The sequence below is a fragment of the Furipterus horrens genome, unplaced genomic scaffold (assembly GCF_987537825.1).
Source record: "Furipterus horrens unplaced genomic scaffold, mFurHor1.1.pri manual_scaffold_6, whole genome shotgun sequence".
NCBI lineage: Eukaryota > Metazoa > Chordata > Mammalia > Chiroptera > Furipteridae > Furipterus > Furipterus horrens.
The window spans coordinates 54,751,766-54,823,202 of NW_028327176.1; the positions used below are offsets into that span (position 1 = coordinate 54,751,766).

General features: G+C 41.8%; 2 protein-coding genes and 1 pseudogene across 5 annotated transcripts in view; 2 read left to right on the forward strand and 1 right to left on the reverse strand.

The window, feature by feature from the left end:
* ACTG2 (actin gamma 2, smooth muscle) overlaps positions 1 to 10,890 on the forward strand; it is a 24,614-nt gene extending 13,724 nt beyond the window's left edge. For both annotated transcript variants that reach the window (XM_090281521.1, XM_090281522.1), the window contains exons 4-9: positions 1,024 to 1,134; positions 1,409 to 1,493; positions 5,138 to 5,299; positions 6,119 to 6,310; positions 8,056 to 8,237; positions 10,671 to 10,890. In XM_090281521.1, the coding sequence (XP_090137647.1) occupies positions 1,024 to 1,134; positions 1,409 to 1,493; positions 5,138 to 5,299; positions 6,119 to 6,310; positions 8,056 to 8,237; positions 10,671 to 10,814 (876 nt within the window). In that variant the 3' untranslated portion in view covers positions 10,815 to 10,890. The remainder of the gene's footprint in view (positions 1 to 1,023; positions 1,135 to 1,408; positions 1,494 to 5,137; positions 5,300 to 6,118; positions 6,311 to 8,055; positions 8,238 to 10,670) is intronic.
* A 5,475-nt stretch (positions 10,891 to 16,365) lies between these two features.
* Positions 16,366 to 51,023, forward strand: DGUOK (deoxyguanosine kinase). Of its 3 annotated transcripts, XM_090281524.1 has the most exons (7): positions 16,372 to 16,558; positions 29,136 to 29,248; positions 39,959 to 40,146; positions 43,489 to 43,636; positions 49,183 to 49,298; positions 50,256 to 50,355; positions 50,785 to 51,023. In XM_090281524.1, exons 1-7 carry the CDS (start codon positions 16,417 to 16,419, stop codon positions 50,809 to 50,811), a joined length of 834 nt encoding a protein of 277 aa, XP_090137650.1. In that variant the 5' UTR covers positions 16,372 to 16,416; the 3' UTR covers positions 50,812 to 51,023. The 3 variants fall into 3 exon arrangements, with proteins under 3 accessions (XP_090137651.1, XP_090137649.1, XP_090137650.1); XM_090281525.1 differs by lacking the exon at positions 49,183 to 49,298 and having other exon boundaries at positions 16,366 to 16,558; positions 43,505 to 43,636; XM_090281523.1 differs by having other exon boundaries at positions 16,371 to 16,558; positions 50,256 to 51,023.
* A 10,759-nt stretch (positions 51,024 to 61,782) lies between these two features.
* Positions 61,783 to 63,470, reverse strand: LOC150006230 (keratin, type II cytoskeletal 8 pseudogene; annotated as a pseudogene).
* Positions 63,471 to 71,437: the final 7,967 nt, after the last annotated feature.

Genomic DNA, 71,437 nt, shown 5'->3' on the forward strand with positions numbered 1-71,437 from the left:
CTGGCATTCTTTGCCAAATGCGTCTGAAATAAAAGATAAAATCCCTCAGAAATTAAAAAATAAAAAATAAAAAACTTCTGTTTTGTGGTCCTGGGTCACTGAAGAGGGACTTGGACACAGAGAGAAGAAATAGCTTCCTTTAAAACAGTGGTTCTCCACTGGGGTGATTTTGCCTCCCAGGGAGCATTTGGTGAGGCCTGGAGACTTTTTTTTTTTTTTTGTCTGTCATAAGCTAGAGAGGTGCTACTGGCATCTAGCAGGTAGAGGCCAGGGATGCTGCTAAACATCCTGTAATACACAGGTCAGCCCCCTGCAACAAGGAATTATCCAACCTGAAACAAAGTGCTGAGGTTGAGAAATCCTGCTCTAAAGTACAGCCAGATCAATAATACACATATACAGGGGACGTTCACGTACACCTGCCAAGTTTCCCAACAGGAGACAGTATACACTTAGTTGGAGCTTGAGAGGTGTGAGCTGAATTAGGGACTCAGAAAGGGATGTTGAGGCACCCAACTACCAGCAAGAGAGGAAAGCTCTTACACCCATAATATTTGTGGTGAAGCACTGTCAGTAAAACTTTGTAAAAGCTGGAGTCCTGGAAAGAGGAGCCACCCAACAGAAGCTGTGCTCAGGAACGGCCAGACTATATTCCTGGGAGAGAGGCGCTGACCCCTCTCCCTCCTGCCACTCTCCAAAGTCTTACTGGTATCTTCTACCAGCCAACGATAGCCAGAAGCCAAAAAGCACTGAACTAATACATAATAGACCTGGTCCCCCAGGGCACAAAGCAGGAAAGATAAGGGAAGTTTAGGCAAACATAGCACACTAAGTATATTAGCCCCAGGCCTGAGTCCTGTCTGGGGCCCTGTTGAGAAGCAATATAACCTCTAACCTTCAATCAGAAATCCCCAGGGCTGACAGTTCTCTCTTTTGCCTTACTCCCCTACCATGGGCATGTCAACTGGAATTTTTCAGCCCACTGGGAGTCTGCTAGATTCATCTGACTTTTGTCCCAAACAGATCTGGCATCATTCCTTCTACAATGAGCTGCGGGTAGCACCAGAGGAGCACCCCACCCTGCTCACGGAGGCACCCCTAAATCCCAAGGCCAACAGGGAGAAGATGACCCAGGTAAGAGGCCAGCCAGACTTGAGCACTGGTACAAGAATGCAACATGGATGTTCAGCCAGATCCTTTCTCCCATTCACACATCAATGCAAGATTTTTTTTTTTTTTTTTTTTTTGAGAACCTGCTATGTGCATAGTCCATGCCAGGCCCTATGGCAGGTGGGAGTAGGATAAATAAGGATACCTCCTGTCTTTAATAAGATTCCAAACCATTTTTCAGGCCAAAAGGTGCTGTGATTTCTGCTAGACAGTCTTTAATTCTGCATTGTCCTTTCAGATCATGTTTGAAACCTTCAATGTCCCTGCCATGTACGTCGCCATTCAGGCTGTGCTATCTCTCTATGCTTCTGGCCGTACAACAGGTGGGTAGCTCATTGTTGTAGTCTGCTCCCTTTCTGACTTCAGGGGTAGGAAGGGAAAGAGGTTCCTGCTTAGAAGAATTAGAGGGGCAGCCAAAGTCCAGGGAAGACCTTGCAATTGGATAACAGAAAGGAAGCCATGTGGATGGAAGTATGCCCAGTAGAGATGGAAAGAGTTCACATGAACAAACCATGGCTAGTACATCCAGCAAGAGCCATTTCCCTCACAGTAGTCAGTCCTAGAGCTTATACACACTTTCCAACAACAGTGGAATGATTCTGCTCACGAAGCAGCAACAGCAAAAACTTTGATGGTGAATATGCAAGTACATGCCCTTGGTATAGAAAGGTGCTCAGGAAAACAGAGAGAGCTTCAAAATAAAAGTTTTTAATAGGGACTTGACAACTTCCATGAATATCATTCAAGCATGTATTATTTTTTGTCTTTGTTTTTGTTTTTTCTTACTAATATTCATTCCTGTATTCATTAATAGGCCCATTCATTCATCCATCCATCCATTAAATATTTTCCAATCCTGCCTTCACATGCCAAACACTGCACCACTGACAAACGAGACAGATCTTGCCATTATGGAGCTAACAGTCCAGTGGGGGAGAGAAAAAAGTAAAAGATAATTTCACTACATGTGATAAGGACAGTAATAAGGAAGTACAGGGTATATACAGTTTTGTATCCTGTGCTTTGCACTTGATTTTGTTGTGAACATCATGTTGAATGGCCATGTGGTAGTCATTACATGATGGTTCCATAATTTATTTATTTATTTGACAATTTGTCAATTGCTGGGCCTATAGGTTGTCTCTAATTTTTTTTTTTATTATAAAATATGCCATGATCAACATTCTCATACAAGAGTTAGCTACTGGTCCCAGGATATTTATTTTACCTCCGGCCCTTACTAAACCATCTTATTAGTTCTAATCATTTTCAGTCGATTCTCCTGGGTCTTCTAGGTAACAACCATGTCATGTACAAATAAGTAATGAGAAGTCTGTTTCCTTTTGATAATAATGCTTTTTATTTCCATTTTGTGTCTTATGCATTGGCTAAAACACCCAGGATGATAGTAAGTAATAATAATAAAATAACTGTTTTTTGTTTCCGCATAAGTTATGATGTGGCTATAGGATCAAGAGAGATTTTTTATCATGCTGAGAAAGCATATTTCCCTTTATAGTTCACTAAAAGTTTTATTAGTAGAAAATGTTAATTTTTTCAAATTGGCTTGTGTTTATAGTCTCTGTCAGATCTAACATTCTAAGTGAAAGTACATATGTGTCAGTTTGATGCCTGAAAGATGTATAAATTATCCAGTCTCACTTGAAGAATGTACAGTCTAGACGTAAGTTGGCAAGTATGCATCATCATGAAAGTGTTTCAAGGAGTACAAGAAGAGGAGACATTATACTTGCTTTCCAGTAGGCTATAGTCTCATTTGGGAGAATAAATTGATGCATACAAAAATATGATTGATTATTCTTATGGTGAGTAAATTTTCTCAGCTACTAAAGAAAAATATAGTCACTTCCGGCCAAGATGGAGGCCTAGACAGACACACAGCATCTCCCTCCACAACTAAGAAGAAATATAACTACCTCAAAACTAGAGACAACCAGAAGTTCCAGAAAATCAAGCTGATGGAAGTCCAAAAAACAAAGAAATAAAGAAGAAATACACATCCAGACAGGTAGGAAGGGTGGAGCCAGGGCGGAGAGGATGCAGTGTGGTGGTGACAGGAGTGGTGACAGCAGCAGGCTGGCAGAAAGCACAGTCACTTGTTTTAAAAAGTGGGGAGGGACACCTGGGCAGCACTCCCAGCACCAGCACCAGACCAGACCGCGCAGCTCATGGTCTCAGCGCTGGGAAAAATAAAACCTCATTGCTTTTGACTGTGCAAACCAGTGGGGTTGGGGTGGAGGCAGAAGCTGCCGGTCTCTCAGCAGAGTCCCCTTGTTTAAAGGGCCCCCATAGTCCTAGAACATCTGTAGACCCACCCACTCTGGGAACTATGGTCAGGGCAACAGCTAGAGAGGTGCCACGCCCATACAGAAGTATAAGTGCCCGGAAAAGGGCAAGTGCTGAGCAAGCGGCATTGTTCCCTCTCAGACACCTCCCCAACACACAACGTGGTGAAACGGGTCGCCCAGTACTGACAAATACCTAAGGCTCCGCCCCTTACAACATAACAGGAGCGACAGCTCCACCTAAGTCATAGAGGCAAAAACACATGGCAGGGGCCTGTAAGATGAGGAGACAGAGAAGTATGGCCCAAAAGGGGGAATGGATCAAGGTTTCAGTGGGAGAACTAAGCGATGAGGAGATAGCCAGCATAACAGACAAGGAGATAGCCAACCTAACTGATGCAGAATTCAAAACACTGGTGATAAAGATGCTCACAGGCTTGACAGATATGCTTAAGTATGGCAAACACATAAGGGAAGAAGTGAAGGCTATGCTAAATTAAACGAAGGAAAATCCACACAAAACCAATGGTGAAGAGAAGGAAATCAGGGTTCAAATCAATGATTTGGAACATAAAGAAGAAAAAATAGTCAACCAGTACAGAATGAGGAAACAAGAATGGAAAAAAATGAGGAGAGGCTTAGGAACCTCTGGGACAACTTTAAATGTGCCAACATCCAAACCACAGGGATGCAAGAAGAAGAAGAGGAAGAGCAAGAAATTGAAAGCTTATGTGGAAAAATAATGGAGCAAAACTTCCCAAATTTGGCGAAGGAAATAAACATACAAGTCCAGGAAGCACAGAGAGTTCCAAACAAGCTAGACCCAAAGAGGACCACACCAAGACACATTATCATTAAAATGCCAAAGGTTCAAGATAAAGAGAGAGTCTTAAAAGCAACAAGAGAAAAGCAGAGAGTTACCTACAAAGGAGTTCCCACATGACTATCGGCTGATTTCTCAAAAGAAACTTTGCAGGCAAGAAGGGACTGGCAAGAAGTATTCAAGGTGATGAAAAGCAAGGATTTACAACCAAGATTACTCTATCCAGTAAAGCTATCATTTAGAATGGAAGGGCAGATAAAGTGCTTCCCAGACAAGGTAAAACTAAAGGAGTTCATCATCACCAAGTTATTATTATATAAAATGTCAAAAGGAAAAAGAAGATCAAAATTATGAACATTAAATTGACAACAAAATCGCAAGTATCAACAACTGAATCTAAAAAATAAAAACAAAATCCAACTAAGCAAACCAGAATAGGAACAGAATCATAGGTATGGGGATCATTTGGAGGGTTATCAGCTGGGAGGGGGAAGGGGGAGAAATCGGGAAATGGTGCAGGGATTAAGAAGCATAATTGGCTGGCACAAAATAGACAGGGGAAAATCAAGATTAATATAGGAAAGGGTAAAGCCAAAGAACTTATATGCCTGACCCATGGACATGAACTAAGGGGGATGGGATTGCTGGAGGGCAGGGGGTACTGGGCAGAGAGGAGCAAAGGGGAAAGAAAATGGGTCTACTGTAACAATATAATCAATAAAATATACTTAAAAAAAAAAGAAAAATATGGTAATTGAAGGTTATTGGTACATGGTCCCAGAAAGAGATAGATGAAAGACAGAAAAGTTTTTCATAGGTTCTATCCCTCTGTCCATAGGCATCGTCCTGGATTCAGGGGATGGCGTCACCCACAATGTTCCCATCTATGAGGGCTATGCATTGCCTCACGCTATCATGCGCCTTGACCTGGCAGGCCGCGACCTCACGGACTACCTCATGAAGATCCTCACGGAGAGAGGCTACTCCTTTGTGACCACAGGTATCCAGCCCCTTTCCTGATTCAGAGCTCAGCTCAAAACACCAAATGGGATCAAGGACCAGAAGTTCCCAGAACAAATGAGAAGTCTGTGGTTCTGTGTCCTCAGACTATCTTGTGGTAGACGGGGATACCCTAGCCTGGGCCTGGACCTCTGGACAAAATGAGTTAGTCAAGGCAACTTTATTTAAGGAGATAGGTTCCCAACCAATACACCTGGGGAGGGGAAAAAGGCTTAGGCCTATTTTTCTTAAGCAGTACTCAGCTGAGCCCTCGTCAAGGGCCTTTTCACAGCATCCTTTCCTTCCCCATTGACCTGCCACCTCTATCCATGTCCACACCATATCAGAGCTAGTTTTTAACTGTGCTGAATGGTAGTAAGGTCTGGTAATGCATTTCATTAACTAGCGGCATTTATAATTTGTCTGAGGACACATAGAATAAATAAGGTCTGAATATCTAAGGGGAAGGCATCATGCCTCAGTGGTCACCCTGGGAAAGAGAGTTAGGTAGGGGCCTTCTTAGATTCTGTAAGATCACAACATATAAGCCTACATCTAGACTGGAAATGTGTTCTGCCAGGCTCTTGGGAAGGCCTGTAGTGTGGTCAGGGCAGAGTAAATGCAGCAAGGAGAAAACTCCATGCAACATTTTGCTTGGGAATCAAGCCTTTGAACTCCCACTTCAGGAAGAGGAATGAAAAAATTAACATACATACTAAGACTGAATCCAAAGAAGTAAGAAGGAGGTTTTCATAGAGTCCAAACTGGGACAACCAAACTAACAGAACTGAGTATCTGCTGTCATTTCTACTCCTTCCAGCCGAGCGAGAAATTGTGAGAGACATCAAGGAGAAACTGTGCTATGTGGCCCTAGACTTTGAGAATGAGATGGCCACGGCAGCTTCCTCTTCCTCCCTGGAGAAGAGCTATGAGCTGCCAGATGGGCAGGTCATCACCATTGGCAATGAGCGTTTCCGCTGCCCCGAGACCCTCTTCCAGCCTTCCTTCATTGGTGAGGTGCTACCTGCAGTCCCTGCCAATCAGGAGGGCAGGGTAGGGGGTGGGGGGTGGGCAAGAAATGGAAAGAGAAACACCAGGAGTCATGCACACTTTGTTTATTGTTTATACATAACCTGTATTTTTCCAGGAAGAGACAAAAATACATAAACAATACAACTAGATAAAATCTGATTTTAAATAAAAGAGTAAGGAAATCAAGATAAAGAAAAAGCAGCAGAGGGATATAATATTAAACTAAGAAAAAAATCACTTCTCCGATTGCTCAGCATTTAGTTCATAAGGTTGAAATTTAATAATAGTAAACAGGATAGGCTTGAGGGTCAGACCTGGTTTTAAGTCCTCACTCAGCCTCTTCAAGCCCTGTCACCTTGGACATGTTACCTTCTTTGACCCTCAGTTAACTGATTTGTAAAGTGGAAATAATGGTAGTACCTACTAAATAGGATTTCCACAAGGAGTAAATGAGAATAATATGAGCACAACTCCTTCTTGAGGAGTGTATAAGAAGAGATGGGCATGTAAGCAAATGTTGATAAACAGTGTAGTGGTAAATAGCAAACTGGACAGAGTGCTATAGCCTAAGAAACCAGGGACGGCTTCTTAGAGAAGGTGAATATTTGAACAGAAACTTAAAGAATGAGTATCATTTTATTTTATAGTATCTGGGGATGGAAGGAACACAGAGTAGGGAATGGTATTCAAGGTCAATGGAATGGTATGTACAAAGGCATGTAGGTGCAAAAGGTCATGTTCTGTTTGGAACACGATGGGAGAACTTTTTCTGTTTGTGCATGTGGACATGTGTGTATGTGTGTGCATGTGTGTTATGTGTTTGCACACACAAGAAACTGGAGAGAATAGCTGGACCACACAAAGAATGTGGGGGTTAATCATATCAGCAATGACTATCCCCTGAAAGCTTTAATCAGCTGTGTAGCAAGGTCAGGTTTGCATTTTAGGAAGATTCTTCTGTCTACTGGGTGGAATTATATCACATGGACAAAAGACTGGAGGTGGGGTAGGCCAGGTAGGTGGGCGTGAGCTGGTTTGGCATGTGGGAAGAACTTAATGCCAGGCTAAGATAGTCAAATGTATCCACCCAATGGAATATTATGTGGCAATAAAAGAGAATGAAGTACTGATTACATGGTTACATGCTATAACATGGATGAAACTTGAAAACATGCTAAGTGAAACAAGCCAGACACAAAAGGCCACAGGATGTATGACTCCATTTACATGAAATGTCCAGAATAGGCAAAGCTATAGAGACAGAAAGTAGATTAGTGGTTGCCCAGAGCTGGGGAAGGGGTAAAGAGGGAAATAGGGAGTGTCTGCTAATAGGTACTGGGTTTCTTTTAGGGGTATTAAAAATGTTCTAAAACTACATTGTGACAATAGTTGCACAACTCTGTGATTATACTAAAAAATTCTAAACTGTACACTTTAAAAGGATGAATACTATGGCATGTGACCTATATTACAAAAGAGCTGTGCAAAGAGATGATATGATGGGAAAGTGGTCCTTTAGAAACATACCTCAGGTAACAGTGTGAAAGATCAATTGGAACAGAGGGAAACTAAGGCAGGATGATGACTAGTTAGAGGGTTTGATCTTGTAATCCATTTGGGAGGTAATTAAGGGTCTGAACTAGGGTAATTGCAACAACACAGAGGTTACTTGAAGGTGTCATTTTGTGAATGATGATGTTGACTAGATACTGTGATTTCTACTAGGCATGGAGTCCGCCGGTATTCATGAAACAACCTACAATTCCATCATGAAGTGTGACATTGACATCCGCAAGGACTTATATGCCAACAATGTCCTCTCCGGGGGTACCACCATGTACCCCGGCATTGCTGACAGAATGCAGAAGGAGATTACAGCCCTGGCCCCCAGTACCATGAAGATCAAGGTTGGTCTTCACCCAGTTTCCTTCATCCAGTTCTTTGAACAATGATCTGTTTACCTGGGAGATGCTCAGAGTCCAGCTGACAGGCCTGTAACTCAGTGGTCTCCTGGGATCAGCATCATTCTGCTCTGGGACAAATTTCATCTTGGGAAGTTATATTCCTTGGGCACTGAAGAGTCATAAACACTCTTAGCATAGGCTCTCAGACATAATCATATGATGCCATATGAGAAGGGATGAAAGAATTCAGGATGAAGAGAATATGGACCTGGTTGAGGAGGAAATCAAGAGGGAAATAGAAAAGAAGGCAACACTACAGCATCTCTAAACTTTAAAAAGGAGTTGGGTATTACCCCAAAAGAGGGTGAAAGTTTCAAAGAGATCAAGTTTGGCCATGGGGTAGGCTGCTGGTTCCAACTCATGAGGACATTCCTTGATTCCTGGACAGCCTGTTGTCCCGGCTTGGCCATAGCCCTCCCCACACTACTTCTAATCTTGTAAGCCTCTGCAGAATGGGAGCCCACTTGTCTTACTGCTTCTACCTGGCCTCTGGTCCCTAAGCAATTGATAATATAGTCCTTTTTAAGGGCTTCTGGGAACTTTGCTGCTAATGGGTTTAGAAAGAGTTGGGAATAGAATAGAGATAACAAATAGATTGAAAGTTCCAAAGTTTCACAATAAAGTTGGTCTGTGGGGAATAGGCTTGATCTGAGGAAGTATATTCTCTATGTCAGTATTCTAAGAACCTTCTTCACAAAGGAAGGCTGCCATAGACCTTCTGCCTAGCAGGTGGTGCTCAGCACAGGGAAGCAAAGCAAGCCACCAGAAAACAGGTGAGAACCTATGGGCTCTTCTCCTCACCTCTAGATACTGAAGCCTGCCACATGAGGCTTTTGACCAGGACTATGTGTCAGGATACCATACCTAGCTTCACCCCCAGATTCCAGTTCATCAGGTCTGAGGTAGTCCCACCACCTACAATGATAAATGCACATTAGTGATTTGATGCATTTCCCAATTTGTGAGCCACTGCCCTAAGTTTAACAATATTTGCCAGCCTTCAAGGAGTCTAGGATCTATTTAGTAGACATGATCGATGAAAGGGCAACTTAAGTAAGATGAGAGGAGTGAAAAGGGCACTGCAGGCAGAGGTATTAGAGCAAGCAAAGGTGTCAAGGGAGTATGTGCATGTATGAGCATCCCAGCCAAACTGGACAGCAGGATTTGCCTAGGAAGAATTGCAGGAGATGAAGCAAGCCTCGAGGATATGGAAGAAAGGACATGGGGTGGGGGTGGGACTGAGATTGAGGACCTCTAGTCCAAGATAGCCCAGAGTTTTCTCATAACTAGAACTGCTCAGCGATAAAATCTGTTACCATCTTAGTGGCTGTGCCAGTCCTTGACATATCTATTCAAGGAGTGATGGTGTGACTTTTGTCTGCCTAAGTAAGGTAACTTCTAAAGACCCTTCTTATTCTGAAATTCCACAGTCTCTGTAACTTAAGAAATATGTAGAGCGATTTTAAGGAGACAAAATAATCTATTTAATTTCTGGATTGTCCTAGCAATGAATTCTTAGACCCTTCAGAATCTGAGAAATCAGTTGAAGAATCACAGTCCTTCCAGATCTACTTTTAGATAGAATTCAGAAGTATTTGACAGCATAACCAATTTCTAAAGGCTAAGCTCGGTGACAAGTATGATAATGTATGTATGAATTTAAGAACTTCGCAGATACAAGTGGCTGTTGACAGGTGAAGCTCAAGACAGGGTCTGAGTAGACTGGCTCACACTCAGGAATGGAGGGAGCTTGGCCTGAACTGCTCATGCATCCAACTCCAGGCAAGAACAGAACAGCACTTCTCCTGTAGATGTTTGTATTGGTTAGCTGTACTGAGTAACAAGCAACTGTGAAATCACAGGACGCATAACAATTAGCATGTATTGCTCATGTACCTGGAGGTTAGTTGGGAGTCAGCTGATGTAGGTCAGGCTTGGTTAGGCAGTTCTGCAGGTCCAGCCAGGTCAGGTCAGGTCCACATCTCTCATTATGGGACCCAAGCTACAGGGCCAGCAGCTCCTCAAGGGAAGCTCTTCTCATGAAGTTGGCAGAGGCACAAGAGAGAATGCCCAACTGCATGCCTGAAGCACATTTCATGCTCCTGTTTGGGTCATGTCTGCTAACATTTCATTGGCCAAAGCAAATACAGAACTGAAACCAAAGTCACATAGTGAAATAGTACATTCTTCCTATGGGGGCAGGGGTAGTAAGATTTGAGCAATAATCCAACCTAAAACAACATTTACCCTGTTACTTTCTGACTAACCGTGGAGATTGTCCTTTTCTGGGGAAGCCCAGTAGTGTGATGAGATGATTCCTGAATCATCTTCCTGTACCCTTGGGGACTGATCATGATTCACATTTGCTCTTTGCAGATTATTGCTCCTCCGGAGCGGAAGTACTCAGTCTGGATTGGAGGCTCCATCCTGGCCTCTCTCTCCACCTTCCAGCAGATGTGGATCAGCAAGCCAGAGTATGATGAAGCAGGGCCCTCCATTGTCCACAGGAAGTGCTTCTAAAGTCAGAACAGATTCTCTGGGGATCTCCTTGAGACTGCTGTTACCAATCATGAAACATTAAAACCTGCAAGCTTTATTTCTCTGTGTGGAGCTCTTTCCCCCTAACCTTGGCCTGTGTCTCACACACAGTGTGAATGGCTTTTCACAACTTATTTCTAATCCACACATGACCCTGTGAGATAGATACTGTTATATTATTATCCCCATGTTACAGATGAGGAAATTGAGGCTCAGAGAAGTTAAGGACTTGTTGAAGATCACCCAGAACCAATATTAAAATCCAGATGTAGCTGACTCTAAAGTTAGTACTCGTACTATACCACCTTGATTCCTTTTCCTTGAACATGAGTTCAAGGCTAGATGATTGGGAGAGGGGGTAAGATACAATGACTTTCAGAGATGTAAGTCCTTGTAGTCAAGGGTGATGCACAGAGAATACGAACAGAGAGGGAAACACAGGCTTATAGGATGTGACATAATTTGACAGAAAAAACAATGTTATTTGAACTTAGATGACAGAAGTTTATAATGGATTTAAAAATCTCTATGAGGTTCTATGTCATTAAGGATTAGATTATATTTTGCCCCCAAACTCATCAAGAAAGCAGTAGCAAGTTTAGGAAGAATGTTTTTTTCTACCCCTCATCTTCCTCTTCTTTTCTTCCTCCTCCTCCTCTTCTTCCTTCTTCTCCTCCTTCTCTTCACCCCCCCCCACTTTTTCTCTCTCTCTTTCTCCCCATTCCCTATCCTTGGTTAATTCTGTTTAATTAATTTCACAAGTGTTAACTAAATTTTTGGTATATAAATCCACAATTACTGGGTAAGGCCACATGGAGTTTTGGTGCCCCACAAAGATGATTCCTACCCATCAAGGTCTCCCTGCATAAAGTGGGAGACAGACACATACTTATAAGACAATAATTTGAGGCAAAACAAGCACCCACAAAGTACTATGAGGAAATAAAGGATAATAATAACAGCTAACAAAGATTGAGTGTTTACAATATGCTAGACACTAGGTTAAGAGCTTTACATGAATTTACATGGATTTCATCATTTAGTCCTTATCACAGCCCTATGAGGCAGGTATTAGTATCATTCCCATTTTATAGCTAGTTTTAGGTATTCACTCCTGCCTGGTATACTTTTCCCTCTCTCCACCTCTCCAAGTCCCATCCTTGATGGTCCTGAGCAGATCCCACCTGGTCCATGAGGCTTCTTAGAAATACCTGTTTGGAGACTGCGGAACCCAGTGAAAGTGCAAGTACCTCAATGCCAGACATTCTCCCTCTACCATCTCTGCACTTTCCCCCTGGATATGAGGTGCAGAAGCTTGTTTTCAAACCCTCCCCTAGAGGATTTATTTGCATGTCTCAAGAAGGGCTTCCCAGAAACAGACTGTAAAATAAGGATTCATGTGCAAGTGATTTATTGAGGAAGTGCTAGAAGGGGAAACTGTGAGCAAGTGGAAGAGGCAGGACAGTGAGCTCTGGAGGATAAGCCTGACTGCAGGCAAGGAGGTGGACTTTCACAGTTGCCTGTCAGTGAAGGTGCACCTGGGCATAAAGTCCCAGGCTTTCCTCTTGTGAAGGGAAAGGGCTCCAGTAGGCTGAGGGTAGTTCTGCAAAGAAGAGCTTCAGGCACCAGCTCTTGGGAGAGAAAGCACAAGGAGGAGGTTGGAGGCCATATGCACGCACACAGGGACCCATGGAGATGTGGAGCACTGAGCCTCCCTGCTTTAGAGGGGCACACTGGAATCTCCATATGGGGGAAGAAGGGTAGACTGACTGGACATTCCCTTCCCTCCCCGACCCAGTCTTGCTCCAATTCAACAAGTGCCATCCTAGAATTCTTTAGTGGATTGGCTACAATGGCTTAAAAAGAGTGAAAATCCAACAGGAAGTTAAAAATAAATAGAAGTTATGTCCCAGGCACTGAGGGCCAAGCTGAAGGAGCCATTACTTATTATATAATGTCTATTGGGTGGTAGCTATGTGGCATGCATTGTGTTAAAGCTGCTTATGAATTGTCTTTCTTAATCTTCACCCTGGCTGTCTGAATCCAGAGCCCACACTTTAACTCACAGTCAGCCCTGTCAGGAGGGGATTCTGTAAGCGTACTTCCCAGCTTCACCAACTTGAATTAACATAATCCAGCACATCAGAATTTCTTTGATGTAAATGAGATTATAACTGACCAGACATCCCAGCAGAAGAAAATCAAGGTCACGCTTTTAAGAGCTGCATAAGTATTTTTGCAATACGAGTCAGTATTTTATTGGTCACAATAGCACTTAACAAACATTGGAAAATGATTTCTTCTGAACTGCACCCCAAGGACTAAGAAGAGTGCATGGTACATAGTCCATGCTCAAGAAATATTGTATGAAAGAATGGATACTGAATGGCTAGGGTTCATGTAGGCCGATCAGCTCTTACTCATAAACTCCAGCAGGTATCTGACAATCCCCCAGGAGCAGGATGTGTACTCATTCCTCCAGGCAAATGGGACATAATTCTGCTCACCAACTTGCCACCATTTTCTGTCCTCTGGCCAACACCTGAGGTGGGGTGAAAACACCCTGTTTTACCACTTCCAGGAGAAACTGATCACCATCCTTTCTAGGTTCTTCCTTGCTCGCAACGATCCCTTTATTTTTTAAAAAAGATTTTACTTATTTATTTTTAGAGGGAAGGAAGGGAAGGGAGAAAGAGAGGGAGAGAAACATCAATCAGTTGACTCTCGTATGTGACCCAACTGGGGACCGAACCTCAACCAGTCATGTGCCCCAACCAGGAATCAACCAGGCGGCCTTTCACTTTGTGGGATGGCACCCAACCAACTGAGCCACACCTGTCAGGGCACAATGATCCTTTTAATTGCCCTTCTTCCTCATGCATGTGGGTGGGACCAGACACTCACGTTTGTTCCATGAGACCCTATCTTTTGGGCACAGCTGGGCCAATCAGCTTCTCTCTTCTGGGAATTTGGAATTAATACCAAGAAAGATATTAAATTTTTATGCATGGTATAACATAATAAGACAAGCATAAAGAAATGAATGAGAGCCTTGGCTGGTGTGGCTCAGTGGATTGAGTCAAAGGGTTTCTGGTTTGATTCCTGGTCAGGGCACATGCCTGGGTTGTGGGCCAGGTCCCCTGTTGGGGGTGTGTGAGAGGCAAACACACATTGATGTTTCTCTCCCTTTCTCTCTCCCTTCCTCTCTCTCTCTCTCCCTTCCCCTCTCTCTAAAAATAAATAAACAAAATCTTTTTTTTAAAGAAAATAAATGAAGGGGAATAGAAGAATCATTGTTAATCTTGAGATAACTGACAGGCAATTTAGGCAAAAGACATTTGAGTTTCTTATTTGACACCGTGCATCAAAAAATTTAAAAGCTTTTAGAAGCAAGAAACAGAAAATATTCACAAAGGACTCATATGCAAAATATATAATGAACAATAACAGTGAGTAAAAGACAGACAACCTGTAGAAAAATGGGCACAGGATTTGAACAGGTTCTTCATAATAAAAGTTACTAAAATGGTTAATAAACATATGAAAAGTTGTTTTACTCCATTAATCATCCAGAAAATGCAAAGTAAAACTATAAGAAGACACCATTATATACAGCAGAATGAATAAAATTTTTTTTGAAAACTGACAATACCAATTGTTGGTAAGAATGTGGAACAACCAGAGCATGCGCTCAGTCATTACTGGTAGCAGTGTCAACTGGTACAATCCACATAGTGAAATACTATCCAGCAATGAGAATGCATAAACTACAACTACATGGATAATATATAGAAATCTCACAGATATTATGTTTAATGAAATTAGTACTCACTGTATAATTTCATTTATATAAAGGACAGGCAAAACTAATGTCTGCTGTTAGAACTCAGGCTATTGGTTACCTTTGGGGTGGGAGGGCGTGTAGTTACTGGCATGAGAATTGGATTCTGGGGGTGCTGGTAGTGTTCTATTTTTTTATCTGAATCCAGGTAACAAAGGTGTGTTCAGTTTTTGAAAATTTTCATTAAACTGTACACTTACAATACATGCTCTTTTCTTCACTACATACTGTACTTCACTAAAGTTTTAAAAAATAATAATAACTTTTCGCAGGTTAGTTGCCTGTCTACACATAAATCTGCTGACAACTTCCTCATTTAACATTCACAGAGACCCTGAAGGCAATGAAGCAACGAGAACTTGGGGGCCCAGAGAGCCTCTCAAACTTTTTTGGACTAATATGTTCCAAGTCTGAGTTTATATAGAAAAAGAAATGTAAGTAGTAATTTTAGGTGGCTGTGGGGGTAGGTGGAGGAGGGAGTGGGGAATGGGACAGACTTCAGCGCTCCACCCAAGTTATCCTAAATAAATTTACAATCTATTTTTAAAATAACGTGTTTAATACATAAATGCCACTTCAACCATCTACATAAACATCAATATAGGAAAAAGGACCTGTGCTTGCTATGCAAACAGCTTCAAGACCACCCCACCCCCCGCCACTTTGCACCCAGGTCGCTGTTTCCTAAAAGCTCCCAGCTGTAAGAGTGTCGCCTGAATGCGGGTTTGCCTGTTGACTCTAGTGGTTTCAGTGTGGAAGGTGGAAGCACCCCGTGACAACATGCCATAAATTTGAGGTCGTTGAGACATTTGGGTGTGGCAGGACAGTCAATCAGGGCTTCACCCAATGGCAGTAGCTCAGAACTATCCGTGTTCCTCTGCAGAGCATTTGTCCACCGACTGCAGGACAACAGCTTTATACACCAGCTTATTACTTTCTCTCTGCCCTCGCAATTCCTTTTACAAATCCCATTCAGAATCCCCACCACTCCCCACCCCGCTCCACACCTAAACCCCGCTTTTGTTCAAACCCACAAAAATCCAATCTACCAAGTTTAAGCCAGTTCCAGTCACATCCGAGCCTCCACCCACTTTATTCTAATAGGATTTTTGGCTACTGTGCAAATCGGTTGAGAGAACGTTCATGTATTCATTCAAGAGACAAAGTAGAAGGTAGGGTGTAACTGAATTCATTTGTTGATTTATTCATTAATATGCCAGTGTTGTGCTGCCGCGTTGCAGGGAATGGAAGAAAAAAGTTAATTTATGTAAATTATCAGATTGTATCATTTTCCTACTTAAAACAATCCAATTTCATAGAGTAAACACCAGGCAACAAACACCTGGGGGGGGGGGAAACACCTCGTTTAAAATTACAATCGTTTTGATTTGTCTTTAGTTATGAAAATGTTAAATTTATAAAAAAATGCAAAAGTGCTGGCACTGTTATGTCTCTTTTGAAGTGTTATTATCAATGAGCAAATACAGAAGGGGGTTAATGACGCCCTTGCAAGTCCAGTTACCAGAAAACTTTTCCCGGATCCCAAACTAGACTTCCTCATAACGCTTCTCCATAAACATCGCGAGAACGAAGACGTCCCTTCGGCACTACCAGTCCGTTCAACCCCGCCCACTTCCTGCCAGGAGATCTCTTGACGTCAGAGGTAGCCGCAGCGCGTGGGCAGCCGTACCGGGACCGGAAGTGCCCTCGGCGGAAGTGCATGTTGCGTGGTTCCTGGATAGGATGGTCTCTGGCAGGCTGTTCGTGAGGCTGCTGCGTGCACCCTCCACTTCCATGTCTCAGATTCCCCTCGAGGGCATGCCCCCTTCCAGGGGCCTGCGCGCCGGGCGCGGGCCCCGAAGGCTCTCCGTCGAAGGCAACATTGGTAAGGGCCGGAACGGGGCTGCCAAGCCTTGGCCTCCGCTGAGCAGGTGCCTGAGAAGCTGAGAAAGGGAGCTGGCCCGCAACCCCTCCGTTCCCTCTTCCTCCCTCCCTCCTCCCCCGGTCTAATGCGGTGGGGCTGCTTGTCCTGAGCTGCCAGAGCCATTCCCCTCCCAAAACGCACTGTGGACCTCTGCCTCTTTGATATTTAGAACTCAGTACTGTCCCACAGGGGGATAAAAGCCACACAGTGTGCAGATAGGACAAGAGTTCAACTAGCTTGTACGAATAGATATAAGTGGAAGCAACAAGAAGCTCCGTGTAATTTCTTTGTTCGAGGGTTGCCAGATTTAGGGAAAAAATAAAAAAAACAAAAGGATGGCTATTTAAAATAGAATTTCAGATAAAAAATAACTTCTTAGAGCAGTTGTGTGCCATGCAATATTTGGGGCACACTAAAAAAATCCATTATTTATCAATAAGTGGGTGTCCTATATTTTATTTGGCAACTCTACCCTTAGAGAGTTCTTAAACTTCAGTCGTTCAGATACCACTTTCACTATTTTTGCCATGTTTCTTTCCTAGTCCACTGTAATTTATTAACGTTTTTCTTAAACTCACTTTTTAACCTTAAAAACGTGTGCAGTAGTCTTTCTCTGTATCGCAGTTCACTTACCACAGCCTCACTGTATCGCAGGATTTTTAAAAATATTGTATTTAATTATTGCGGATTTTTCACTATATCGCGGGATTTTGCGGTACTGTATGTATATTAAAATTACGTAGGTTTAAGTGTAGAATGATTAAGTTTCCTACTTCGTGGGGGCGTCTAGAATGTTAATACCCGCGATAAGGTATTAAGTTAAAAACTGTTACAAGGGCAAATAGAAACTCAGTAGCTTAAATAAAAAATAATTAAAAACAATGAAAGCAAAACATTTTGATTTAATGTTACTAAATTTTGACTTTATACTTTTACCTTCTAATTTACTGAGACCTAAAAGAGGATTATTATTGGTGAGTGTTAAAGGCATACTGGCAGTAAACTGAGAATTTCCCCTTTTATTCATTCATCAGGTAATCCTCTGAGTCATGTCCACATGCCAGCACTGTTGACCCTGATGATACAGCAGCGAACAGAACAAATAAATATCTGCTCTCATGGAACTCAAGTAGGGAGAGCTAGACAGTGAACAACATAAATTAGGTAGTAATGAGTGTAATGAAGAAAATTTGGGGATTGAGGGAAGTTGCAATTTTAAGTAGGGTAATCAAAACATTGAAGACTGCGAAGGTGACATTTGAACAAAATCCTGAAGGGAGTGAGAGAGTGAACTATGTGGGTAACTGGGAGAAGAATCAGGCAGAGAAGATCAAGTGTAAACGCAATGAGATGAAAAGTGTGTTCAGGGAACAAGAGAGAGGCCATTGTGGCTGGAGTGGACTGAGCAAGAGGGAGATTGGGAAGAGAGGAGGTTAGAAGATAAAGGGCGGTTCGTAGTCCTTGATGCGTTTTTACTCTGAATGAGATGGGAAGCCATTGGAAGATCTGGATAGTCAAGTGATTATGATTTGACTTAACTTATAAAAAGATCACTCTGGCAGATGTGTTGAAGGTAGAAAGTGTCAGGAGGTTATTGCGATGGCGAGTTTCAGTGAGTTGGACCAGGGTGGTAGTAAAGGAGGTGGTGAGAAGTGATTGGATTCTAGTTACATTCTAGTTACATTAGGTAGGGCTAACTAGATTTGTTAACAGTGAAATAAAGACAGGGTTCAGTGATCACTCCAATCATTTTGGCCTGAGTAACTTGAAAGATGGATTTTCTTAAGTGGAAGAGAATGGAAGAACAGATTTTGGTCAGGGAGTGCTTTCAAGGTTTTGTTTTTAGGCATTTTGGATTTTTATATGGTGGTTAGATATCTAAGTGCAGTTGTTGAATAGGCAGTTGGACATATGAGCCTGGAGTCCAGAGTCTCCTTGGACTGGAGTTATAAATATAGCACATATTTACATCCAAGAGACTTATGTGTGTTGATGGAAAGGATCAACCCATGGGTACACAAATATTAAAGAGATTGGGGGGATGGGAAGGAACCAGCAAAAGAGACTGAGAAGGAATCTAACCACTGAAAAGCCAAAAGAGAATGATATCCTGGAAGCCTAGTGAAGAACCTGTTTGGGAGAGGGAGTCAACTATACATTGCTCTCTTAATGGAGCTTTTTAGTGAACTTGAACAATTTTTAGGAGCAATAAAGGTGAAAGTCTGATTAGCGTAGGTTCAAAGAGAAAGGAGGGTAAGGAATTAGAGACAGTGGGTTAAGCAACTGTTTGGAAGTTTTCCTAGAAAGGAAAGTCATGAGTGATCACTGAAATGGGAAGAGGGTTTCAGACCATTTTTTCTTTTTGTGTTGATGGAAAGGAATTATATTTGTAAGCTGGTGGGAATGGTCTGGTAGAGAGGGAGAAAAATGGTGAAATAAGAGAGAGGATAGAATTGCTGGAATGATGTTAGTAAGCAAGAAGGAATGGAATCTATTATAGACCAAAGAGCAAGGTTGGTTTTAGCTGGAAACACAATTCATTTCTAATAATGGAGAGCATGCCAAATAAGTGAGTACTGACTTGAGTAGATGTAGTGAGAACTTATGGAAGGTCTTTTGGTTGTGTGCACTTTGTCAGTGAAATAGAAAAATCAGCTAAGAATGAGTATGGGGAGAGTGGAAAGACATGAAGTATCTAGTGAGTGAGAGGGAGAAATGTAGACTTACTGGGCAGCAATAAGGACCCATTTGGACTTAGTGGTTATTAATTTAAAGTGGGACCAGTCGCCATGGCTGTGTGTGTTTCTCCAGTCAGGTCAGACACATTGAGAGAAATGAGAAAGGGAGGGTCCTGCCGCCTGCCCGATGGTGTTATTCAAAGCTATTCTGTACTGTACTCTACTTTGAGAAACATGCCCTCAGAGGAAGCTCTACCCTTAGAGCCCAGGGAGGTACAAAGTACTTTACAAAATAAGTACTTTGGACAGGTCATCGGGTGAAGTGTGAACTGCCTTTCCCAATTTTCCTGACCTTTGCTTCTTAACCTTTCCAGATTTCTATGCTTCTTCCTTGCTTTCTCATTCAACCGAAGCCACTGAGTGTGTTCTATGAAGGTGAACTCATGTGTGATACAACTCCAGTCATTTAAGGAGCTCACAGCCTAGTGGGAGAAGCAGACTTCTGAACATGATTTATATACCATGTGATGAGTGCCATGTTTGGGCATGGAAGCTTGGAATCTCTGGGGTAGGAGTTCTCAAGGGAGAGAAGAGAAAGGGTGTTCCAGGCACAAGAAGTAACATTTGCCAAAGCAAAGCCTGAAGAAACTTGTAGTTTTTGTTTGTTTGTTTGTTTTTACTATTTCAATTTACTTTTATTATATGTTATTGATTATGCTGTTACGGTTGTCCCAATTTCCCCCCCTTTTCCTTCCTCTGAATCTTGTAGTAGTTTTATTAACAGGGAAGTAGCTGGATGTGTCTGGAGTTTTAAATGGCCTATAAGAGGCTGGCAGAACAGGAGGTTGGAAGGATAGGATTCGCCAGATGTTTAACAGCCTTGTGGGCCATGCATGCTAGGAGTTTCTCCTGTAGGCAGTGAGAGGCTATGAAAGACTTGAAGCCAGTATGTGCCAGAGTAATTCTAAAAAGAAAATTGGCTAGCATGAGCACATAGGAAGAGAGGTCCAGAAAGCTGGCATTTTCTTTGCATGTCTTGTTTGCTGCGGTACCCAAAATGCCTTGCATGCAGTTGGTTGAATGAATAAATAGAACAGTTTGGAGTAGAATTTTGTGGCTCTTAAAGTAGTTGGAGGGAGGAAAGATTCAGGCCTGTGCAGAGAAATGGAGAGACAGAATAGTTTGACAGGGATTTTAAAGTAGCTACTTGAAGGTGAGGGATAAGGAGTCATAGAAGATGACAATGAGGTTTATTTTTTATTTTTTAGATTTTTTTTAATGTTTATAATTTATTTGTCTGTTTATTTATTTATCTTTAGAGAGAGGGGAAAGGAGAAGGAAAGATAGAGAAACATCACTGTGTGGTCGCCTCTCACTCACGCCCCCAACTGTGGACCTGACATGTAACCTAATCATGTGCCCTGACTGGGAATCAAACCAGCTACACTTGGTTCGCAGACCAATGCTCAATCCACTGAGCCACAGCAGCCAGGGCGACAATGAGGTTTAATACGTGCCTGGAGTCAAGAAAGTTGGGAGCTGAGTTTTCATATGTGGAAGTTGTTCACCTGGGGTAGTTGTTGAAGGTTGGAAGTGAATGCAGTTGCCCAAGGAAAGTGACTAATGAGAAATGGACTGGGGTTCTTTAATCTGGCTCGCTCTAGTTTATTTCCCATTACTTTCCATCACCCCCCACACACACTGATGACTCTCCCCAGACAAAATTAGTCACCTCCTCCTTTGTGTGCTCTTAAACATTTTGTACCCACAACTGCTATAGCACTTGATTTCTTTTGAGATAGTTTGCACATTCATCTTCCCTGGTTGGCCACTTAGTGTCTTGTTCATCTTTGTGTCACCAGAACCTAACCCCCTTCCTGACCCATTGTACTCATTCAGTGTTTACCAGATGCTTGAATCCTATGCTGTGATATCCATATGGAAGTTAGTCATTGATGCCCACAAAGGAAATATTTTAAACTGATAGTATAATCAAGTTAAGAGTTGTTTGGTTCTCTAATCACAGGTGGCATCATTAAACAAATTAGAATAAGAATACCCGTTCAGGAAACCTGAACAGGGCAAGGTGAGCCCTGTCCTAACTGAAATTAGATATCTTTAGAGTGGCTTTTCTTGTATTGTAGTTTTGCTGCTCTTAGTCTTGTTATTTTGACCCTGCAAGTGTAGAGAGTAACATGTGTAAGGGAAATGGATCAGTGAATAACAACTACACTGTAGTGGTATCTAGCATGAGTTGTGAAGCCATACACCTGTGTGTTTGAAAGTGAAAAGCTTTATACCTAGAATTCCTTAAGATCTGAAAAGTAAAATACCTAGCCTATCTTTTTTGAAGTGTATTCACCACTAAAGTGTAGTATCACCTTCCAAAACCATGTATTTTATTATTACAAACCTAAATTGAAGGGAGGAATACTATTTGAAATATTGTCAGTGAATCATCTAGGACTATTCTTATTTGATTTTAAAGACACCCCCCCCCCGAAAAGAGGAAACTGTTTTATACTTTTGCAGTCTAGAGACTTGAACATAAAGCAGTGGAGAGTTTCCCTATTACATGTTTTCTCTGGCACTCAAGATAAGTGATTTAATATCATCAATATGCATGTTTAACTTTTATTGAGTATAAATAATTGGGCAAAGAATCCTAGGGCAGGGCGGGGCGGGGAGACCTATTTATTTATTTCAGACATTGCAAACTGGAGTCCATTTCTGTGATTCAGCTCATTCCATCCAGCCGCCTCCATTCTTTGTACCTGGCTACTCAGGGTGTAAAGAGAATAAGGTCAGTCTGTGTTTTCAAAAAGTGAGCTTCTAGTCTAGCTGGAGAGAGTAATGAGTCAACAATAATTACAGTGTAATACCTTGGTAAGCTAGAGCAGGCAGTAATTAATTCTGCCTAGAGTTGCAGGAGCTGAAGACAGTTCAAGGAGTCGACAGTGAAAGGATGAATCAACTAGTAGGCAAAGTCGGGGAGAAGGGCGTGCCAGATCAGTCAGGGTCTCAGGAAGAATGGATGAGTTAGTTTGCATTGTACTTGGAAGCTGTGAGCATTTTTTTTTTTTGTAAACGTAGTTTCCCATGAAAAGAAAATAAAAGGAATCAGGGCAAAAATGTACTAAGCTTCTTTTCAGCCTGCTGAGTGATTTTTGAAAGTTTTCCCAGAATGCCTGTAGGCTCAGAGCCTATGTGATCCTGGGTACTTAGATTCAGGGGTGAAGTATGAGTTCCTTAAGGATGGGATCTCAGCCTACTTCATCATTTTAGTTGTAGTACCTACCACTTGATAGCTGCACCTGTTGATTGAATGACTGAGTGAATGAATGCAGCATCAAATGAAGTTCCTGAAATAAAGTATTTAATTTTTTTTGGAGAATTTTTGTTTAAAGATAGACAGTTTTATATTTACTAGCTTTGGTTGTTTTTTGGTAGAAGGTTTCAGAAATGGATATTTCCTGTGTTTATTTTGTTTTAGAGAAGAAAATGCTTGGAAGTGATGATATATTTAAGAGTCTCCCATGAAATACAACTGTTACATTTAAAATAGTATATTAATTGGGGTATTACCTCAGATACTGTCTTACTATTAGATTTTAGCATATTGTAGTTATAACAGGCATTGTAGTTTATAGAAAAATTTGTGGGAGGAAAAAACCATGACTTAGAAATAAAATGAACATTAACAATAGAACTATTTTGTCCAGCAAGTGGAATGACAATTCTGGTGCTAATAAAAATCAACATGTTGAAGTAATAAACTCTAAAAAAAGTACCTCCCACCCTTTTCAAGTCATGGCACATATAATGAAGTACAAAGATAGCCAAGGCCCTGAAGGAAGGCTTGATGCTGAGATATGATAACTCCCAAATTTTACATTAAAAAATACATTGGAAGATAACAATTAAGCTGGGATATAACTAGACTGTGATAATGATATCATAAGAAGCTGGTGCTCTGCATAGAGACCAAACATATGGAGGAAATTGTCAGTTTGCCCAGTGTTACATGAAGAGGGGTGCCTTTTAGTGGACATGAGTGTTTTGGTCGCTAGGAGGAGGCCAGTATGACAGAGGAGAGCCAGCCAGGACCACTGGAAACTACTGGGAAGCCCCTGGAAACACTTAAAAACATTTTTCTTAAAAAAAATCAAAACCCAAGCAAAAAGAAAAAATTATGATCAGGTGTCACAGCACTAAAAAAAAGTTATGCTGTATCTGGTTTTAATATAAACATATAACTTTGAATTTTTTTAAAATAATTATTTTGTATCTATGGGTGGTGCCTGGCACAGCCAAATTCCATTATAGTGCAGTTTAAGAAATACTTCCCTGTGGTAAATGACACAGGTGCTCCAAGCCCTACAACAACATGGATGGCACAGCTCTTAGGACCTTCCACCACTACTTACTGTCATCCTTTGCTGAAGCCGTCTTCTGATGACTAAACTGGCTTCCAGAGGCTTTGGAATGGGGAGTGGGGTGCAGGGTAGAGGTGCTGCTTTGGTATGATTGTTCCAGTAATTGGAACTGTGTATTTCCCATTATATCTACTTTGTTGGCATTCCAAGTTTTGTGTGTTTAAATGGCATGAGTCAGTTTCTGAGAGACCTGACTGCTCCTAAATGAGTTAATAATGTCTGATCTCAGAGGTAAAGTTGGCACTCCCTAACCCGCAGGGCCCTTTTCATATGCAGTAGTTCCTGATATAATTTTTTTTTTAATGGTTGTATGCATGTCTTTTTTTTTTAAATTGATTTTAGAGAGAGAGGAAGAGAAACATCAATTTGTTGTTCCACTTATTTATGCATCTATTGGTTGTTTCTTGTATGTGCCCTCACCAGCGATCGAACACGTGACCTTGGCTGAACTAGCGACCTTGGCCGATGGTGCTCCAGCCAACTGACCTACCTGGCCAGGGCTATAAATGTTTTTAATTTGTTTAAAATTTTAAGTAATTCAAACAGTCATTCAGTATCGTTCAGCTAACAGTTACCTTCATCTTTTCGTATTAATTAAAATAGCTTTTCAGCTGATAGCAGGGAGCATATTTTAGACTTAATAATATACAGTCTAAATATTGATCATCTTTGCCAGATATTTAAACTAGGGGCTACTCAGGGAAGCAAGTATCTGATAATATACAAACTCAACCAATTTGTAATTCCTGCCACACTTCTTAGATGCTCAATGACAAGCACAGAGGGTTTTATTTAGTAGTCTAGTATGTAATTTCGGAATCTATATTTTTAATAAACCACCTCTGTTGATTTGATTGCATAGTTCTGTATAGCATTCTCAAAAAGAAGTATGGCACTGGCCAGATGGTTCAGTTGGTTGGAGCATTATCCCATACACTAAAAAGCTGTGGGTTTGATCCCCAGTCAGGGCACATACTTAGGTTGTGGGTTCAATTCCCAGTTGGGGCACATACAGGAGACAGCCCATCGATGTTTTTCTCTCACATAGATGTTTCTCTCCCTCTAAAACCAATGCACATATCCTCAGGTAAGGATTACATAAAAATATAATAAAAATAAGTGTGTATCAGGAGTACGCAGGGCATACTTTTAAAATGTGCATTCCTGGGACTCAACCCCAGAAATTCAGATCCTGTTAGGAAACCAAAATCAAGATAAATGAAACAATCAAAACTAATTAAATGCTAAACATATTACAGGTATTTAATAATTATTTGTTGTTTGATTCAACTGCCCAATGTGATAGGAATTTGGTGTAAGTTAGTGAAGTCTTGAACTTACAAAAGAGGTGAGACCTTGGGCTTGGTAGGGGAGAGGATTTAGATACAGGCTTAGAGGAGTAGGGAAAGGCATTTATTCACTGAAGTGTGGGTAGAGCAGAGGCTGAGCAAATGTGCAGAGGCACTCAAAAGTTGGGTGGAGGTGGGACTGAAAGATGAGCGTGACTGTACAAAGTGTAGATTCATGTTGTTTGTTCTTAGCTGAGTTCAGAGAGGAGTTGGAGTGGTATGTGATAGATGTCACATATTGGATGTGTGGGCTCTTCTACTGAGCCATCTCTTCACTGATCAGCAACCATGAGTGGCTGATAAAATTGACTAGAAGGGTGCCTTCCTCTCTTCTCTTGGTTCTATTGGGTTGGCCAAAAAGTCCGTATAGTTTTTTCCATAACATAAAAGATGCATTTTTCATTTTCACCAATAACTTTATTGATTTGTATATTTTGAGCATGTCAGCTATCTCCCATGTGGTATTACGTTGATTGTTCTCAGTGTTCTCAGTGTCTCAATTTGATTGCTATCAACTTCAACTCATCTACCCGACCATGGAGACTCATGCAGTGAGAAATCTCCAACACGAAACTTTGCAAACCACTTTTGATACATTCAGTCAGTCACAGCACCTTTTCCATTTACCGCACAAATATTTTTTTGCATCTCAGCTGTGTTTTTACCTTTCTTGAAATAATGAAGCATAATATGCAGAAAATGTTGTGTATTTTCTTCCATCTTCAAGATTAAAATGGCTACACAAAAATTCACCAGTTCTGATAGGTTTTTTTTTTTTTAAGATATTTAAATTTATTTTTAGAGAGATGGGAAGGAAGGGAGAAAGAGGGAGAGAAACATCAATGTGTGGTTGTCTCTCACACGCCCCCAACCAGGGACCTGGCCCGCAAACCAGGCACATGCCCTGACTGGGAATCGAACCAGTGACCCTTTTGTTCACAGGTCAGTCCTCAATCTACTGACCCACCTCAGCCAGGGCAAGTTTTGTTTTGTTTTTTAATACATGCTGATACAGTCTTAAGAAAATTGTCTCAAATGAAGTTAAAGACAACTAAATGCTACTGGAGCCACTGTACAGAAAAAACCAAATGAGCTTTTTGGCCAACCCAATGTTTGGGTTTATCCTAAGGCTAGAACTCACTTGAGAAAAATAAATTCTAATAGAGATTGAATTCCAAAAGCACTCTTAGGGTTTATTTTATTATTTTTTAATTACTTTTTTTAGAGAGGAGGGTAAAGGAGGGAGAAAGCAAAAGAAACATCAATCAGTTGCCTCTTGTACACACCCCAACTGAGGGGGCGTCCCAAATCTGCAACCCAGGCACATGCCCTGACTAGGAATTGAACTGGCGACCTTTCACTTTGCAGTACAATGCCCAGCTATCTGAGCCACACCATCAGGGCACTCTTAAGGTTTATTTTTGATATTTAACAAATGTGGGTTTCAGAAGGACCCAAAATTAATAATGTATTAAATGTTTTATTCATTCAGTCAGGTCATTAGGCTGGGCTTTGGTTCCTGCCCTGGAGGAGCCCCATCTTCTACCTGGAGAAATACATTTACAATGGCAGTGATGGAGTCTTACCCAGAATGCCAGGTCAAGCATAAAGGAGGATTAGCTAATTCAATAGAGGTATCAGGGTATGGAAAGGCTTCACACAGGAGGTACATCTAAGCAGATTTTTTTTTTTAATCCTTACCTGAGGACCTTTTTTTCATTGTTTTTTTTTTTTTTTTTAATTTTTTTTTTTTTAGAGAGAGAGTAGAAGAGAGAAAAACTTTGATGCCAGAGGGAAGCATCAGTTGGTTGCCTCCCATATGCGTACATGCACAGATGGGGACCATACGCACATGTAGACCTGGGGCCCAGGAATCCTAAGTGCCTGGACCACGGATCTCGTGTGCATGGACCAGTGAGTGAACCTGCAACCTGGGTATGTGCCCTGACTGGGAATCAGACCTGCAACCTTTTGGTTACAAGATGACATGTCAACCAACTGAGCTATACTGGCAAGGGCCTAAGCAGATTCTTGAAGGTTGAGTTGGAGTTGGCCAGCTGAGGAGAGGAAGTGTACCAGGAAATGGTAAAGTGTATGTACAGTCACATTCGCAGCAGAAAACATGACACGATTGGAGTTGCAAGGAGTTTGGTCCAGAAAGCGCTCAGGATGTCCAAAGGGAAGCTGAGGCCAGAGTCGTATATGCAGGAACAAGATCAATGTCTCATAGGCCAAGCTGAAGGGTCGGATTTTATCATGAAGGTAATGTGGAACTGTCAGAAGTTTTAAGCAATGTTGTTTTCACTGTGGCTGCAGTATGAATGATGTATTGAAGAGAGCAAGGGCAGAGTTGGAGAGGCAAGAAATCGTGAGAGCCTGGTCCTGAGCAGGAGGTGGGAATAGAGAGAAAAGGACGGGGAAGATTTAAAAGGCAAGTACAAAAGCATTTGGTGGCCACTTGAGGTCTGGCAGAGGAGGAAGTTCTGACAGTGAGTAGATGGTGCTGCCATACCTTGAGGAGTGGGATACAGGAAGAAATCAGTTTGGTGGGGAAGATGATGAGTTCATTTAGGGAATATATTGACTTTGAAGTGTTTGTGGGACATCCAAGTGAGATGTCTGGCAGGCTCTTGGATAGTGAAGCCTGGAGCTTAGAAAAGTATGAGCTAGACATTGGTGTAAATGGAAAAAGATAACTTGAATGTCGTGGGACTAGGTTGATTTAATGTCCAAAGTATTTCTCAAAGCATCTGCTACTTTCTACGCCTCTCCCATTACCTTGGTTCAAACTATTATTGTCTTCTAACTGGTCTGCCTACTTCCATTATCAGTCCTTTTTTACACAGCTAACAGAGTGATCTTTTAAAATGAGATGGAAATTTGTCATTTCCCTGCTTAAAACCCATCATCACTGGCTTCCCATTGTCCTTAGAGTAGATTCAAACTTCTTACTATGGCTCCAGGCCCTTCACGACCTCGCCCTGGCTTGTCTACCTGCCTCTCCACACACATGTTGAGTTGCACTTCTCCCTCATTTGTACACACTGTAAGCTGCACTGGCTTCTTAAAGGCCACTTGTAGACTTCTCTTCTGTCTTATTGTAGGCCTAGTTGTTTCTCTTTTCCTGACCTTTGTTCATGCTGCTCTTTCTGCCTGGATTTCGATCTCCCTGCCCTTGGGCTGGCTAACTCATCTTTCAGGTTTTACCTCATATTTTTCAGAGAAACCTTCTCTTACCTCCTAAGCTATATTAGAGCCATCCCGCATTTTTCTTTTCTAGCACTTAACACAATTTATTATAAGTTCCTGTGTGTTTAGCATCTATCCCCATACAAACTGTCAGGGCAAAGTCCATCCTGTGTTTGTTTATCATTATACCCCCAGTGTCAGACAGTCTTGAGCATTGGTCAGATTATTGAATAAATGAGGGTCATAATCTGTCTTGAAAAACTTACAAGTTTTATACTGTCACAGAATAAATAGGACTGTGATTCAAGCTTTACAACTTATGCAGCTGATTACATCTACTTTTGACACTCCATTACATTTAAAATAATTTTTTAAATCTGAGAACAGTTTTGTCATTGCTTTAGAGAAAGAGGAAAGGGAGAGAGACAGACAGACAGACAGAGAGACATCAATGTATGAGAGAAACACTGATTGGCTGCCTTGTTGTATGCTCCCCAACCTGCAACCCAAGTATGTGCCCTTAACCGGGAACCAAACCTGCAATCTTTTGGTCTATGAGATGACACACCAACCAACTGAACCACACCAGCCAGAGCTAGTCTATTACCTTTTTAACTATTATTAAATACTCATTGCCTCATAAAGGTTGGGACATTGAAATTTCAAATCAAATGTTAGGGGTATTTTTCCTCCCTCTTGCCTGCATTCATTATGATGACTCCGATTAGCATGGCCTGACCCGTTGTTAGTCTGACAGTGGTATGGCTGTTGCCGAGTTTTGAAATTGGAAAAACTGGTAATTGTTCCCTTGAGTTGAGTAGAATAACCACCTTTTTCTTCAGCCCTGATTTGGAAAGTGTCCTAATACATGCTGTTTGCATTGCAGCTGTGGGAAAGTCCACCTTTGTAAAGTTACTCGCGAAAACTTACCCAGAGTGGCACATAGCTACAGAACCTGTGGCAACATGGCAGAACATCCAGGCTGCTGGCACGCAAAAAGTAAGTGTTCAGTTTTGGTGGGTAGTTGGCAGGCATGGGTGAGTAAACTTAATTGTAATAATCAAATTTTCCCTGAGTGGGTGAAGCAGCCAGTTTGAGTCTCCTTTTTAAAATACCTTCATTCCAGAAAGCAGACCATGTATACAAGAGAGAATATGACTTGTTTGAATATGTTTAGTTTTTATTTTTGTGGTTTTTACATGTCTATATAAGTGACTGCTTCTGTTCTGTGTGGTTTCCCAAAGTGTGTCCAGCCATCCTGGCTTTGAAGATTAATTTTGTCATTCCTACCCTTAAATATATTACTGAAGCTGGCTATCAGGATTAATAGTTAATTAAAGTTATTTTAACTTATTTATAAAGTCTTAAAAATTGGAAAGATCTTAGCCCCTTGTCACACTTGGAGTCAGTGCAGCTACAACTAACATTTTTAAAGCACATACTATGTACCAGGCACTATACTGTGCCAAGCACTGTACATTTCATTTATGCCTCTTGGCTTAGACCTTAGTGTCAGGTCTACCGCTTTGGGGAAGGCTATAGGGTTGGTTTCAACACCAACCACGTCAGTATGAGTAAGGAAATACCAGTTTGGACATGAATGTTAGAGGTAGCTGAGGGAGTGGCAGCACCATACCTCAATTGCCATGGACTCCCCTCCAGCCAATGGGAGCATTCACTGAGTGGCTCATTCTGGTTTTTAACAATTAATTGTTAGAAAGTTCTTGTATGAACCACCTTGCATACGTGTGACTGACTCTGAGTCATTGGTCCAAGTTCTGCCTCTTAAGCCTTCTAACTTTTCCACATGGCAACCCGTCATATAGTTGAAGGTAGTGATTTACCTGCTTTTTCTCCCCTTCAAGTCTTCTCTCTTTCAAGCCGAACACCATTTTCCTCCAGACTGTTCCTCATTCTGAAGTAACTTTAGGTGAAGACATCCAGTTTGTTAGTTTTCCACTTATAATTTCCTAAGAGTGGTACTCAGCTGAACAGGACATTCTGAATGTAATCTAAATGGTCCACAATATCATACAACTTGTTTTGGTTGCCATTTTTCCATTATTCCAACTCAGGATTACATATATTACCTTTTTTGGCAGACACATCATGCTTATTGAGAATATTTGTTTTTTAAATTGTCTTTCTGTATTGTGTGTGTATATATTTGTGAAATTAACTTTTCCATTCAGAAAAAAAATTCTGTACCTTTTACTGAATATGCCACAAATCACCTGTTGTGGGGATTTAAAAATATTTCCACACATTGTTTGGTACTTGTTCCTTCAAGAGATGAACCTTAATTCTCTTTTAGTGTAGGCTAGACTTAGTAACTTGCTTCTGATGACTAGAATGTGGCATGAATAACAGTGTGACTTCCTACATAGATCATAAGGGGCATTGTATTTTTAGTCTTGTTCACTTTTGACTCTGGGGCGGGGATGCCAGCTACTGTGTCTTGAAGCATCCCCTCCTGTGAAGAGGCCCACACAGCAAAAAGCCAAGTCCTGGCAACAGCTATGTGAGTGAGTCTTCTTGGAAGTGGATCCTTCCTCCCAGTCAAGTCTTCAGTGACTGTAGCCTCAGCCAACATACTGACTGAAACCTCATGAGAAACCCTGAGGCAGAACCACCCAGCTAAGCTGGGACCCAAATTCCTTTCCTACAGAAACTGAGATAATGAATGTTTTTGTTTAAGCCACTAAATTTTGGCACAATTTGTTATACAGCAACAGATAACTAATATTCTCATAATCCCATTACCCAGAAGTAAAATTAACATTCTGTCCTTTTCAATTTTTTCCTACAGAGAATATATATATATATATATATATATATATATATATATATTTTTTTTTTTTTTTTACATGCACTTACATAAATGTATAAAACTTCACTCTTTTTTAAACAAAAATTGTGATTATCACCTGCATGTCATTTTATATACAAGGTCTTCCTTTCATAGCAACATCATTTTAATGGTGGTAGTATACTGCATAATATGATATACTGTCATTTAGTTATCCAATCTTTTATTTTAAATATTTAGTTTTCTAATTTCTCCCTATTACAAATAATGTTACAATGATGAATATCCTTGTAGCTACGTCTTTATTCTTTTTAATAGCTAAACTTTGTGCCCTTTTTAATTTTCTTAGAATAATCTAGAACTGGAATTTTGTTGTACAGAAATTATGCATCTTGTTGGCACTTGTTATAATTTCCAAAATTTTCCTCAGAAAAGGTGTACCAATTTCCTCATATTTTCAGCAACACTGGGTATTATTCTTTTTCATCTTTGCTAAAGGGGTGGCAAGTAAATGGTGTGTTGTTTTATTTTACGTTTCTTTGATTACCAATGAACTGAACATCTTTTTATGTTTATCATCCATTTATTAGTATTCTTTAGTTTAAGTATCTTCACTCTTTGTCATATACTGCCAATACTTTATCCGGTTTGTCATTTTTTAAATCTTAATATATGATGTATTTTTCAATATAATACTTTCAAGGTTTTATGTACTCATATCTGTCTTTTCTCGTCATAGTTGCTGCCTTTGATATTAAAGTTTTAAAAGACCTCACAGACTAAGATTATAAAAACATACACCTATATTTCTTTCTCTTGCTTTTATGGTTTTACTCTTAATGTTTATTTTAAAAGTTATATGAGTCTAGGAAGTGCCCTTCTACTTGCTGCATGGAATACTGCCTGATTCATGATTGCTAATAAAGCCAATTAGGTCTTCAAAAAAGAAAAACAAAAGTTATGAGAGTCTAATTTGCCCCAAGTAGTTTACTTGTCCCAGTACTATTCTTGTTTAGTTTATGCCTTAGCAGTTATATATTTTGTTGTTATTGTGACTGGGGTCTGTTTTCCCATCATCTAAAGCCTGGTTATTGCTATTTTTTTAATTAATTAAAGTTATTGTGGTGACATTGGTTAATAAGATTATATAGGTTTCAAATGTACATTTCCATGATACATGAACTGTACATCGCATTGTGTGTCCACCACCCAAAAGTCAATCATCTTCTGTCACCATATATTTGGCTCCCTTTACCCTTTAGTACCCCCGCCTCACTTCCCTTTGGTAACCACCATACTGTTGTCTGTGTCTATGAGTTTCAGTTTTATACCCCATATATGAGTGAAATCATATGATTCTTAGCTTTCTCTGACTGACTTACTTCACTTACCATAATATTCTCAAGGTCAATCCATGTTGTCGCAAATGGCAATATTTCATCTTTTCTTATGGCTAAATAGTATTCCATAGTATATATATACCACATTTTCTTTATCCAGTCATCTGTCAAAGGACACTTTGATTGTTTCTATGTCTTGGCCATGGGGAGTAATGCTGCAGTGAACATAGAGGTACTTATATCTTTGCAAATAAATGTTTTCAAATTTTTCAGGTAGGTACCCAGGAGAGGAATTGCTGGGTCATATAGTAACTCTATTCTTAATTTTTTGAGGACCCTCCATACTGTTTTTCCCTAGATGCTATAGCAGTTTACATTCCCTCCAGCGGTGAATGAGGGTTCCTTTTTCTCCACAACGTTTCCAACACTTGTTATTACCTGTCTTGTTGATAACAGTCATTCTGACAGGTGTGAGGTGGTACCTCATTGTAGTTTTGATTTGCGTTTCCCTAATACCTAGTGAAGTAGAGCATCGTTTCATATATCTGTTGGCCATTTGTATGTCTTCTTAAGAAAAACGTCTGTTGAGATCCTCTGCCCAAATTTTAATTGGATTGTTTGCTTGGTTTGGAGTGGTATGAGTTCTTTATGTGTTTTGGATATTAACCTCTTGTCAGAGCTGTTGTTTACAAATATCTTCTCCCATTCAGTTGGTTACCTTTTTGTTTTGTTATGGGATTCTTTTGCTGTGCAGAGCTTTTTAGTTTGAGATAGTCCCATTCATTTACTTTTCCCTTTACTTCCCTTACCTTTGGGGTCAAATTCATAAAATCCTCTCTTAAGACCAAGGTCCATAAGTTTAGTACCTATGTTTTCTTCTATGTAATCTATTGTTTTAGATTTTATATTTAGGTCTTGGATCCATTTTGAATAAATTTTTGTACTTGGGGACAAGCTGTAGTCTAGTTTCATTCTTTTTACATATGGCTTTCCAGTTTTCCCAGCATCTTTTATTGAAGAGGCTTTCTTTTCTTCGTTGTATGTTTTTGGCTCCTTTGTCAAAATGATCTGCCCATATACATGTGGCTTTTTTTCTGCTGCATTCCTATTTACCAACAATGAAATTTCAGAAAAAGAATTGGAAAACACAATTCCCTTTGCAATATCAACAAAACAAATAAAATACCTAGGAATAAACTTAACAAAGGATGTGAAGGACCCATATAATGAAAACTATAAATCATTATTAAAAAGGTGAAAAAGACACAATGAAATGGAAAGACATTTTTTGTTCATGAATTGGAAGAATCAACCTAGTTAAAATGTCCGTATTACCCAAAGCAATATACAGATTTAATGCAATTCCCATAAAAATCCCAATGACATTTTTTAAGGAAATAGAACAAAAACCAAAAAAAAAAACAAACCCATCAGATTTGTGTGGAATCACAGAGACCCCAAGTTGTCAAAGCAATCCTCAGAAAAAAGAACAAAGCTGGAGGAGGCATCACACTGCCTGACTTCAAATTATACTACAGGGAAACAATAACCAAAACAGCATGGTATTGGCAAAAAAACAGACAAAGAGACGAATGGAACAGAATTATTGCTATTTTAAAGGAAAGCAGTCGATTGTTGTATTTGTCTGTGTAACAATTCTCATGTTAATTGTTTGTTTGCTTTATTTGCTTACCTATTCTCTAATTTCTAATCATTTGTAAAAGTTTTCCAACATTCATCTCATTTCTATTTTCTTATTCTCTTTCATTGGGTAAAAACTCCAGAACAATGTTAAATAATAGCAGTGATGGTAGTCAGTCTTGTTCTATCTTTAGTGCAACTACCTGTATTGTATCAATGTTATGTTCCAGGATCTTACTCATGTCAACAGACCACACGGAAGAGCATTTTTCTATTACTAGGACACAGTATAAACTTTTTTTTTTTAATCAGAATCAGATGTTGAATTTTCATCAAAAGTCTTTTTTCCTTTTTAAATATCAAGTTATAGACTTGATAATGGTGCCATTTTCACATTTCTAGAATTAACTCTTTTGGTCTTGGTGTACTGTTCCATTAATTTACTAATATGTTTGGAATTTTGCGTGTATATTTTAAGTTTAATTGGTATTATTATTTGTGTGTACAGTTTTTGACAGGTTTTACCATCAAGGTTATAAAAATACATTGAGAAGCTTTGCATCGTTTTAACATAGAAATTATTCCTTAAAGGTATGGTAGAAGTCATTTTCTTAAATGATACGGATTCAGTGCTGTTTGGAAGAAATAGTTATTGGACAACTGTTTATTTCTCAATTATTATTCAGGGCTTTTTTAAAACCTTCTTGAGTCAATTTTGTTTTCTTAGAAAACTGGCCTCGTATTGAGATTTTCATATTTAATAGGGCAAAATTTGTACATGTTTTCTTTTATACTTTAAACTCTTCTGTCCAGAATTAATTTTTGTCTGATGTTGCTTACATGAATATTTTTGGGAGGGATAGATTTAATAGGTTGTCTGTTTGCCCTTTTTAAAAGAGACCTAATTAATGGATTTTACTTTTAAATTCTATGGGGGCTTGCATTATTTATGCCTCTATTCCTTTTTTTCTCAGAATTTCTTTGCATTTTTAAAGCTCTTTGGTTTGAATGATTAGTTTGTGTACTTTTCCTTTTTTTCTGCTTTAATAAGAAAATCAGTTGCAACTAGAAATTTTCTTCATGGGATAAGCTTTGGCACTATCTTCTAGATTTTGACAAAATTTTAACTGAAATTCTAAAGAGTCTTTAACTAGTTTTGATTAATTCTTTGCTCAAGAATTATTTTTAAAGTATTTTACATTTTCTGAGTAGATTTTGTGCAACATTAGGTGTTCTAATTTTGTTATGGTTAGACAGTGAGGCTTATATAGTTTCTAATTGAGGGAATTTACTGAGATTTTCTTCATGGATTATGTATGATCAGTTTATGTATGATCAGTTTTGGTAAATGTGCCATGTATTATGTAGAATATGTATTGTTTGTAAGGTATGGAGTCTGATATGACATATTTTGTAATTCTAAGATGTCATTGATCATAAGACACAATGAATTTAATAATCCTTCTATGGAATAATTAAAAACTATTACGTTTAATTTAGTGAACATTGTAAGATATATCCCAGTTTCAGATATGTGGGAAAAAAGAATTTAGAGTTTTATTCTCCAAGTTCTCATTTCTGGGGTCTACTTTTTATTTTAAAATCTGAGAGAAATATGTTATTTAAAGGTCTGTGTTTTTATTGTGTTTTGTCCATTTCTTCTTATATTTTAATTATCTTTGCTCTATATATTTCAGTGCTTTGATATTCCATATAAAAAGGTTCATGACTTTGTGGAGTCTTAATTGGTTTATTAGTATTTAAAAAAAACTTCTAGCAGTTAATGATTTTTGCTTAATACAGTTTTGCCACATCTGCTTTCTTTTTCTTTCTTCTTTTTTCCTTCTTTCTTTTTCTTTTTCTTTTCACTTCGAAAAGCTTTATTGTTTCCAGTTAAAAGGGTGTCTAGTCATTTCAGGGAGAAGCTCAGACAAAAGGCAGATATCAGGGAAATGCATAGGGGACCCTCAAAGGTCTCTGGGCTCCAAAGGCTTCCTAGTTGTGCTTGAGGGTGAGCCTTTTAAAGAGATACTCAACCATCCCAGCCTGGGGGCCAGCCAGCCTACTGGATGTTAGTCAGGTGGTTGCCCATCTGGATGAGCTTCACCTCCTCATCCAGGAAATGCTTCTCCAGGAAGTCACAGAGATGGGAGTCTGTGCAAGCAGAACCTAGGGCATGCAGATCCAAAAGGGCCTGGTTCAGGTTCTTCTCCAAGGCCAAGGAAGCTTCCATGGCATCCTGTGTTTTACCCCACTCATCTTGGGGAGGTTTTACCATGTCCTGGAAGAGAATGCAGCCACTGCACTGGTTTTTCAGCTTTAAGAGACACTCGGTGCCTTTGCGCTTCTCCTCAGTCAGCTCTTTGAAGAAGTGGCCCACACCCTGCAGAGCCATATCATCCCAGTCAAAATAGAAGCCCAGAGAGAGGTTGGTGTAGGATGCTTGAAGATTGGCCAGGCAGTTGATGGCAGCCCCCAGCTTGGTGGAATAATTCTGATGGAGCTCGTGGTTGTTCAGCAATGAAGATTTAAGGTAAAAAAAAAAAAGAAAAAAAGTGTTGACTCATCTCAGAGGCTGAGGATGGCTGAGGTGGTTCCAAAAGGCAAGACTAGAAGAGTTTGGAGGGTAGTTGGAAAGAATGCACATCCCTGGGTCTGTTCCATCCAAACCCTGTTGAAGCAAGACACAGATCCCAGGACCATGGAGAGTACTGTCTGCTTTCTTTTTATTTGCGTATATTGGGTTGCCCAAAAAGTCCATTTAGTTTCTTCCATAAAATAAAAGACAAGTTTTTCATTTACACCAAAACTTTATTGATTTGGATATTTTGAGTATGTCAGCTGTCTCCTGCTATTGGCCTCTAGTGGCTTCTAAACATCTTCCAATGCATAAGACAGCCCCACAGCAAAGAATTTTATTTGGCCACAGTGTCAGTAGTACCAAGAAACTTTGCAAACCACTTTTGACACTTTGAGTTAGTCACAGCACCTTCTCCATACACTGCACAAATCTGTTTTGCATTTCAGTTACGTCTTTACCTTTCTTGAAATAATAAAGAATAATATGCTGAAAATACTGCTTATTATCTTCCATCTTCAATATTAAAATGGCTGTACAAAAATTCAACAATTCTGTTAAGTTTTTTAAAAATGCACACTGATATGACAGCTGTCACAATACAATCTAACAACTGTTTCAAATGACGTTAAAGACGACTAAGCACTACTAGAGCCATTGTACAGAAGAAACTAAACCAATTTTTGGCCATCCAATACTTGATGGATTTTTCTGTCTGTCTTCAACCCATTTGTCATCTTGTTTTAGATTTTGCTTGTTTTAGGTGTTTCTTTTATGAACAGGATTTTTAGTTTTTGCCCAGTCTTAGAGTTTGCCTTTCCTGGGAATTTTTCTCTTTTATCATGATTATGTTTAATTTATTCCTGAATCTTACTTTGTGCTTCCATCTCCATTTTTTTCTTTTTGCAACAATTTGACATTTTCTTTCATTTTTCTCCCCTTCATTCATATAGCAAATTTACTGTTGTTGTTTTTTTAATCCTCACCCAAGGATAAATTTCAGATGGAGAGAGGAAGGAAGAGAGGGAGGGGGGAGAGGAAGGAGAGAGAGAGAGAAAGAAACATCAATGTGAGATAGAAACATAGATTGGTTGCCTTTGTGTGTGCCCCAACCTGGGACCAAACCCACAGCCCAAGCATGTGCCTTGACTAGGAATTGAACCAGCAACCAACCTTTTGGTTCACAGGACCATGCCCAACCCACTGAGTCACACCAGTCAGTAAAGATAGTAAAAGAAAAACTAATCCTACTATATTACAGTATATACTAGATCTTCTAGCCTGTATGTCTTTTCATTTCTTTCATAATTTTCTGCCTGCCCTGCCCCTTAGTTTAGGGAGAATTTCTTAAGCTGTTATCTGTATGATATTCAATCATAAGGTTTATTGCAGTGTACAGTCTACTAGTTACTATCTTCATTGGGTGTTTTGTTTTAGCAAATGTATTTTTCTCCTCTAAGAATGTTCTTTTCATATTGCTCCTTTTTATGACCGCCTATTTTTATCAACATGGCAATCTTTTGAATCTCAATTAGATTCTTCTGTTTTTTTCCTGTTCCTGGCAACAGCTGTCTCCTAAGAGGCTGCTTATCTTAAGTTCACAGATTGGCCTATCCTTTTGAATTGCTGAACATTTTTATATCCAATGATTATTCCTTTATATGTTTATGTGTTGGAAGTGATGTTTGCATTTGTTCTATAGCTGAGGTGGTTCTTTCAGAAATTGTATAGGCCCTGTACAGTTTTTTGTTCTCGAACAGTCTCCCTTTGGTAACCCACAGCCTGCTGGTGGAATAGCCCCCACCCAGTCAACCTAGTACATCTGTCAGCACAGAGCCCCACTCACTCAGCAGGCTTCCGTGAGTCTCAGAACTGTGCCACACAACAATCTCTAGTGACATTAGAGACTCCAGTTGATTTGCTGCCCTGCTTCTGCCTCCAGCTCCTAGCCAGGGACCATTTATGAGGCTGGTGTGTGTTTGTGGTCTGGAGTCCTGGAAAGAGGGAAATTGTTTTGTGATAGCTCTGCTCCATCTGTACTGCTCCTGCCGAAGCCTTCCAAAGGGTGGGACCCTTCTTTGGAATGTAGTGGTGGTATTTAGCCAAACTGGACCATGTGTGGTTATCTAACCTCTTTTCCCTCCTGTATCTTTATCTCTACCTGAAATTTCCATCTGTGAAAATTTACATATCATTCCACGTAGTTTAATGGCACTTTTTTCCAGAAACTTCTTCAGATTCCTTCCACCGTGAGTGATCAGCCCTTCATCACATGTTCTGCCTTACATTCTAGCTCTTTATATCCTTGCCTCACCCCCTTTTGCATTGTGAGCTCCTTGAGTTTTGGAACCTGCCTTACTAGCCTTTATATAGAGAAATATTAGAATGAAGAAGTTGGCGGAAGCCACATTTGAGTCGCCATTTAGTATCTACTCACCATGAGACCTTGGACAACTAAGTTATTTAACCTTTCTGAGTGGATTTTCTCCTCAGAAAAATGGGCATAACAGTTGTACCCACCTCTTGAAGCTGTTCGGAAGATTAAATGAGATAACATAACATAGTGAACATAGAAATGAATTCTAGTTTTGTTTTCTGTACCCCGTGCAGCACCTAGCTTATGTAGTGCCTCCTCATGTAGGCGTTCAATTAATGGGACTGAGTGAGTGCAGATCCAAAATGCTTCGTGCAAAACTCACTTTTGCACTGAGTCATGGCAGAGCCCAGGAAAGAATCCGGGGCTCCTGAGGGTCCCACACATGCTCCCACCTGCACATGCTGAGTAAGTGAGTCTTCAGATGCCTTTCAAAAAGTCTGTAGAATGAAGAAGGGTTTTGTATGTTAAAAAATTGTAGCCCTTCTTTGAGAGAGAGAGGATTCTACTTGGTTGGTCAGATTTTCAAATAATCAGTTGCTTTCTTGTCTGGGTTTAAGTTTTATAAAGAAATAGCCACAAATGGAACCCCAAAAGAGATGTAACATAGTGTTACAATGGAAAAAAATTGTTTCCAAGTAGAGTTTTAGGTGGCTGTGGATTGTGAACTCACCCTCAGATGGAGTCCACAAATCCATCAATCAGTAAGTAATATTCTTACTCTATGTGTGATCCTTCCTCTGCTTTTCTCTGGTATGTTGAAGGTGGCATGTCATCTCCCTCTGTCAGATTCTTGTCTAATAAAGTAGGAAAATCTCATCCTTGATTATGTAGCAGTGACTAAAGGAAACATTTATAATTGCTTCTCTCATTGATTATTAAACCTTAAGGAGGGTGGGGAGAAGGTAAATACCATGAAGTAAGTATGCCTTCTAGGAAATTCTCTTCCTTTGTAATTTCCCTCTAGGCCTGCACTACCCCAAATCCAGGGAACTTGCTGGATTTGATGTACCGGGAGCCAGCACGATGGTCCTACACGTTCCAGACATTTTCTTTTATGAGCCGCCTGAAAATAGAGCTGGAGCCCCTCCCTGAGAAACTCTTACAGGCCAAAGCAGCAGTACAGATCTTTGAGAGGTCTGTGTACAGTGACAGGTAAGACCCTGAACCCGCCACCAGTCACAAGTCCTGCGTTCACCATTGTAGGTCTTCCCTTCTTGCTCAGACCCTGAACCACTCTGGTCATTGAACATTGTACTTTTAAAATTTGTCTTCTTTTTAAAGACAACACTATACAAATTTATTTAGACTTATAATTCCACAAGGCTCTCATATATGTCAAGAAAGAAAGTTGTATTTTTCATAAACTGAATTACTTAATTTCCCACATTGCCACTGATTATGTTTTCTTGGTCTTTTCTATTAGTAGATGCCTAATAGAAATGTTACATGCTAAAAGGCACAGAATAGACACTTAAGAAGCAGTGTGTGTTCTAGGCAACCAAATTAATAGTGGTTGGTTATCACCTTGAAGAAGAAAGCAGATGGAATTAAAATTTTGTGTTTCTAAAAGGAAATGAGAGATATATTCATCTCTTTTTATTCTTCATGAAAGGCTTTTAAGAAGAAATAGCACATTTGTGAAATTGGCTTCTGTTTCGGATTTACCCTTCTTGTTTTATTATTTTATTTTATTTTTTTAATCTTTATCTGAGAATATGCTCACTAACTTGAGAGAGAGAGGAAGTTTGAGAGAGAGAAACATTAGTTGGTTGTCTCCTGCATGTACAACGACCGGGGATCAAATACACAAACTTTTTTGGTATACAGGGTGGCGCTCTAAACGACTGAGCCACCCGGCCAGGGCTAACAGTTAGCTTGGGAATTCAGCTCATCCTTTCCAGAGAAGCTAGCCCATCAAGGCTCTGCCATGAGATCAGGCTGTGACTTAAGCCATTTGAAGACAAGTGAGGGTGCCTTGATTTGGATACTGCTGTTTTGTTTTTATCTGAAGGCTGTGAATGACTGTGTCAGTGTGAAATGACGGTCTGTCTGAAATATCAAAATGGAAAATGCTGCGTTTCATTGTCCATTCACTTCTAAAGGCACTGAGTTGGTTACCATTTAATTCCAAGTTAGACAACCTAGTTCTACTTCCTGGTGCTCCCATAAAGTCTCCTGGAGGGAAAAATAAGTGCATTTGTAAATGTCATGTTATTTGTTTTAATATTACCTAAAATCATGGAAGATATGTAAATTGAATCCTGTGTGCTCCCAGGAGAGAGCCTACTCTTTATAAAAGCTAAATTTGTGAATTACCAGTGATTGGGCTCTAGATTTTGGTTCTTTTTCACCTGTTGGAATACTGCTTCCTATTTTCCTCTCCCCTTTCCAAAGCCAAGCCTTCTGGACTAGGAAAATGTTAAATAGAACTACGTAGGTTACTTGGAAATGTACTCACTATTGGTCTTCATTTCCAGTCCTTTAGTGATATGGGCATGTGAGAAGCCCCTCAGAAATTGAAATACTGCTTTGTTTAGAAGCTGTACGATCTTGACCATTTTCTTGAAAGAGATGAGAACTGATTGAACTATAGGCAGCTAAACATAGAAATTTTCTTCAGAGGGAGCATTTTTAAGACCAAAAGGATAACAAACTACACATTCTAATCCTGATGGTAATTTAGAACCTTTCCACTCTTAAAAATTCGTTCATGTGTGCATTCACTCAGCACAGATACTTTGAGTGCTGCCTGTATTCAGACACCAGGCCAGGGCTAGGGGCTGCAACAGGAAACAAAACAGACTCAGTCCCTGCCTTCACAGCAACCGTAGTCTTTTAACAGCGAACTCTGAGACTGCACATGTGTTCATGTGTTATGTGTGTTCCAAAGGAAGAACGCAGTTGTTCAGTAGAGTGGATGACAGAGGAAGAAACTTAAATCTTTCCTCTTTGAGTTAAAGAAACAACAGCATGTGGTTTTAGAGCAGGGACCCTGCATTGGGACTGCAGTAGTAAGCAGTGGCCTGCCCCCCTTCCCCCCACACACACATTCAGCACTGCACGCTTCTGCTCCCCACTCCCGTCAGTCACCACCAGCTGTGGAGAAATAAAGAAATGCTCAGGAATACGAAGGCCTTTTCTAGGGCTTATTAACAGATAATTAAGTTCTCTTTATAAGACCTTAATTTCTGTGTTACCTGTGAATAAGCTGAAAACATTTTTTCAGAAATTGAGTTACAGAAGTCAACCTCTTTTCTTTTTACCTCTAGCTGGGCTATAGCTAAACCATTCCAGCCAGGAAGAGTTGACCTCTGGAGCTCTCAAATTGGTTTCTTCTTAACCTAGCAAAGAAGCGGTTATAATGACGACTGAGACACCTTGAATACTATGTGCCATTCACTCCTTTAACTACTTGTATTGTGTACAACCCTCACAACAACTCTGTGAGTTAGGTTCTACTACTGTTCTCTCTTTATACAGAGGAAGAAACATCTGGGAGAGTTTGATAATGTGCCCATGGTGACACAACTAGTGACTTTTTGGAGCCTGGATCACACTCAAGATTGTGATTCTGCAACCCATTCTCTTACCACACACAACCATGCAGTGTATATTTTCCTGAGCCATTCGTAAACAAGGATTTTGAATGTCATTTTCTCAGAAGTGACCAGTTGCTGAGCGTTGCCTTAGAAACTGGAATTCATTGTTAAGGATGTAAATTGTGTTTTGTATAAAGATGTCTGAGGTTTGAAATCAGAATTGACCCTTCTGAAGCCATGGTTCTAGTTACCTCTGATTTCCTATTTACCAAATGCTTCTTTAGTAATGGAAGCTTATAAGCTAGGGGCAAAACCAGTTGATTTTTAGATTTAGCTTTTTTATGTCTGGATTAGAGGCTCAGCAGATGAAGCAAGTAAATAAGAGTTCATGTGTGCTTTGGAGGAAAGTCTGCTTTCTTGGTAATCCTGCAGTTGGTAGGAAATGCATTTACTGCTTCATAGGTGTTGCTGCTGAAATACAGCTCCTTCTCCACTTCTCAGCTGAACAGAAGTACGGCTTAGCCACCTGGAGACTCAGAAGTCTTTAAATGAAATGTGGTGGGTGCTTTATACTAGATTGATTTTTGTTGAGGGGCTTGCTACAGTTAAAATAGTGTACATGCACCATTTGCTGTACGTCCGACTGGCTGCCAGCAGGAAAAACTGTTAGCAACCAATGACAAATGTGCTCTGCTGGTGCCCCTTTTCTCCTGGTGGGTTAATCCATCTGAAGAGCTGTGATTTCTAAAGTCTAGATGCTATTTTCCATCTTAGTGTTGAGCAAGGAGGGGGATACAGGTTAAAATTTCAGATTTCTTCAAAATTGATAAGGCCCTAAAAGGGTTAAGTGATTTGAATAGCCATGGGAAAAGTTGATTATTGATTTCTCTGCTTCTTTCTTTCTTGCTCATTCCATTTCCTATTATTCTCCCCCCCCACTTACATTTCCAACCAGGTATATCTTTGCAAAGAATCTTTTTGAAAATGGTTCCATCAGTGATATGGAGTGGCATATCTATCAAGACTGGCATTCTTTTCTCCTGCAGGAGTTTGCCAGCCGGCTCCAATTACACGGCTTCCTCTACCTTCAGGCTACTCCCCAGGTAATGCAGAACCTAAAGCCTCTGACTTTAGGGCCATATGAAACTTAAGAAGAGGTGTTCCACAAGCCCCTGATTTCCTGGTTGGAGAAATTAGATTGTGGGTATTATCTGGAGCACAGAGAGCAATAGGTAAGCAGCCTCCCATTCTAGCATCAAGCACCCTGTTTCCCACAGGCTTTCTGCAGCAGAGGGGTAAAACAATTGACTGTGCATAGAAAGGGTTGCTCTTGATGTAGAACAACATAGAGCAAATTGGGCATTATCTTTATTACCCAAAGTTTATAGATTGGGCCCTCTAACCAGGTAGCCTATCCCCAATTGCCTCAGCTTCTCCCTCCCTCTGTGGTTGTCTTGGTAGTTTCCTGAATGGGATGTGGGGAGGAAGAAGAGGTGAGTTGCCTCATCTTATCTTGGTAGTGCCCTGATTTATAGCCCCTTTTTGAACCTTGAAGATGCCACTGGTAAGGCAACATGGACTATAGAAGTTGCTTTCCATGATTTTCTGGCTTGGCTCATGGGACCAGCCTAGCACAGATTCTGATAGGATGATGTCATAGAGGGAGCACCGCAGTCTCTGTAGACAGCAGTGATCCTTGGCCTCTGCTGACTGGAAGTGACCTTGGGCCGTCCCTGGAAACCTTTCCCTGGAGGGGTTCTTACCTGTTAAAACCAGTGGCTCACACTAGTGATGTCTAACTAAGGGTTCTTGTGGCGTGGGATTCTGAGTTAAGGCAGTAGGAATTTTTTGAGAGAGGTATTGCTCTCAGCCTTGAGACATACAGTATATGTAATGTTTAGTCAAAATCCAGATATACTACATAATCTTAGGAGGGAAAGCTCTCTTCAGGCTAAAGGCCTAGCTTTTTAGAGATAGGACTAAGCCTTATGAACAAGAACAGACTGAGTTGAGTCCAAAATCAGGTGGCAGAGCCCTGTCACATAGGCTCGCAGGAGCCAGAGAGGAAAGGACCAGAAAGAAGGGCCTTACCCAGAAAGGTGGCAGCTAGGAGAGAGGCCAGGAGTATTACTAGGACCAGATATTGGGTGCTTTGTGTCAGGAGTTGCTGGAGATAGTGTGGAAGAAACTAGATCTTAGGAGGAAATAAAAGAATTCTGCAGAAATAAATAGGATCTAAGGTTTAAAGTGAAACTGAACTAGAGATCCATTGAGCCCACAGGGCTGAGAACCTTTAGTGAAAAGAAGCAAGCCGAAATTAGATGTATTCATTGCAAGTTGACTAGCTGACTCCTTTCAGTAGTCTGCATTGCCTGGGAGCATTAACAGAAGAGACATATTATGAAGGTGATTATACTCAGGTGGAATGGGTTGGGAGAATTGGTGTCAGTGGTTAGGGGAAAAGAAGACCCCTGCCAGAGAAGATTAGACTTAAAAGTAGCTGAGTGTGGGGGGGTCAGGGTGAGAGGAAAGTCCTGGTCAAAGGGCTCATGGCCTGGGTCTAGGAGGAGAGGCTACAGACTTGGGCCTGATTGAAGATTGTAGCTGGAGTTTGAACAGGTGACAGGTTTCCAGTAGGAGTCGTGGGATGACTGGCTGCAAGAAGCAGAGGGTTGGAGGGCTGAGCATTATAAGGACTGGGAGTGCTGACCTAACTTTTTCCAAGAGAAACAACTTCGACATAATCAACTCAGTGCCATGAAGACAATATTGGTAACAAGAAAGAGGGTGGACTTATTCCTGAGAGCGAAACTGGGGGCTTGGCTAGCTGCAGAGGCTTTGTTTCTGCAGAGCTAAGGTTGAAGTGGGACCCAGCAAGGAAAGCAGGAAAGGCTTGCTCATTTCTTTGTGCCTTCCGATGCCTTTGTGACAAGTGGGCAATGATGATGGCGGTGGTGGTAATTACTTACAATGTTGGTGTGGCTGGTTGGTATATCTTTTTGGAGAGACTAACTGAGGTATGTCAGCTGGGGAAGAATGTGGAAAGTGGGAGGATTATTGCAACCTAATGATAAAAAAAGAAAAATAGTTTAATTTGTTTTGAGATTAGATGGAGATTTTGGTCCTGGTTTGATGGCAGTAGAGCCAGGGACCCAGGAATCCTGACATCCTTTCCCTAAAATCAACCTGACCTCTTCTGTAAGACTAAGAGGTAACTATATCCAAGAAAAGAGCAGAACAGAAGGTCAAACATCTATGTAAAAAACTGCAACTCATCAACACTCCAGTGCAGAGCCCTGGTAAATACTGAGTTCAGAGCATGTGAGATGGACCCAGCAAGCCAACAACAACAAATGTTAGAAGAGAAGTAAGTGACTGGGCCTCGGTGTCCCCACCCAAACCCGTGGACTCAGGAAGAGTGAGGGCAGCCAACCAGGGTGCCTCAGAGAGCCAGGCCCTGCCTGGCACAGCTTGCAGCTTGGAGACAGCGTGTGGGAATGCCTGAGAACAAATGGCTCCTGGGTTTGGGAAGCACAGGGGCCAGGCTCACCGGCAGTCGCCATCCAGTTGCTGTCTCTGCCTCCGAGCAGTCTGAGCAGCAGCTTTTCCTGAGGGGTAAGTGTGAGGCAGACGGGCAGAAGGGTCCCTGCCTGCCATTTGCATATACACCGCCTTCCTTGTTTATATCCAGGTGTGTCCTCCCAGTGAGGACTGAGGGGAGCAGGGACCAGACTAAAGCGCTGTTCGCTCAGGCTGTTTTTAAAAAGAATTTTGTAACCATATCAGTAAAGCAAAAATAATGCCAAATGCTCAGACTTCTGCAGGGAAGAAGTTTGCTCTGTTAAGCAAATTAGTAATAAAAAGGGAAATGTTAGGCTTTCTAACAAGAAAGACCTTAGCATCAATGTTTGCCTGCCAGCAATGAATGAATAAATATAGCTTTTATAAAAAGAATTACTGCGCCCTTGGTATAGTTGAAAATATTAGGTCACATTTTTAAAAATACGTATTTTTATTAATTCTGATAATGTTTTTCTCTCAGAGAGGAAAATTAGTTAGCTTTTCCTTTTTTTTTTTTTTTTTTAAGGTAGCCTTTCTATGTTTAGAAATTCTGAAGCTTCTCTTGTTGGCGAGAATGTAAATTGGTTGGCCTCTAAGGAGGCAGTTTGGCAGTATGTACTAGCAAGTACACATACCTTTTGACCTATTAATTATGCTCCTTGGAATTTACTCTATAAATACGTCCCACATGGGCAAAATGTCTCATGTGCAAGGCAGCATTGTTTGTGAGAGAAAATTAATGGAAACAACCCAAGTGGTCATCATTAGGGACCAGTTAAATATATTGTGCTCCATCCATGCACTGGAAATTCTAAAGGCCTGAAAAAGAACAAGAAAGTACTTCCCTGATGTAACAATCTCCAAGGTACATTGTCAAGTGAACAAACATAAGAACAGAGTATAGTAGGATACCTTTTATATATACATATTTGTTTTTGTTTTTTAAAGATGTATAAGAATGTGTATGTGTGTAAAATATTTCTGAAAGTATACAAAAAGTTAATAATATTGGTTGGTTATCAGTGGGGTGGAGAGCTGGGTAGCTGGAAGTCAGGAGTGTAAAGCAGTGTGATTGGGGAGGGGAGGGAATAAGGGGAAAGTCTTGAAGCCCTCAGCTGTAGGGTGGGGGTGTAGGGGCAGAAAGATAGAAAGAAGGAAAGAAAAAGAGGCAAGTTTGGAGTGAAGGAAAGTAGAAATGAAAAAGATTTTTTTTAAGTAGGAGAAAAAGGGAAATGGATAGATCAGATATTAAAACATTAAATGAATACATGTAGCAAATACTTATTGAGCTTCTACTCCACCAGGCCCAGGGCTCTGCCCTGGACAGGATGGTCTCTGGCCTGCCTCCTGGGTTCCCCCAGTCACTACTCGTGGAGCACCTTGTGCAGACCTCCCTCTGTCATCTGATACAGCTGAAGTGCCACTGGTGGTCTGTGTTCGTCCAGGGCCTTAGCAAAGCACCCCGCTCTCAGAGTGGTGTTCAATGAGCTGGAACCATACAGAGGGAGCTCCTGCTCCTTCTGGGAAACACCTCTCAAACTATTGCAGACAAACTGCTCTCTCCCTTATCTGACTGCTGCACTTAAATCCAAATCTCACAGTTTAACACTTGATTCACTGTAACTACATTATAGAATTCCTAGGACAAAGACTTCCTCTGGGTTTGAGACAACTATTGATTGAAGGGAGAGGAAGAGACCAGAAGGGATAAGTTCTAAAAGTATTAACACGTTAGATCTGTCTCTGTTAATCAATTTGAAAAGTTGGACATAAGATCATAAATGAAGTCTTTGTATATGACTATCTCCTTAGAGGAACTATAGAACAAGAGGGAAACAGCAAAGACTGTGCTTGGGGAATGTGGTGCCCTATATTTGGGGATAAAGTTTACATTTGGGAATAAAGTTTTTTTTCAGTGTTTGGAAGAGAGAAGTCCTTAATCAGTGGGTTAATCCACCTGTTCTTCCAGGACAGATGCCATTGAATAATGAAATGTCAGCTAGGCAGAGAGAGGAAGGAAGGCAACAGAGACAAAGCAAATACTTGGAGCAAGAGTTTGGAGGTGTGACCTGCAGGCAGGTGGTCAAATCTGGCTAAAGCAGTGAGTCCAGGAGAGGGGCTGAGGAAGTGCACAGTGGAGATATAGGAGGGGTGGCCAGATTCTGGGAATGGCCTTGTGACAAATAAAGGAGAAGGTGCATTCCCTGAGCCATTGTGCTTCAAACTTTTCCATCATTTGAAAGCAGAATGGAATTACACACACTCTGGAAGAAGGGAGGGAAGGAGAGTTAGTCCCAAACATCACTTTTTTTTTTTACTTCTTTATCGTTGACCAAGGCAGATTTTACATTCTGCTGCAGTGTTTGCTGTGATCTGAAAGAGATATTTCCATTTACTTACCCTTTCATAAATATGATGCTACTCATACTTCCTTAAACCCAGGGGCAATGGCTATAGGCAGTAAGGAACCTGTGAAGTATTTTAGGCAAGGAAAGTAAGGCCATTCTATTGGAGTCCTATGGAAGGATGGAGTAAGTGGACAAACAGAGGAAAGTACAGCTTTTACCTGTAACTTGACATGCCTTACCTGGAGAATCCTCACGGTGACCTGTGGTGAGTGGAGGATGAGCAAATGGAAGCCCACAGAGATTGCACCGCTAGTACATGGTGGAGACAGGAATTTAATCCTGGACTTTCCAACATTAAGACCCAGGCCCTTTCCATACTCTTCACCATCTCCAGGAGGCAGAGAACCAGAAGGTTCATGCTGTCGTTCAGGTGAGAGACAATAAGGACCTGACCAGGCCAGAGGTAAGAGAAAAACAAGGAGAGAATGAACTGGAGAGAGAGGAAAGAGCATTCAGTAACTTCCTGGAAAAAAAAGGAAAAAGAAGGGTGATTCCAGATTCCTGGGTGGATGGTGTCTGCCCTTAACCTGGGTTGAATAAGAAAACAAGACGGCAGAAGCAGAGTCTTGGCATATAGTGCCCAAGATAGACATGATGAGTGAGTCGGAGAGCCCCCCCAAGACTGTTTTAACAGCCAAGAAAACAGATGAGCCCAGCAGGGCCTGGGGATTGTCTTTCAGGTTTGTTTGAACAGACTACACCAGAGGGGCCGGAAAGAAGAAAGAGGAATTGAGCTGGCGTATCTCGAGCAGCTTCATGGTCAACATGAAGCCTGGCTTGTTCACAAGACTACCAAGTAAGCAGGGGAGAGAGCAGCCGCAGACAGAGAGGCCTGCCTCTCCACAGCCAGCCCTTGAAACACAGGAAGTTCAACATGCAGCCCCATAGGAAGGTTCAGAATGTACTGAAAGTGGTTGGAAATGTCAAGCATTTTCCAACTCAGAAATTTAACATTGGGTGTAATCTGTATATTCCAAGAGACTGTATTAGATTCTATTTCCCCAGATTTCTGTTATTTAACATTCCACTGGGTTGAACATGGTGACTAATGATAATGATATAATTGACTCAGGGTGAAAGGCTAAAAATTTTTAGAGAAAGTAAGTTGACATTCCTAGTTTTGGCCTTTCCTCCCTAGGTGTGGTTTGCTGCCCATTTAAAATGTTTGGGGCTCTCACCTTCAGGGTTAGTCTCAAGGCTAAAGAGAAATTTTAGCCTTTATTTTTCCAGTTAATTTTATTGAGTTCCTTTTCTTTTTGTTTTTTTTAATGACTGCTGTTTCTTCAAGTGATGGCATTTTATTGCATCCTAGTCACAATTTAAAACATATTAGTTGATATTTTTTAAATTTTCTTACTGAGTTTATTGGGGTGACTTGGTTAATAAAATTATATAGTTTCAGGTGTACAGTTCTACAGTACATCATCTGTAATTGTGTGTCCACCACCTCAAGTCAAGTCTCCTTCCATCACCATTCATCCCCCCTTTCCCTGTGGTAATTACCATACAGTTTATGTCCGACAGGTTTTTTTAATTTTCATTTACTTATTCATTTATTTATTTTGCTTAATCCCTTCAACTCCTTTACCCAGCCCTGCATGAGTTCTTTTTTAAAATTGCTGTTTACGTGCCGTTTCACTGAGAAGCCATGTGACTTTAGATCTGTTCTCTGAATTATTAAAACTTGTTGAGTATGTGAAGTTTGGCTCAGCTTTCTTCTTTTCTGCTCCCTAAATGGTCATGCTCCTTATAGGCTCCACTTTGAGGATCTGCTGAACATTCCAGTTCTGGTGTTGGATGTCAATGATGATTTTTCTAAAGAAGTAACCAAACAAGAAGAACTCATGGAAAAGGTGGGGCGGACCTGGACTCCTGCTTTCTAATGGTTATCCTTCATTGCACTTTTATCTTTGCTTCAAACCTAAATATAGTGTCTCAAATTGCATTTCACATTCCAAAGACTGTGGAGCTTTGTACAAGTTATGAATATAATTTCGATTTTCTAAAGTATTTGAGGCCAATAATTGTTAGGTAGTTGACTTACAATGCTTGTTTCCCAACTAACTTCCTCCTCTAAGGTATTGTAGAACTAGGGAATGGAGACTTCTGGATTCTGTTCCCAGCTCTGCCACTTGATACGTATGGCCCTGCACAGGTCACATTTCCTCTCCATGCCTGTTCTCCCTTCTTCTCAAAAAACTCAAAATTGTGCATCGTGGATGGCCTGTTGTATAGTCTGCTGAAAATGTGAAATTAACTTTTCGGTTTTCTCTTTCCCACAGGTCAGCACCTTTGTAAGTAGTTTATAACCAGCACCAGGATGTTCTGGCTGTGATACAGGCTCTCTGACTCTCTGAAGCTAGAAAAACACTGAGTCAACCACCTTTCCATCCTTACCCCTGTCTCCTTTTACTCCTAGAGCGCTGACACTCCATGATGTGGTTTCTGTTATTCTTAGACTTTCCCATGGTCTTTTGTATCTCAACGTCTTCTAAAATAAAGTTTATTTAAGTTTTGTTTATTTTGCTAATCCGGTTGTTCATTTATTCTATTGGTGCCTATTCCGAGCTCCCCTCTAAATTAGCCAGTTTCATCTGGGAAAAGTCTTAGCTTTTCTTCTTCTTGAATCCTTCCCCAACCAGACACATCAGGGCAAGAGTCGCTCCCAGGACCCTAACCAGGTCCTGCCATGGGCGTGAAAAAGGGAAGTAAGTGGCTCAGGAGTGGGTGGGAGCTCAAGTGTGAGCCCCTGGAGCTCAGAAATGAAGACTGAACTCCAGGAAGCACCTTTAGCTCTTCTCACCCAGCACTCTTGGTACGGAGGATAGGGTAGAGAATTAGATCTTTGTCCTAAAGCTGAAGAACCTGGATAAAAGGAAAAAATGGAGAGAACAAATCAGGAGCATAATGCTCAGCATCTAACATTTAGGGTTTGGTCACCTATGGCCTGCTCCAAACACCTTACCCAGTGAATTTCAGATGACATCAACGGACTGAATCTATGCTGGAAAGAAAGAAAATTTTTATGCTGCACTTTAAGCTTCAAAAACAGAAAAATACATGTCTTGATAAAATCAAAGTTCTCCATTGCAAGAAGCTTGCAGGCCCATGAGTTACTGAGAGCAGAATTCCTGCACTGAGCTCTTAACAGTTGTGCAGGCACACAGGCTGCCCCAGAAGACTGAAACCTGTCTTCCTTCATGCTTGGGAAAATGAGTGTGAGATTGCTTTCTTGCAAATTGATGTTTTGAAATAGCAGCACAACAGTTCTTTAGTCTACTTAAAATTTTTATTGAGATATAATTCACATACCATATATGTTTAAAGTGAATATTCAGTGGTTTTTAGTAAAGTCACAAGGTTGTGTAACCATGTCCACAATCAGTTCCAAAATATTTCATCAGCCCAAGAAGAAATGCCACGCCAATTAATCACTCTCCATCTCCCACCCCCCACCCCCAAACAATCCTCAGCCACCTCAGTCCTGCCCTAGGCAACCGCCAATCTTTTTTTGTCTCAAAAGATGTGTGTATGCTTGACATTTTGTATAAATAGAATCACATAATATGTGGCCTTTTGTGACTGGCTTCTTTCATTTTCAAGGTTCATCTGTGTTGTAATGTATCAGTATTTTATTCTTTCTTATAACTAAATATTTCATTTTATGGATATACCATCTTTTGTTTATTCATCCGTTGATGGACATGTGGATTCCACCTTTTGGTTATTATGAATAACACTAATATTCACATACAAGTTTTTGTGTGGCTGTATGTTTCAGTTTTTCCTGAAGAATGGAATTACTGAGTCAAAGGTAACTCCATGTTAAACTTTTTCAGGAACTGCTAAACATTTCCAAGGTGGCTGTACTATTTTACATTCCTTGTAGCAATGTATGAGGGTTTGATTTCTCCATGTCCTTGTCCACACTTGCTGTTTGTCATTTTAATTATAGCTATCTTAGTAGGAATAAAGTTGTATCTCATTGTGGTTTTGTTTACATTACCCTTATGGTTAATGGTGTTGAACATCTTTTCACGTGCTTACTGGTAATTTGTACATCTTACTTGGAAAAATGTCTATTGAAATCCTTTGTCCATTTTTCAGTTGGGTTACTTGGCTTTGTCGTGGAGTTGTAGGACCATATTATATATTCTAGATACAAGTCCTTTTTAGATACATGATTTACAAATGTTTTATTCTGTGGGTTGTATTTTCATGTTGCTAGTGTCCTTTGAGGCACAAAAGTTTTTAATTTTGATGAAGTCAAATTTATTTTGTCATTTGTCATTTTGGTGTGTCTGAGAAAGTTTTGAATAATTATGTTTTTTTTCTAAGAGTTGTGTAATTTTAGCTCTTCAGGTCTGTGATCCACTTTAAGTTAATTTTTGTGTATGGGGCAAAGAAGGAATCCAACTTCATTTTTTTTGTATGTGCATATCTGGTTGTCCCAACACCATTTTCAGAAAGATGAATCCTTTCTCCCATTGGCTTACCTTTGCACTATGTTGAAAAAGCTGTCTGGCTTGTTCTTGTGTATGTTCGCTGCTTCAGGCTTTGGACAAGACCAGGGATGAGTAGTACGTATAGGATGGTAGGTGTGTTTTGGGAACTCATTGGTTTTGGTCCTTTAGCTTTAAGGAACCGCTAATGTAGAAATCACCTGCAAACCCAGAGTAAGAGCACTCAGCTCTCACCCTTCATTCATTTACTCAGTCATTAACAAGTATGAGTATCTGCTATGTGCTAGAGACTGAGGAGATAGCAGTGAACACAATAGAAGGCTGACCTTGTCTTCACCTCACAGAACTTGTCAACTAATGGAGAAGGTGATAGACACTGAACAAATAATTGCAGGTGTGGTGAAAGTTTCAAAGGGAGAAGTACAGGTGCACTATGGGGGCCTATAACAGAATTGCCAACATCATCTGGGACAGCCCTCCCGATGGAGGTGCTGAATTCTGAAGAATGAATGGGCTGCACTATTCAGGCAGAGAAAATAGTCACATGTCTAGGTCTTTGTGTGACAGTGAGACAGGCCCAGATTGTCAAAACCAGATGAGGTTAGTGAGTTTAATATACTTGAAGAACATACTCCTCTCCACTTAGTCTTAAAGCCTGAAAATTACAAATCGAGCATTTCTTTCCATTTATGAACATTTTAGGATATAAATGTTCTTTCTCTAAGATAGTCAAAGCCATCAACAGTCTCACCTGGGTGAAATAATTTGCAGTTTTTCAAATTGGTAGCTGAGATGGTCTGGAGAGAGTATTTTAATGAGGAGCAGTAGTTTTGGACCTTAAGCGCTGGGGGAAGGATAAGTCTGGGAGGAGTGTTCAAATATGGAGATGAGGACAGCACTGTCAGGCCCGTCTGGGTGGCTGTCCTCACTCTTGGTTCAGGCTGTCCCCCAGAGTCCAATAACTTGAGTTAACATATAAAAATAGCTACACAGCTTTCCCACTTACAATCTGTTAAAACCTGCTGTTCTGGAACCAGAATATTGCCTTGATGGGTTTCTAGCATGATTTAAGGTTGTGAAAGTTCTTAAACTCTTAATCTTTGAACGTGAAGGAAGAAGGTGATAATTTCAGGTGAAGATGCTGTTATATGCAAATACTAGATTCACAGGGAAAATGAAGCAAGGAAATAACATGCACTTTAAATTTCAAAGACTGTTTATCTTTCTTCAGCCCTTCCTTGAAAGAGAAGGCAGTTTAAATCTCTGCACCACTTTGTCCGCACTCGTTCCTTTGTTGGTCTCTTCTATCCCACTGCGTGGTGTCTCCCTTTCTGTCTCCTTGGCTGACTCCTCCCCTGACATGTTGGTGGCGCCCAGGCACCCTTGGCCCTTTTCATTCTCCACTCCTCTGGGTGATCTTGAATTCACTCCTTTATTGGTGCCGTATCAAATGAATACAAATGTGGCTTAAAGCAGCACAGATTTATCTCACAGTTCTGTGGGTCAGACCTCGGAAGTGGTTCTCGTCGGGCTAAAATCAAATAGCAATAGGGCTGTGTTTCTTTCTGGAGGTTCTGAAGGAGAATGTTTACTTACCTTCTCCATCTTCTAGAGGCAGCCCACAGTCTTTGGCGTGTGACCCCTTCCTCTATCTTCAAAGCCAGCAACATTGCATCTCTGACTTCCATTGTCACATCTCTCTCTGGCCACAGCCAGGAAAGGCTCTCTGCATTTAAGGTCAATGATTACACTGGACTCACCTGGATATTCCAGATGCTCATCGAGGTTTCGAGTCTTAACTACATACATCTATCTCTCACTATTAAGATAACATTCACTGGTGCCAGGGATTAGGGTGTCAGTATCTTTGGGAGGCTATTATTCTGCCTTTCACTGATCTCAAACACTGTCATGACTGGTACTAGTAATGTGGGGTGAGGATTTTTTCAAAACTTGGAAATGTTAAGGAAAATGTATCATTTACAATAGGTGAGATAACAGTACAAAGACCTCCTGTATCTACATTACCCATGTCCTGACCCTAACAGCCTGAGACCACTAGGAACAAACCTGTAGTTGACAAAATCAGATTAATTAACTCATTGCAACAAAGGAGACCAAGCAACCAAGGGAACTCTGTGGTGTCTCACCAAACAGGCAAAGAGGAAGTTACAGGATTTGGGGGAAGGATAGAATTTAAGTAAGACTTAAATGCCTCAGTGTTTTGATGGGCTCAAAGCAAAGCAGGAGTCAACATTTGGTCTGAACTGCACAGCAGACCCAGGTTCGTTTTCCTTCAAAAGTACAAAGTTAAGATAAACATGGAATATTGTGTTTAGAAGCCCCTTATCTGAAGCTCTGAACCTGGGTTGCAAATCGGGACTGCTTCCCTGTGTCAAAGTGACTTAGAGCCTCCTGGCAACAGAAGGATGTTTCATTTTTACTGAAAAATTTCAAACAGCAGAGTTTCTGATGGTCTACCGTTTTAGAGGACAAGGTTTCCCGGTGAGTCAGAAAGCAGTAGTCACAGAAAAAAGGGGGTGGTTATGACACGAGCTGCAGCGTGCCCTTGGGAAGAATATTGTATCATGGTATCTTTGTACCTATGTCTGTCCTATCAGCCTGATGAATGTGAGGCTTTTTTCTTAGCCTGAGCTAATTTTTACTTTATCACCCACTTTAGTTACCTACTCACAGCCAATTTTGCTTCACCTATAGCCTACCCACTATTCTCAGGTTATTTTGAAGCGAATCCCAGACGGGATGACTTTTCAAACTAGAGCCATCTTGACCTGTGACTCTCATCACCTGCATATATGCCTTATTCTCAATGCGCATGGAGCAGGGTTCTCATCCCACCCTCACCTCAGCCAGCAAAACCTGTTTCTCCTGCATCTCCACTTAACCCAGTTGACCACATTAGAAGCCTTGGAGCCATTATTGTCCCTCCAACTGTCTTCTGACACCCTTTCTCACCAAATTCTGCCCCTTGAGATCTCTCAAATCTCTGTGCCTCATTTCTGTTTCTCTAGTTGAAGGGGCCCAATTCCCACCTTTCCCATAGCCAGCCCTGACTACACAAGTCATCCTGTCTTTCCCAAGCCACCCCAACTAAACCATATACAAAGAAGAACTGAGGTTGCTATGCAAAAGCAGTGTCGAGGTATCCCGCCCCATCCCTGCCACCATGTAGCTGCCCCTCTGCCCTTCCTGCCATGTTTTTATAACCTCATCTCCCAACATTCGTTCCATAAAACCCACAAGACTACCTAGGGTTCCAGAATACATCTTGTGTCTCCCACGTGATGGAATGCTTCTCTCTCTCCCTCTCGCCTTCACCACACCCTTTTACACTGGAAGAACTGCTCATTCTGTCAGTCTCAAGTCTACCACTCCTGCCTCTGCATCCTCCCTTGCCCCACACAAGTTGTCAGTGTTTGTGCTCCTAGGCACTCTACTTTATTAAACTATATCAAACTATGTGTCAGACCTGAGTCAAAGTCTGGAGACATCTCTCCCCTCCTAGGCTTTGCCATTCTTGACACAGACCATGTTTTTGGTCACTTACAACAGTGCCCAGCATTTACTATTTATTGCTGTTTAGTGAGTGCCTAATATAGACTTGTTAAATAAATGAACGATGTAACTGGAGACATGATCTGCCCTTTCTGAGGTCATTGAGTTTGCGAGCTCCATATTACAGTCATCAATTTATGAAGTGCTTTGTGTCTGTGAAGCACTATGAGGATATGCAAGAAAACGACTGGCACAGACCCCCCCCCCCGTTCAAGTTGCCGAGGAAACTGATGATTATTGAATGTGTCCTGTGTGCCAGCTACCCTACTGAACACTTTTAAAATATTAATCAGTTCTCACAATAACCCTATGAAGGGCGTCTAAGAGCCCAACCGAAGCTCAGAGAAGTTCAATTCCCCACCCCGGGTCCCTTGATAAGTGGTGGAATCAGGACTCGACCCCAGACCCACCCTTACTCCAGAGCCTGTTCTCTTTCCACAACACCGAACTGCCTTGTAAGGGAGGCAAGACGAGTTTCAGAAAAGAAGGCAAGCATGCGTTTCTCTGGCTGCCTTTCTAGATTTATCAGCCCGCTGCGGTTGCCTGGGCAGGAAAAGCATCTAACTTGCCAGCACTACTGTATGGGACCTCCAGGCCCCCTAAATATGTCTTTGTCCCTCTGGGGCCCTGAGCAGGCACACAGATGTCTCCCATGGCCCAGATTTCCTCTTCCTGGCAACAGCAGGAAGGTGGTGAGCCCCTTCAGGTACTGGGCACTGGGATGCATTTGGAAGTTTGGTGAAGGCTCTGGAATGCCTTTACAAATGCCTTCCTACCCCACCTCTGGGTCCAACCTGCATGTTGTTATCAAATGATTCTCCTAAAACACCTTTAATCATGTTAACATTGATCTCCAAATGCAAAGTGGTATCTTGGATTGGTTTCTAGAATAGAGAAAGGACATTGGTGCAAAAACTAGTTCAAGTCTGGAGGTTAGTTAATAGTAATGTACCAATGGCAGCAACATCTTAGATTTGACATATATACCAGGTAATGTAAGGTGTTAGCATTAAGGGAAGCTGAGTGAGGGCTATGTGAAAACTCTTTACCATCTTTGCCACTTTTCTGTAAATCTAAAATTATTCCAAAATAGAATTTCATTTTTTTAAATGTTGGTGCCTCTTACAAGATGATGACCAGACTCCTTATTTGAGCTTTTGGGGTCCTCCAACTCTATCTTCCTCTGTCCCTGTGAAAGGACCCTCTGTGCTAGCAAAATGGTTTTACTCACTGTCCTCTGAACAAAGTTGTGCTCTTCCCGTCCCCACATCTGCCTTGGCCACGTGCCCTGCTGAACTGAGATGGTCCTGGTCCTTAGCTGCAAACCAGAAGTAAGTGACTGTAAGCCTGATGAGGCTTAAGCTTCAGGGCTCATTATTTGCAAGGCCCTGGAGGGCCCACTGTGGCCACTGTCACAGAAAGTTCCCCGTGGAGCCAAGGTTTGGATAGGGATATCTGACTTGCAGTCCAGGCCACTTGGCCCTAACTTGCCAAGTAGCTGCGAGGGGAAATATACCATCTGATGTTTCATCTTCACTGTGGGAGGAGGTAGGTAAGTACCCAAACACAGGAGGGTAATTCATTTGCTGGCTCACCACAAAGTGGCAGATATTCACTGCCAGTGGGTTTTTTAGAGTCAAAGCTTCCTCTAGGGACAGTGGGCTCAGACGACAATTGTGAAACTCCAGCTTGGTTTGGCTTGGAGGTTGCACAGTACAGACTATGCTCCTTTTTTGATTCACTAGACCAGGGTCACAGGGACTTCATCTCATGAGGGAACTTGAATTAAAACCCTTAAAGTGAAATGAGCCCATGGGTACACCTTTGGGAGCAGAAGTGGAAAAATGGCCACACTGAGGAGTGTGATAGTCTGCTCTGAGGGTGGGAGAAGACCCTGTGTTCTCTGTCCGTGCTGGCCCCATCACTCCTCTGACCACCACCAGGAGCATGTGGCTCCTCACTCATCCCTAACGCCCAGGCCATGATCTGAGCTGAGCCACTCCCCCTAATATTTCTCAGACGTCTCATCGTCTCATCGGCAAGCACCCTCTTCAGGAAGCCGGAGGAGGCCCCTCCCCAGTGGGGCTTGGTTCCCCGCCTTTGTGCTCCCATGGAGTGAGTGCCTTTTGCATCTCTCTTACTGTTGCACTCACCACATAACATTAAAGTGATCTATTTTTTGTCAGCACTCAGAATGTGTCTCAGCTCTCTTTGACTCTCCCCTATCTGGCACATAGGAGTGAGTAACTCAATAAATATTAGACAAATGGACAGAAAGAAGAAAAGGAGAAAAGAAGTAGGCTGAGCTTGAGAAGGCCTCCTTGGACTAAGCAATGAAATGTCCCCCTCAACCTTCCCCCTTTTATGTACTTGCCAAGTTCCAGGCCAGCCCCCTGCTGGGCTCTGAGCAGCCTCTAAACCTCTGGACTAAGTTATATGATTGTGAGATCCTTAGAGTCAATGGCAGAAATAGGAGATGGGCAGCAAGCCCTTTAATTCTGCTCTCAGAGCACCCCCAGGTAATCCCAGGGACCACTGAGGACCGTGAAGTGCCTCATGAGGAGGGACTCGCCTAAATCAGAAGAAGCCTCAGGTAAAACTGCAGCATCAGCCTTGGACGGCCCTCCTCTGACTTCTTTTATAAGAGAAAGCAAACGCTGTCACTGTTTGGGGTTTTATCATTACATACCCTGGCTGGTTTGGCTCAGTGGATTGAGCGTCAGCCTGCGAGCTAAGTGTTGCTGGTTCGATCTTCCAGTCAGGGCACATCAGAGAAGGAAAACTCTGACTCCAAAAAACCTCCGCTGCCTTGCGGCATACCTCTTCAGGGGAAAGGCTAAGGGAGTAAACCCCGACAGAAAATCCGGAGCCGGAGTCCCTAAGGCGGTTTGACGTTGTAGTCAACACCGGCAACTCCTGCGGCGCACCTGAAGCCAAGCTGTATTGACTCCGTCTTTCCCTTGGACCCTTCAGCTGCGAAGAGAGGGGGTGTCTGCTGCATGGGCAACAGCAGACCCTCCATATCACCCTGCCCAGGCTCTGTAGCTTCATCGCAAGATGTCGATTCAACACGGGAGGAGACAGATACCGTGTCACTCCCGAGTCGGACTGCACAGCCATTCTCGGCGGTGCAGATAGACTCTTAAGAAGCTACACCATCGTCTCTCGAGACGGACGGCTGCCGACACCGACACAGCTGTGACTCTGAGCTTTTTGCCACATTCTCTCTAGTTTGAGGGCGGCCCTGCTTGCAGGACAACTGCGGGTGAGATGACATGTAACTGGGGACCCCAGGGAAGGTTACCTAGTACCGGGGACCCCCTGCAGTTGATAGGTGATTCCTGAGCGACAAGTGCTGGCATGCTAGCAGGAACAAGAAGAAGGGGAGGGAGAAGCTGTATCACTTTGGGCAAGTGATCAGGCCTCTTTAGGTTCCTTGCTTTGAAAACAAGAAGGATGATCTTCAAGGTCCTTACAGTCTCATGTTCAAAATATTCACCTTATGAATGAAAAAGTATCGTGGAATAGATGGAGAGCTTAGGTTTAGGCACCAGACAAACCTGGGTTCCATTCCTGATTGGGCCACTAACCAAGTGCAACTTGAACAAGCTATGTAACTTCTCTGAGCTTCTGTTTTCTTTAAACCTGAAGGGGAAACTAACTTTGCACCTGCTTTGCAGGGGTTAGATATACTGTAGACAAAAAGGGACACTCAGTAAATGGAGCTGGTAGGTCTGAGTGAAGATTGGAGAGAGTTGGGATGTCCTTAACAGAGAGTCCAGCCGAGCTGAGACTTGAAGGATGAGATGAGGAATATGTTGGCAGGAAGAAGGGTAGGAGATACCAAACAGGCGAGCAGCACGGGCAAAGGAAGAAATGCACATACCATGGCGGAGAAGAGTGGGTATGGTGTAGTCTCAAGTGGGGAGAGACAACATATCCCTTCCAGCTAAGGGAGCATCATGGGTCACATGGCATTCGAGCTGGGCATTAAATGATAGTAGGATTTTCAGAGCAAAAGTTGGGATGAAAGTGGCTTTTGAGTAAATACCATGGACAAAGAGGCAGGGAGCTACAAAAGTGTGCTGTGTATCCCGGGGAGGGGAGGCCATAAGGGTGGAGGGGAGAGCAATAGCAAAAAGGGAATGCTCAAATGTTTTAAATAGAGGACTTGGGCCCCTCTTCTCGCAAGGCAGACAACACAGACCGGCTGATCCTCTGTTGCTTGTTGCTCAGGTCATCTCATATCTGGGTACCTTCAACACCTCTGCGAGAGCCCTATCTTTGAGGCCAGAGCCAGAGTGCCTGGGTCTGAAAGGAGCCTCTGAGGTCCCCTTGGAGCCCTAGCAAAGGGGCTGGTTAGGGACTGGTGTTCAGAAGGTCGAGGGCTGAGAGAGCAGGCAGGCAGGCAGGCATTCACTGCAGCTTCCTTCCTGCCTGGCGGCTGGCTTCGGGCCCTGAACTTGACCTCAGATGACCTGGTGTGTTCCCTTCCTGGAAACAGTTCCATTGCCAGGAGCAGTTGGGCTTCGTCTTTGGCTTTCTTCCTCCTTCACAGCAGGGACTTTGTCTCATTCCGGACTGGCTTCTGCTGCTCCCAAAGTCTCCCCATTACCTGAGCAGGACATCGCTTTCCTCTCCGCTGTGAGCCAGTGGGGCGTCTCCTATTAGCAACCTTTTCTCCTCACCCCTTGTCAGCCTTCATTGTTCTCAGTTTAGAATTGATGACTTTAACAGTGCAAGATCATAGTATAGATAAGGAAAAAAAAAACTAAGGGGGGAGCTGTGAAATGTTTTCCCCGGGGCATGCTTGAGCAGACCAGGAGTTCCGAGCATCATGTCCCTGCTCTCTGTCCTGGCTGCTAGCTGCCTACCTCTGTACTCCTCAAACTTAATTAGGGCGTGGAGGTGTGGACCTCAGCTGTTTTGCAAGTCCAGATTAATGTCAGAGTCTTGAAATCCTTGTGTGAAAGAATGAGTTATGTTTCAGGCATTGTCCTTGTTAACAACACCATGCTTGGATGTTTTGTGGATTGAGCTATTTTGTGGATTCATGTTGCCTTAGGAGACTAAATCTAGTATAGCACCAGTAAGGGAAAGGATCTGCATCCTTTTCTCCTAAGTCATATACATAAAATATACACAGCATACTTATCAAAGAAAGGGTCTGATTTCTAATTAGCATACAAGCTAGAATTTTTTTTTTTTTTTGGGGGGGGGCAGAGCCAGGTGAGACTTTATTTTGGGGGAAAAGGAAAACACTTGATTTGGCTTCTAGTCAGGGACATGGGGAAAAGGGAGTAAACTCCCCCACCCCAAGGGCGAGCTGAGGACTGGGTGGGGCTGAGCTTCAGGTGGGCCTCCTGTGCCCTCCACCCCCCTGCGCAGCAGCTCGGAGGGACCTCCCGTTAGCAGCAGTCATTCACTTGGGCAGGACATTAGATGACTCAGACACCAGCTTCCCATCGCGGGTCTCAATCTTCTTCACAACCACCGTCTTGGAGGAGCTGGAGCTGGTGTGGCTGAAGGAGCCAGAGCTCCCGCCAGAGCCCAAGCTGGCCTGGAAGCCCATGCCGTAGTTGAGGTTGCTATAAACTGGGCTCAGCGCACCTGAGTAGCCGCTGGTGGTCTTGGTGTGGATACTCATGTTCTGCATATCAGACTTCAGCCGGCTCTCCTCGCCCTCTAGCAGCTTGTGGTAGGTGGCGATCTCCACGTCCAGGGCCAGCTCGACATTCATGAGCTCCTGGTATTCACGCAGCTGCCGGGCCATGTCCTGCTTCGCAGTTCTCAGAGCAGCTTCCAGCTCAGCCACCTTGGCCTGAGCATCCTTGACGGCCAGCTTACCACACTGCTCGGTGTCAGCGATGGAGGCCTCCAGGGCAGCCCTCTGGCCTTTGAGGCCATCAATCTCAGCCTGGATGCGGCTGATGCTCCGATTCATCTCAGAAATCTCCGTCTTGGTGCGACGCAGGTCATCCCCATGCTTCCCAGCCAATGTCTGCAGCTCTTCATACTTGATCTGGTACATGGTCTCAGCCTCAGCCCGGCTGCGGTTGGCGATCTCCTCGTACTGGGCCTTGACCTCGGCAATGATGCTGTCCAGGTCCAGGGAGCGGCTGTTGTCCATGGACAGCACCACGGACGTGTCGGAGATCTGGGACTGCAGCTCACAAATCTCCTCCTCATACAGCTGCCTGTAGAAGTTGATCTCATCGGTCAGTCCTTCCAGGCGGGACTCCAGCTCTACCTTGTTCATGTAAGCTACATCCACATCCTTCTTGATGAGGACAAATTCATTCTCCATCTCTGTGCGCTTGTTGATCTCATCCTCGTACTTATTCTTCAAGTCCTCCACCATGCCCTGCATGTTGCCAAACTCTGCCTCCAGTCTCAGTTTCTCCTGGGACAGTGTTTCCAGCTGCTGCCGAAGGCTGTTGATGTAGTTCTCGAACATATTGTCCATGTTACTGCGAGTCGTCTTCTGCTGCTGCAGAAGAGTCCACTTGGTCTCCAGAATCTTATTCCGCTGCTCCAGGCTCCGCACCTTATCGATAAAGGAAGCAAACTTGTTGTTGAGGGTCTTGATCTGCTCCTTCTCCTGGTTGCACACGGCCTGGATGTTGGGGTCCACCTCCAGCTTCAGGGGGCTGAGCAGGCTCTGGTTCACTTGAACAGCTTTGATGGACCCTATACTCCCCGCTCCGCCGAAACCTCCAGCCAGATTCATGTTGGCGCCCAGGCCAACCCAGTAGGCGCTGTCCACCCGGGAAAAGGCCGAAGAGCTGATGCTGGGCCCACTCGAGTATGAGCGGCTGCTGAAGGCCCGGGGGCCAGAGGTGGACACTTTGTAGGTGGTCTTCTGGGTCATCCTTGTGGACATGGTGGAGGCTGGAGTGGAGGCAAGAAGGCCAAACCAGACAGAGGTTCAAGAAAAGCTTACAAGCTAGAATTCGTTAATCCCAAATAGGCTGCTATTGCTCAAAAATCTTTTCAGACTTACCTTTGGAGACAGTTTATGGGTCTCAGTAGGAGCCAGGCTCTGTTCACCATTCAGCAAAAATATGTTCAATATTTGGGTCGCAGGTGCTATGAACACACTGGGAACACACTGGGTAGCAAGACAGACATACACATACCTTACACGTGATCTCTTTACATTAAAAAAAAAGTTTTACTAGGTGTAAATACAATCTTAATCATCAGATTTGGCTCTGAAAGATATTTTGGCTGCTTTCTAAAATAAAGCTCCTCTTCAAAGAACAGAAAATGAATTCACTGATTGAAAATACTCAGAAAAACATGTAGCTTGGACAAGACAATCTCAAAAGAGGAATTCCCAAGACATTTTAAGCAATGGTCCCATAACTTCCCAAGGAGACAATTTAGAGAAGACAGTTTATTTTATAATGTTGGTTTAAAGCAAAGGCACGTTTTCATGAGAACAAGGTTTTGGCTTCTGGAAGCTAGCCAATTCTCAAAAAGCAAGATGACCAAATGGTCTAAACAAATCCATATCTATTGGCTGCTGTCCACTGTTCATGAGCCCTCTGGCTAGGACTGCCCCAGGCGTCCACTTTTGACAGCACTTGCCTACAGGATCTCCAAATCAAATCAAATTACATGACTGACACAGCTTAGAAATACACTCATTTATTTGCATGGGTTCCCATGTTGCCAAGGATATTTCTTTGATCAAAAATAACTGTTATCATCTGAGTTTCCAGAATCTAACAACATATTCAATATGTTGTCTATTTCATATAGCACTTTCTCGTTAATCCTGTCCTTGAAGCCACACCAAAAGTCTGGCCGCAGGCGCTAAATATTCCCATTTTGCATATAGACAAACTAAGGTTCAGATAAACAACTTGCCTAAAGCACACCATTAGAGAGAATCACTTATGTGTATGGGGCTTGAAACCAGATCTTGCATTTCCTCCTTCACCAGAGGACAGTTGCCTCAACTTCTTTAGAAACTCATACAGGCAGTAGTTCCCAGCCTGGTTGCATGTTAGACCCCCAACCTGTGCATGATGGGATGTCGCCAAGGACCGACCCATCCAGGCCCAACAGTCGGAATCTCTGAGAGTAGGACCTGGGCATTGGGTTAGGAATCAGGATTTGCTTCTCTCTTAAGGACCTGCATTAAGGCATTGGTGTTCCATTTGCCTTTTTTCAGAAGTAATTTTCTATTTCTCAATTATAGGACTAATAATACCTATTTATTTCAGAAACTTTAGAACGAAGGTATAAAGAAGAAAACAAAGATCAAGAGATTCATTGTTGATCTTTTGATGTATTCTCGTCTAATCTTTGTGCATATTATATGTGAATTTTTGATAATACAATATATACTGATTATTTTTGTTTGACTTCATGTATTTCCCAATGTTACCAACTATTTTTCAAAAACACTATTTTAATATTAACACAGAAAATTTTTTGAAAGATATGGTTCATGACAGTAGTGATTGTCAATGGACTACAGATTATTTTAAGATTTTTTTTTCTTTGTATATTTTTATTTTTCTATAATTAACCTGTATGTAATGTTTAATAAGATCATTATAATAATGGCTGTATCATATTCCAATGTGCTCATAGACCATAAATTAATCACTCTTTAATGTTGGATATTTAAATTGTTTTCAGTTTTTTGTTGTCTTCCATGAAAATCCTTGTGCCAGATTTTTGGGCATCACTTTCCCAGAAGTAAAATTATTGAGCAAGAGGGTATAAACATCTTGAAGGTTATTGATAAGTGTTACTGAATTGCTTCCCAGAAGAGTACATGAGTTTATGGTCCCATCAGTGGCATATCTTGGAAAAGAAAATTATTACAGCATTTTCACTTGTGATCTGTAGATTATTAATTAAATTGGACTTTTTATATCTTTATTGGTCACTTGTATTTTCTCTTTTGTGAATGGTCATGGCCCTTGCTTTTTTCCTCCGTTTGGGTATTTGTCTTTTTTTCCCTTACATATTAAGTAACACTTCTCCTGTTCACTTGTTTTGTAAACATTTCCCTTCTGTTTATCATTTACTTTGGTTTTTGACATCCAGAAGGGTTTCTTGATTTTACCCTTAGAAATACCTTTAGATTAGATTACTTGGTCAGGTAAATAGTTACCAACATTTTCTTTACAGGTCACAATGAGTAAATGCTTGCTCATATAAGAGTAATTTATATGGATAAGCAGGATTTTATTGGTCTGAACTAAGAAACAGTCCATCTCCTCCAGGAACCTGAATTGCGTCTACAATACTTTTGTAGAATACATTCCTTGAACTACCCCATGTAAAAACAACCAACCAAACAAACATGTTGGTAGTTCCCTCCTACTTTGTAGGGCAAACATTTTCAAAGCAAACAATATAGCATAGCTTCTCACAAAAGACTGCCCCACGCCAAAACTAACAAAACCCATTTCTGGTCTGTATTCAAAAATAGGGTGGGTTTTAGGATGTACTACTGGGCCCCAAGTAGAGATTGTCCTTCAGGTCAAACCTGCCCCAGTCCCATGCCCTGGGGATAGACTTTAATCCTGAGTAGGGCTGGTCTGGCAATGTGATATTTGGGATATATGTATACTAAAAAACTATTCGTTGTCTCTCTGATATTCAAATTTAACTGGGTGCCCTGTATTTTTCTTATCTAATCCTGAGTTTTCTGTTTAGTGTTAATGTTAGGGCTATATCCCAGTGGTGCACACAGGCAGCAATAGGCTGATGGGCACCTCTGGCAGACCATGTAAGGTGGCTCTCAAGGCCAAGGAGCAGCCTTCTCCCAGGGCCATAGAGATCTTTCTTAAAAAACCCATTCTATTGACTTTTCTACATAGATCAGCACATGCTTATGAGCCTGAATTCTTTGTCAGGCCTCGTGGGTGTTTCCAGGCTTCCTACACATTGTTGTTCTTCATCCTCCTTTTTTCTTTCTTTCTTTCTTCCTTCCTTCCTTCCTTCCTTTCTTTCTTTCTTTCTTTTTTTCTCTCTCTCTCTCTTTCCCTCCCTCCCTCTCTCCCTCTCTCTCTCTCCCCACCTCTTTTCTTTCTTTCTTTCTTTCTTTCTTTCTTTCTTTCTTTCTTTCTTTCTTTCTTTCTTTCTTTCTTTCTTTCTTTCTTTCTTTCTTTCTTTCTTTCCTTTCTTCCTTCCTTCCTTCCTTCCTTCCTTCCTTCCTTCCTTCCTTCCTTCCTTTCTTTCTTTCTTTCTTTCTTTCTTTCTTTCTTTCTTTCTTTCTTTCTTTCTTTCTTTCTTTCTTTCTTTCTTTCTTTCTTTCTTTCTTTTTCTTTCTTTCTTTCTTTCTGCTGTGAGACTCCTTTTGGGCCCATGGACCACTGCCTCCCTCAGGTGCCTGTAGCCCACTGCATGTTCCTGTTTGAGTGATGAACCTGTTTGTTCCCTGTAGTCTCTTTCTGCCTTCAACACCCTATTTCCTGTCTTACAGTTTTTTGATTGAGTGTGAATAATTAGATTGTTTTCCAAAGGCTGGATATTCAAATTCAAGTTTTATTGTGGTTTGAGATGCTGAATGTCGTGTGCATGTGGGCCACGGCCTAGTCACGCAACCATTAAGACAGTCCTAAAGAATGGCAAGAAGACTGAGACATCAGCTGATAAGCCCATCCCTGGTTTAGGAGGTCATTAGAACAATGTTGGGAATATAGTACATCTTCCCAGGAACCATGCTAGAGTGACCTCAAATGGCTGGATCTGTTTGTGCAGGTGTTTCCAAAAAGCACCTCTCCCGGCTCAGTAGGGGGTGCCTGTGTGCTTTTTACCTCTAGCCTACTTATCCGTAGCCCCTGAAGGCTTCTAAAGCAGAGCTTCTCAGTCTTCAGGGTGCCTCTGAATCACTGGAAGTCTTGTTAAAATGCAGATTCTGATGCCATAGCTCTGAAGCTGCTGAGTTTCTACACGTCTACGAACTCTCAATAGTATCACTGCTGCAAGTCTAGTGATCACACTTTGAGTGACAAGAGGATGAAATTTCTTTTCCTGATTGACTGCAGAGTGGCCCCAGAGCCCAGCCTTTTTAACTCCAGGACTTTGGGCAGGACTGCAGGTGGGACTGCCTGGAGCCCAGGAGGTCTGAATCAAAGGCAACGTGATCCACATCAGGGAGAAAGGAGGGCACTGAGTGAGGGCAAGGGAGGTAGACTGGAGTGGAGTGGGCTGGGCAGGACCAGGAAACCTGAGACGGGGGACAAGTTTAGGACAGTCTAGAGTGGAGCTGACAGGACCTTAGGCTGACTGGACATGGGCTGACTCCACTTGGGGAGGCTGAGAAGGGGCTTCTTCTCAGTGCCAAGCTTTATCCTGGGCACCTGGACATCATTATCTCAAATTCCTTAGGTGACACAATGTCCCCACTGATTACCTGTATACATTTTAATTCTGGTTGCCATGGATACATATGATTAAAATATTGTAGATACTTTCTCTGTGAAGTAGGAAGAGAAGTCAGGGGGTGGGATGGGGACGGAAGAAAGGGTTATCTTGAGTGCTTACTGTATACCAAGGTCTGAGATAGGACTTTGCTACAGCAGGGCTCATATGATCCTCTGCAAAGGAGGCATCGTGAGTCCCATTTTCACAGACAGGAAGGAGGCCAGGAGAGGGAATTACCTCACCTACAGTCACAAACCAGTACATGGAGAAGCTGGAAATGCAGTCAGGGAATCCAGAGGGAGCATCTCAGTGTGTGAGAAAGGGGGGGATATCAAGGACAGGGGTGCACAACAGCCGAGCAAGAAGAATGAAGTCTCTGATAGGGTCTTGAGAATTGGTCCCCTGCGCAGTACAGTTTCTGCAGATGGGGCTTGATCCCCAAGCCATAAAAGGATGCAAGGAAGGGGGAGCCTCCTGGATGAAAGGGGTTGATATCAGGTTCAGATCTCAGATGGGATAAGCAGGCTCCTGCTCAGCAGGACACAAGATGGGAGCAACACATGGAAAAAAGATAATGGGACAAAACAGCTGAAGCAGTCTTTTAAGGATGCTCGGCCCTTTCCATAAAGCCTTTGCACTGCTCTGGATGGATTCTTAGGACTTGTGGAGTTAAGAATCTCACCATTTAAAAAACAACTTTTTAAAACACTAATTTGAGGATATGTTTATTGATTTGAGAGAGAGAGAGAGAGAATCAATAGATTGCCTCTCATATGTACCACGACCAAGAATTGAACCTGCAATCTAGGTATGTGTCCGGATCAGGGATCAAACCTGCAACCTTTTGGTGTACGGGAGGATGCTCCAACCAAATGAGCCACCTGGCCAGGGCTTATCATTTTTATATTACACATATTTTCTCTTCATTCCTCTACCTCCTCCCCCTACCCCACCCACCCTTCTCTTCCCACAAGTTCCTTTAAAAAGTGTTGACCTTCCCCTGGCTGGGTAGCTCAGTTGATTAAAGAGTCATTCCAATAAGCCAAGGTTGCTGGTTCAGCCAAGATTGCAGGTTCAATCCTGGTCAGGGCACATACAAGAACCAACCACTGAATGCATAAATAAGTGGAACAAAAAATGATGTTTCTCTCTGTCTCTCCCTTCCTCTTCCTCTAAATCTATAAATTAAAAAATAAAAAATTTTAAATGCTGATCTTGTTTGAGGATCTGATGCTGAAGTTTACCCAAGGGGTAGATCACAGGATCTGGGCCCAGTGAGTGTTCCCTACCTTAACCTCAGGCCCCTATATGTGCTGCTTTCTGGGTCTCTCCATGGCCACGTTCCATAGGATGTGTTATTGCTGACTTGTTCAACAACGTGCTCCTCCTCTGGGCCTCTTGGTGCTACCATCCATCCTGTTCCTTTTCCATAAATCCCCATCCTGTTAATTTGACTCACTAAATCTCTCCCTAATTTCTCTCTCCAGCCCCAATTCCTCTACCCTAGTGGAGACCATCATTTTTTTCTCACCTGGGTTCCTGTAACAGTCTTCCAGCTGGTCTCTCTGCCTCCATTTTCAGACCCTTTCTAATAAATTCCCCCATACCACAGCCAGTGTGCAGCAAGATGTAGTCCCTGTCCACAGCACAGTGAATGGGACAGACCTAGGCACTCTCACCATGTGATTGGCAGGCCCAGTCATCAAAGGCTTCCTGGAGTATCACCTGAGTTTATCCAGGAAGGATGAGTGGCAGTGCATGGCAACAAGCAGAAAATGCTTCTACCAAAGATATGCTGTTTTAGAAGTTTCCTTCAGCAGGCAGGCCCCTAGTAACACATAAACCCTGAGTCCTTTCCTTTGCTAGAGTCTTTCTCTATTTATAAATTGATTTCTACTGAGTTTGCCCCACCACCACTTACCCCTTCCACCATGCTCACCTTAACTCAGATTTTTCACCCTCGTCTAAATCTCTGCACCTGCTCTCGGGCAAGAAATGATAACCCATTAGAGTAGAAATTTCAAGTATGTGTTCCCAGGAGGGAGAAGCACCATGGAGATGGGCGGAACTGATTGCACTTACACATACTTCAAATGCACACTTACACATCCACCTCCTATATATGCATTCCCCGTATGTTAGTTATTAGTGCTGTTAGCCAAATGATTTTGCTTCTCCCTCCAGGCATGTGGGAGCATTAAATCTATTGTATTTCCCTGCTCCCCACCCCATCCCCAACTTGCTTTGGCCCGTGAAATGAGAGCAGAGGTGATGTGTGTTACTTCGAGGTAAAGGCTTTCAGAGTCAGTGCTCCATTTGCCCCATATCCTTGTTTTCTGCCTTCAGGGTTAAGTAGGCAACATGTCCATTTGGCAGCCTGAATCCCTGAGTGGCTATGGGAAACAGAGCTCCTATTGTCCCACAATAGATGTATTTCATGATTGAGAAATAAAATTATGTTATGTCAAAGCACTGAGATCTGGGGATTCTTTGTTATTATAGCATAAGCTAACTGATCCTGACTGATACAACCAGCCAAATCAAGTTTTGGGGGCACCAAGGTCTTTATGCATGTTGAATTTTCAGCAACCTAATTTCTGAGTTAGTCAAAGTTCCCATCCTGCTCAGCCTGCTTAGGTTGAAAGAGTTCCAGGTAATTTCATCTCTTTTGCATTACAATGGGGCCCCTGGCATTCTCCTTGTTTAAGTTATATAGTCTATTTGATTGAAACTAGATTCAAAGTGAAGTCACAGAAACAGTAACACATGAAAGTATTTGTTGAGAGCTATTTACAAACATAGTCTAGATACCCCACACATGTTAAAGTAACCAACCTACGTCCAAAAGTAATCCACTATTGAATCTCTTATTCCATAAGAGCAAAATGCCACCTTCTGCCCCATATCGGCTCTGGCATTGGTAGGCTAATTTCAGAGGTCCTGATTCTGCCACTTAGTAGCAAATGACCTTGGACAAATTACCTCTTTGAAAGCCAGTTCCCTTATCTGCAAAATGGTGATAATAATAACTATGTCAGAAAGAAGAAGAGCAACATTTGGTGTATCAACATCTCTGTACAGACAGAATGATAATGTGTGTGTAAGTGCTTTGAACAGGGAAAGCACTATGAAAATATGAGCTGATAACATTTTAACCAATATATGGCCGAAGAAGCACATTCCAAATCAAATAAACTTCCCAATGCCTTCAATCTTTACAACCAAACCTGGGTATGAACATTGGTGTCCACTTACATTTCTGTAAAAGGTCCCATAGTACAAAAGCTCATTCTTCAAATAGGACAAATTGCTTATTAGCTAAAGAGAAGGAGTGGGGTCAAGCACCTCAGAGGTGGTTAGTCGCATCCAATCATTTGCACGTTCAGCAAACACCCAGCAGTGTTGGTTCTACGCAGTGACTTCCCCAAGAGCCACAGGCGCGCACACAATTTATGCCCTCGGCCCAGTGCTGAATCAACTGCAGTTCATCAATGGAGCG

What these genes read in the sequence shown, in the direction of transcription:
- DGUOK (XM_090281523.1), top strand. Translation starts at nt 16,417, where the DNA reads ATGGTCTCTGGCAGGCTGTTCGTGAGGCTGCTGCGTGCACCCTCCACT. An exon ending in CTCCGTCGAAGGCAACATTG is followed by an intron (nt 16,559 to 29,135) that starts GTAAGGGCCGGA and finishes TTTGCATTGCAG; the next exon opens with CTGTGGGAAAGTCCACCTTT. An exon ending in ACCTTCAGGCTACTCCCCAG is followed by an intron (nt 43,637 to 49,182) that starts GTAATGCAGAAC and finishes ATTGTCTTTCAG; the next exon opens with GTTTGTTTGAACAGACTACA.